The 72,089-nt window shown below is 38.6% G+C and overlaps 1 protein-coding gene and 2 pseudogenes across 1 annotated transcript; all 3 read right to left on the bottom strand.

Moving 5' to 3' along the window:
* Window positions 1-14,292: 14,292 nt before the first annotated feature.
* On the bottom strand, window positions 14,293-18,771 carry LOC100525910 (annotated as a pseudogene).
* A 21,387-nt stretch (window positions 18,772-40,158) lies between these two features.
* On the bottom strand, window positions 40,159-41,240 carry LOC100739415 (annotated as a pseudogene).
* Window positions 41,241-61,391: 20,151 nt separating this feature from the next.
* Window positions 61,392-65,853, bottom strand: LOC396791 (putative gustatory receptor clone PTE01). The gene is given in 8 exon segments (XM_003480783.2): window positions 61,392-61,522; window positions 63,494-63,589; window positions 64,981-65,050; window positions 65,188-65,241; window positions 65,243-65,292; window positions 65,295-65,321; window positions 65,324-65,810; window positions 65,812-65,853. Coding segments are annotated over 8 exon segments (957 nt in total).
* Between the last annotated feature and the right edge of the window lie 6,236 nt (window positions 65,854-72,089).

Here is a 72,089-nt window from a genome sequence, read left to right as displayed (position 1 = left end):
GAATATTAGAGATATAAATCCATGATCTTCAATGTCAATAAGATAGGGTAATATATTTCTGTAGACAGTAGATAAAACCAGAACGAATTCTTCCTAACTTGGCTTTAATTTTGAGCCCTACACTTTGTCCCCTGAAGGGAAGATGCTTTGATTCCAGTTCCAAGAAGGCAACATGAGTAGAATAAAAATGCTTCCAGATGATAAATTTATTTTATGATTTTCCTGAGAAAGTCCATGAGGGGACTATATGTTAATCTAATCTGGCCTCAGCATGCTGCCATGATTTAGGGATCATAAATATTAATTTCTGTTCCTGAAAATGGATGGACCTAGAAATGATCATGCTAAATGAAGTCAGTCAGACAGTTAGACATCAACATCAAATGCTATCACTTCCATGTGGAATCAAAAAAAATGGACACAATGAAGTCTTTGCAGAACAGATACTGACTCACAGACTTTGAAAAACTTGTGGTTTCCAAATGAGACAGGTTGTGGGGTGGGGGGATGCTCTAGGATGGAAATGCTATAAAATTGGGTTGTGATGATTGTTGTACAACTATAAATGTAATAAAATTCATTGAGTAATTAAAAAATAAATATGTGATCACAGTAATATAGATAATTTCTTTAGAAGAAATATACAAGAAATACCCTACACCTTCTAAGAATGAAATAAATTTTGAATTTAAACAAATTAAGACACAGTTAAATAAACCTTATTTTTCAAAAGGGTTCTAGATATTTCCTTTATTTAGAATATTTATAAATATGCTATAAAATGTGGGGCCGTGTAAACTGAATTCTAAATTAAAGTTGAATGTTCATAGTCAGACATTTTTTTTGATAGTTATCTTCAAGAGTTTTGTCGCTTTTTGTCTTCTCTCCATCATGAATTCAGTGATTTCTCAAATATCAGGGTTATGTTTTAAAAGTCATTTAATATATTCTTCATACATTTGGCTTTGCTGAAATTCAAAATTAATGGTTTCATTAAGTGCACAGAATCATGCAGCGCTGCTAAGAGGATGGCATTAACATACAGAGCTTCTCTCAATGATTAAACAATAACATTTAAGAAACACTCTAGAAATTTTTTTATTTTAAACGAAGTTATTTGTTTCAACTCAATAGAGTCTAAGTAAAATGTCTGGTGTGAGGGACCACTCTTAGTTTTTGTACATCTACTGTCTCTATGTACACACCACATCTTCTTTATTCATCTCTCCACATTTCATTTTTTTCCATATTCTCACTACTGTGAATAGTATTGCAATGAACATGGGAGTACAGATATCTCTTTGAGGTACTGATTTCATATCTTTTGGACATTTTTCTCTGTAGTGAGATTGATGGATCATAGGGTAGTTCTATTTTAATTAGTAGCAGTTTTTAATTTTTAAGGAACCTCCATTCTCTTTTCAATAATGGCTGTACTAACATTCATTCCTGTCAACCAAGTACAAGTATTCCCTTTTCTTCACATCCTCAGCAACACTTGTCATTTGGATTTTTTTCTTTAATGGCTGCACCTGTGGCATGTGGAAGTTCCCAGGCCAGGAGCTGAATCTGAGCTGCAGCTGCTCACCTACAGCCATGGCAACACCTGATCTGAGACACATCTGCAACCTATGGCACATCTTGTAGTGATAAGAGAACCTTAACTACTGAGCAAGGCCAGGGATGGAACTTCCTCTTCACAAGAGACAACTTCAGGTCCTTAACCCTCTGAGCCAGAACTCCTCATCTGGATTTTTGATAATAGCCGTTCTAGGAGTTCCCATTGTGGCACAGTGGAAATGAATCCGACTAGGAACCATGAGGTTGCAGGTTCCATGCCTGGCCTTGCTCAGTGGTTAAGGATCCGGAGTTGCTGTGATGTAGGTTGCAGACACAGCTCAGATATGGTGTGGCTGTGGCTGTGGTGTAGGCGGCAGCTGTAGCTCCACTTCGACCCCTAGTCTGGGAACCTCCATATGCCGAGAGTGCTGCCCTAAAAAGCAAAAATAAATAAATAAATAAACAAACAAATAAAATAGCCATTCTAATAGAGGTGAGGTGATGTTTGGGGTTTTGACCAGCGTTCCTGATATCAGCGATGTTGAGCACATTTTCAGACACCTGGGAGTCTTGTTTTCCTGTTCATAAACCTCTTACTTACAGTTGGTGAATTTAGCACCAGGGGAGGTCCCATGGCCAGAGTTAAGACCCAGCCTTCTCATGTCAAACAGATTTTCATGCCAATCCTTCCTAATTAAGGGATTTCAGTTCTCTTACTTCTGCTACCTGAAGGTACTTCAGGTTCATTATTTCAGCAGGTCATCCCATGGTTTTATTGAGAATAAATTAAAAATAAATAATGTAAACACATCTGGGAAGGTTCCATACCATGAAATTATCATAACAATTGAATCAACATAATAGGATTGTTGAAAATTTTGAAAAATTGTTAATATTGCTTAGACCAGTGGTTTTCAGTTCCATATGATCACTACATTTACATGTGAGTTTTTTTTTCCTCATGCCCTATGGCATATGGCGTTCCCAGACCAGGGATCATATCCAAGCCACAGGTGCAACCTACATTGCGGCTATGGCAAGAACATCAGGTCCTTAACCCACTGTGCCGGTTCAGGGATCGAACCTACATCCCAGTGCTCCAGAGACATGGCTGACCCTGTTGTGCCACAGCAGGCACTCCTACATGTGCTTATTTTAAAATACACAAATACTCCAGCCTCAGCCAGAACCAATATCAGGATCTCTACACATGAAGTTCCTAGTCATCTGAATGTGCAGCTGGGATTGAGAAAAAATGTCTTAGAATATTGCTCAACGCTTAGAAAATGCTCCATTAATATCACTTATTATTACTCTCATCTATACCCATTTCTTATTTTTAAAATATAAATATTTAGTAGCATTTTCTCCAGGTCTCGTTTTTTATAGAGATTTGAAACTTTACCAATAGAATTTTCCTTTCTTGGCATCTCAGTTCCATCCCATTTTGAAACCCAGCAGGACCCCAGGGTGCCCTCCCAAGGGCAAAACCCTTTCTATGTCTGGCATTTTTTGTTTGTAGGGAAAAGGTTTCAGCCTTCTAGATCTTCCGTGAGATCCAAAGGGCGGATACAAACAGTGACCGATTAGAGGAGTGAGGGCATAACTAAAGAAATAATATGACTCATGGACATATATATGCCCTCGCTCCCCTAAGTTACTGAATCACAGAGAACAGTCTTGCGGTTTCCAAGGGTGGGGGAGGTAGTGGGATGGATGGGGAATTTGGGTTAGTAGATGCAAACTACTACATTTAGAATGGATAAGCAATGAGATCCTACTGTACAGCACAGGGTACTCTATCCATTTCTTGGGATAGAACATGATGGAAGATAATATGAGAAAAAGAATGTATGTGTGTGTGTGTGTGTGTATAAATTATAAAATTATTGCATCTGTGTGTGTGTGTGTGTGTGTGACTAGGTCAATATGCTGTACAGCAGAAATTGACACAACACCATAAATCAACTATACTCTATAATTTTTTTTAATTAGAAAGAAAGGAGCAAGAGTTCAGCAATGTGGCCTGGGCCTGGTTCCTACTCAGGTGAAGTACATAACAATCTGATACCAGGCTCTGAGTTCTACAGGCACTAGGCCCCCCTGTAGGTGGAGGATACTAATTTCAGGCTGAGACCAGCCTGTGGACTGGCTGGAACCAGAAACTGATGATTATTACCTCATCATAAACCAATCAGGGGAAGGACACATACCTTGCAGCCCAGCCCCGAAATTTTGCCTCAAAAACTTTTCCCTTAAACTCACTGGGGAGTGCAGGACTTTTGAGGTAGAGTCACTGGTTCTCTTTGCTTGGCCCTGCAATAAAGCTTTCTCAGCTCCAAACTCTGAACTTTCAGTTTGTTTGACCTCAAAAATTTCTCTGCATAATTGTACACACAAGGTAACCAATGTCATTAAGTTGATGGGTATATTGTCATGTCAATATTTCCATAATGTCAAAATTGATTTATGTTATCCATATCCAGCTTTCCTAAATGCTTATTTAAATGCAATACTACTTATGGTGCCTCTAAATGTACCTGTCTATCAAAATACTGTGGCTAGGATGTTTGTAAAGAATATACCACCTGAAGTATTTTACTGCTGTGCATTATTACAAAAGAGAAGATATCAGTTTATTGGTTTATAAATTTATATTTATATATTTTAATATGAAGTTAACAAATGTTAAATGTATATTTAAAATATATTTAAATGTAATTATATGTAATTTATTTTCTTTATATATTAAAATATTTTATATCAAATAATTTATATTTACATTATTATTGATGTCAGGTTCTTCTTAACAACAATCCTATGAAAATTATTGCACCTCTTTCCATATCACATGAATCAGAAGTTTATGTAATATGTGGGATTAGTTGCTCAGTTCCTAAATTAATGCATGTTTATTTTACTAGGGTTAATTGCCTATATTTTGTTTTTTCCCTTGTTTTCCTTTTTCTTTCTTTTTTTTTTTTTGGACATGCTCATGGCATACGGAAGTTCCTGGGCCAGGAATCAAACCCGTGCCACAGCAATGACCTGAGCCACAGCAGTGACAATGCCAGCTTCTTAACCCACTGCACCATCAGGGAACTCCAATTTCCTCTATCTGTCCCTATACAAAAACTTTTTCTATCAACTACACCCCTTTTTATGAAGTTATTTGAAAATACCAATGACATCTGTCTTGTGATGATCATTTCATGGTATCTGCACATGATATTTTCATTTTGTATAGAAAGTCTTTTCAAACTTAGATTTAAAAACCTGACTGAAAAATGCATGACTATCCTAGAAAATCCCACAATCCAATAGGTAGTCCCATTATGGCCCCTGTAAACTGCTGCCTCATTCCCACAATTCACACAGGTAGTCTCACTGAACCAGAAGAGGAGGAATCAATTATTTTACCTTCATTTCACATTTGGGAGAAAAGTGGCTTTGAAAAGAATGAATTATTAGCTACAGTGAAGATGACTGAGAGCTGGTGCAGGGATAAGCAGATCAAGGTTTGAGTCCTGGGTCTTTTCTCCCACATGTGGAGTGTGTGTAAATCTTCTCCTCTTCTTGGAGGTGGACAGTCTACACCCATATTTAGACTATGCACAGAACCCTAAGGGAAGTCTGAAACTCAATGAATATTTGCTCATATGTAATAAAGAATTCCATTCATTACTGGCATAACATGGTTAGCAATGAGTACAAGCTGAAATATTTAATGACATTTTAAAGATTGTATGGCAGGAAATACTGAAGTCTTTCTTATCTCAGGGCACTAGAGCATGGGTGACAAGAAATCCTAAAATGAGCCTCAGCCTATGCATTAAGATGTGCCATCCACTTCTTTTCTGACCCCCCTCCCACCAATATTTATGAAACTCTCTGCCATGGTTTTTCAATTATTGAAAGTTGCAGATGCTATTAGATGGAAAAGAATAGGTCTCATAGAAAGTCCATGACATAGACACAAACAAACACTATTTCATGTTGTCTCTGTTCTTACTAGGACATTCTTAAAAAATATGAAAATACTGGTATACATGGTTCACTGTGTGGAAACCATGCTGCCCACGTTTTGTTTCTATGAAAAATGGAGTGTTTATTCAGCGCTTAACTGGGTTTTTTTTTTATTCATGGTGCCTCCTGTATGCCAACAAATTGTAGACTCTGGGGAATCAGGAATAAAGGAGCCTCAGTCATTTCCCTTCATATATCAAAAAGGTACTTATATGAACAAAAACAAAATATCCTGTCAGGGATGTAGCAGAAACATAACATCAGGTCACCAGATATTTAAGTCAAATAACATGACAATTAGCCTTATCATTAGTAACAGAGTACCTAAATTTATTATGCCCTTTTATACACATCCATCTCACAGTTATAGCATAGAAGTCATCCATTATTCATCCTGTCCTCATTCACAGAAGTTGTATCACAAGTAGTAATCTCAGTTGACAACGTTAAGCTTGGGTACACTAAGAACTTGTTTTCAAATACACTAATAATAAGCCTAACAAGAGGATTCAAAATGAACTTGTCCGTATCTAAGTTCCATGCATTAAATTTCACTCTTTCCAGATATTATGAAAGTTTTAAGCAGAGGTGTTGAGATCTAACCACAGATATGCCTGAAGTACATTTTTAAACAATTTTCAGTTTCCTACATGAAGTAAACCTTAAGACTCTGGTTTTATATCTCCTTTTGTAATTGAATAGGCTGATTATAAGTATGGACGAGAAAGTGGACAGTTGAAATGAAACACAGAAGCAAAATCAACAGGGAAGTCTGCTTTGAATTACCTTTTTGTTTCTTTTTACAACTGCACTGTGGCATATGGAAGTTCCTAGGCCAGGGGTCAAATCAGAGCTTCAGCTGCCAGCCTATATCACAGCCACAGCAATGCCAGATGAGATCCTCCTCTGCAAACTATGCTGCTGCTTGCAGCAACACAGGATCCTTGACCTGCTGATTAAGGCAAGGGATCTAACCCATGTCTTCACAGAAACATCAGGTCCTTCACCCACTGGGCCATGTGGGAATTCCAAATCATCATCCTTCTTAATTTATCCATTCTTTCTATGCATTTGCCTGTAATCAACCATCCTTCCTATAATTGGAAGAACACTACCTACCGCCCCCTGCAATGCGTTCTCCAAAATACTCCAAAAGGAAGAGAATAGTGAACAGGGCGTCTCTGGCTGGCTTGAAAATGATGAGATGGGACAATTTGGCTTGGCCAGGAAAAGGCTGCCTAGATGCCCCTGTGTGTGAAGTCTTCAGACTGTCTGACTTCAACCCTTTCTAACTCATGACATGGTATAAATTATATAAAATGCTACAAATTTTCTCTTAATAAAGTAAGGATAATGATAGAATTTGGGGGAGATGATGCACACAAAATCAAAGAGACATACACATTCTTCAGAGCTTGGCATTTAGGAAGCCCTCAACAAGAGTGCATGATGCTATGTTTAATGTTTTCTTCCTTCTCATCCTCATCATTGCTTTTATGAGCATTTGAAGTGCTAAGGAGGAAGTTTAGAGACTCCTGTGTTGCTACAGTAGAGAGATGCTGGCCAGAGCCAGAACCAGTGAGAATGGATGTGGAACTCTGAATGAGAGATTTCACACCCCAACTAGAGACAAGAGTGCAAACTTCAGAGGCTATGATCCAAAATGCTGTATATTGGTGCCTCTCATGTGTCTAACCCAACTGCTATGTTTGTTCTCTTAAGGAAGAAATCATGCTCCCAACCATCCCTCTATCAATCACTCTCCCACCTCAGCACTTACTGGGCTGGTCTGCTTCTCTGCTGGACCATGACCAAGGAGTATGAATTCAGTGCCCTCCTCCTGTGTGGTATGTGATTAAGTCTCAGTGTTCCTCCTCAGGACTGGTGGGAAGACAGACTCAGGCTAGGACTGTCTGATGCAAGTTCCTACAAAGGATATGGACACAAATATGGAGCCACATCCTTAGAACTGAGAAACTAAAGGGCTAAAGCTACCACACAATTATTTGCAATGGTATGTCCTTGTAGGGCTCAGTGCACAAAGCTCATAATTAGCCCCTTGGCCCATGTGGTCCCAGTCTCTGGAGACTTGCTAGTATTAATGGAAGAAGAAAAGAGAATATTGAATGTCTTTGGAAGGTTCTCCTCCCCTCAGGAGGAAGTTCACCTGTACTCCTTGCTTCTTATTTCCAAGTTGTAAGATCTTTCCCATAAAGTTCAGACTTTCTTTTTTTCCTCTATTTAACCACTCAATGTGTGGTTTTGATATCTGTAAGTCCATTGTGTTAAGCATGAAATCTATACAGCCTTAGATCTTAGATGTGATGCTCTTTCCGTTTTCTCATTTGTCTCTAAGAATTACTTATTTTCATTTCCTTAGCCCTTGCTTGCTTTGGCATTTTATGTGATGAGTACTTACAGGCTGTTGTTGTTATTGTTGTTGTTGATGTTGTTTTTCTAGCTTTTGCCAAGTTGAATGAGCCTTCAGTTCTATGTTTATTTCTCTAAGTGAATTAATCAACATATTTGAAACCATTGATTTTTCCTTATTATTTGGTAATTGATATATACTTACATGTTTCAGAAGGCTTCCCAGAATTTTGCAGCCAAGTTATTGGCCAGGGATTTGGGCATCTCAAGGATTGATTAGCAGAGGACCACATTCAAGCATACTCATGAGGCTGTGGGTAGGATTCATGTGTACACAGAATGTCATCCAGAGAACTCCCACGGTTCCTTGACACCAATGTCCCTAATGGGACAGCTCAATACATGGTTGTTGGTTTCTATCAATAGGAGCACCCAAGAGAGCAGAGAGAGACAGTTAAGAAGAAAGAACGATTTTTAAAACCTTGTCCCAGAAGTGATTTTGCAACATCTTCCATGTTCTCATTGTTGGAAGGAAGTCACTATGTCCATTTTATGCTCTATGGAAGGGAATCACACAATAAACCTAACAAGGAGTTAGGATTATTGGGAACATTTCAGATACAGCCTATCACATCTGCCCCATAGTCTATAAGGACTTTGTGCTTCAAGCATATAAAAACTCGGGTTCTTTCCATTTGCTTTTCAGCCTAGTCCCAAATTGACCTATCTACTATTGATATTCTCAACAAAAATTCCCTGGGGACAGGATAGCAAATGTGTAGAACCTCCATCCACTGGGTAATTCTGCAGACTCCACCAGACTGCTCCAGTCCGACAGTATCAAGTAGACCCCCTTGTTTGTTTCTGATGCACTTGGAGAGCCCTTTCATTCACATCATGCCAATCTGCAGCCATTCCAATAACAAATTTAATAAATGCCCATGTTTCTGTCTTCTGCTAGCTAGCGAAGAATCAACACACTCTAGAATATATTTTCTTTATGATTCTTTGAAATCTTAACTCTTGGAGACTCTACCAAAATGTGATTTTGGTTCACCTGTTTTTCCTAGAGGGTAAAGCCGGATATATCTGGATAGCGATGCAATGTAACTTTCCTAATAATATACACACAGCCTTTCTGACTTAGAGATCTCTCTGATGAGGACTGCACTTATTGGCTTATATTTAAGTGACATGAAAAACTTTAATATATATCCAATTAAATTGGAGATGGAGAAATAGATATTATATACTGGTGTGGGGATAAGTGACAGGGGTATATTTAGGGAAGAGAACATGGCATATATATAGAGGTCCTTTTAGAGCATGAGACTGAAGTTTTTAAATTTATTTTTTATTTGGGTATAGTTGATTTACAGTGTTGTGTCAATTTCTGCTGTACGTCATTGTGATCCAGTCATACTATATACATTCTTTTTCTCATACTATCTTCCCTTATGGTCTATCCCAAGAGCCTGGATATAGTTCCCTGTGCTATACAGAAGGACCTCATTGCTTTCCCATTCTAAATGTGATAGTTTGCATCTACCAACCCCCATCCATACAACTTCTTCACCCCCTCCCTGTTGGCAACCACAAGTCTGTTCTTTATGTTGGTGAGTCTCTGTTTTGTAAATAGGTTCATCTGGGTATTTTAGATTCCCACATATAAGTGATATCACATCATATTTGCCTTTTTCATTCTGACTTGCATAACTTTAGAAATGAAGTATGAGAATCTCAGTTGCATTCATGTTGCTGAAATGGCATTATTTTGTTTGGTTTTATGGCTAATATCCCATTGTATATATGTACTACCTCGTCTTAATTCATTCACATGCTGATGGACATTTGGGTTGTTTCCATGTCTTGGCTATTGTGAATATGGCTGCAATGAACACAGGAGTGCATGTATCTTTTTGAATAGTAGTTTTGTCCAGATATATGCCCAGGAGTAGGATTGCTGGATTATATGGTAATTCTATATTTAGTCTTCTTTTTTTTTGTTTTTTTTTTTGTTTGTCTTTTTGCCTTTTCTAGGGCCACTCCTAGAACCTTATGGAGGTTCCCAGGCTAGGGGACTAATTGGAGCTATAGCCGCCAGCCTACGCCAGAGCCACAGCAACATGGGATCCAAGCTGTGTCTGTGACCTATACCACAGCTCACAGCAACACAAGATCCTTAACCCACTGAGCAAGGCCAGGGATCAAACCCGCAACCTCATGGTTCCTAGTTGGATTCGTTAACCACTGAGACATGACGGGAACTCCTATATTTAGTTTTCTGGGGTATGTATAGTGTTTTCCATATTTTTTGCACCAATTTACATTCCTACCAACAGTGAAGGAGGGTTCCTATTTCTCCACATCCTCTCCAGAATTTGTTGTTTGTAAACTTATCAATGGTGGCCATTGTGACCAGTGGGATGTGGTACCTCATAGTAGTTTTTTTTTTTTTTTTTTTTTTTTTTTTTACAATTTGTTAGCTTGGTTCATAACTTTTTTTTTAATATTTTTTTTTTATTTTCCCACTGTACAGCAAGGGGGTCAGGTTATCCTTACATGTATACATTACAATTACATTTTTTCCCCCACCCTTTGTTCTGTTGCAACATGAGTATCTAGACATAGTTCTCAATGCTACTCAGCAAGATCTCCTTGTAAATCTATTCTAAATTGTGTCTGATAACCCCAAGCTCCTGATCCCTCCCACTCCCTCCCACTCCCTCCCTCTCCCAACAGGCAGCCACAAGTCTGTTTTCCAAGTCCATGATTTTCTTTTCTGAGGGGATGTTCATTTGTGCTGGATATTAGATTCCAGTTATAAGTGAGATCATATGGTATTTGTCTTTGTCTTTCTGGCTCATTTCACTCAGGATGAGATTCTCTAGTTCCATCCATGTTGCTGCAAATGGCATGATGTCATTCTTTTTTATGGCTGAGTAGTATTCCATTGTGTATATATACTACTTCCTCCTAATCCAATCATCTGTCCGTGGACATTTGGATTGTTTCCATGTCCTGGCTATTGTGAATAGTGCTGCAATGAACATGCGGGTGCATGTGTCTCTTTTAAGTAGAGTTTTGTCCGGATTGATGCCCAAGAGTGGGATTGTGGGGTCATATGGTGGTTCTATGTATAGTTTTCTAAGGTATCTCCAAACTGTTCTCCATAGTGGCTGTACCAGTTTACATTCCCACCAGCAGTGCAGGAGGCTTCCCTTTTCTCCACAGCCCCTCCATCATTTGTTATCTGTGGACTTATTAATGATGGCCATTCTGACTGGTGTGAGGTGGTATCTCATGGTAGTTTTGATTTGCATTTCTCTAATAATCAGTGATGTGAAGCATTTTTTCATGTGTGTGTTGGCCATCTGTATATCTTCCTTGGAGAAATGTCTATTTAGGTCCTTTGCCAATCTTTCAGTTGGGTTGTTGGCTTTTTTGCTGTTGAGTTGTAGAAGTTGTTTGTATATTTTAGAGATTAGGCCCTTGTCAGTTTGAAACTATCTTCTCCCATTCTGTAAGTTTTTTTTTTTTGTTTTCTTTTTGGAATCTATTATATAGCACAGATGAAACTTTACACAGAAAAGAAAATAATGGACTTGGATAATAGACTTCTGGTTGCCTGAGGGCAAGGGGAGGTAGTGGGATGGATTGGGAGCTTGGGGATAATGGGCACAAAATGTTGCTTTTGGAATGGATCAGCAATGAGATCCTGCTGTGCAGCACTGAGAACTTGTCTAGTTACTTATGGCAGAGCAAGATAATGGGAGAAAAAAAAGAACATATACATGTATGTATAACTGGGTCCCCATGGTGTACAGTAGAAAAAAATCGTATTGGGGAAATAACAATAAAAATAAATAAAATATTTTTCATGTAGATTGCCTATATCCTCATAATTTAGTTGTTTTACTGTGTTTTTGTCTTGTTCCTTTGTCTGAAAGCTATTTCTTTATAATCTCATGTTTCCACCTTTCTATGTTTATCATCCCCTTGCCAGGAAGTAAGTAGATGCAGCAGCAGGTGCCTAGTCCAGGAGTTCTTGGGGTGGTAGTGGCTTACATGTACCCAGAGGAGCCCAGGAGCTTGTGTTATTCCCCTGGGCACTTACTTCACCTGCACTGATTTCTCTAGACATGAGGGTAGGGCTTCTCCCCAGCTATTGCTAGGCAGCACCTACTGCAGTGTGGCTCCAAGAGCTGAAGCAGTTGGTGTCCTACAGCCTGAGAGAGAATACAGGGAACAAGGCCATAGTGGTAGACCCCACCCCTATCTTACAGAGCCCCCAGACAAAGGCCCCTAGTCTCTAAGCCCAACCAAGATTCCTCAGCTTACACCCTCAGATGTGGTCTCCTTATACTCTAGTACCTCCAGATTATTTCTGCGTGGCAAACCACAGTTTTATCCAGGGAGCCACTCCCATCTCTCTCTGAGTCTGATTGCTAAAGTCAGAGTTTTCAAGTTCCAACCACTGTCTGCACCAGCATAAGGTTGAGAGGTGCAAGGTGGTAGCACTGACCTTTTGTGGAGGATTGTTTCCATTTTAACTAATGATTGGAGGCTGTGTTCTCCTCCAATATTCCAAAGCTCCTCCTCCGTCACAGCTGATCTCTTCACTGGTGGGGGGACTTCCCAGGTTGAAGGAGTTATCCTCTTTCCAGCTTTCTCCTAGTGGTGCAGGTCCCATCCAGCTTAAGTTCCCATTCTTTCTTTTTCTTCTTTCTTTTGTCCTACCTGGTTTCATGAAGTTTTTATTGTGTATCAGAATCCTGAGGTCTTTGGTCAGTGTTCAACAATTTTTTTTGTGCAAATAGTTCCACATGTAAATGAATTTTCAATGTATTTGTGGGAGTAAGTGAGCCTCACATCTTATTATTTCCCCTTCATCCTATTTTCCCCTGAGATTTTGAAAATTGGAAAGCACTACAGAATTTAAAGAATCTTTCATTCAGTTAAAAAAATCTTGGAGTTCCCATTGTGGGTCAGGGGGTTAGGAACTGGACTAGTACCCATGAGGATGGGGATCTATCCCTGGGCTCACTCAGTAGGTTAAGGATCTAGTGTTGCCATGAGCTGTGGTGTAGCTTGCACAGGTGGCTCAGATCCTGTGTTGCTGTGGCTGTGGCACAGGCCAGCACATACAGCTCTGATTAGACACCTAGCCTGGGAAATTACATATACCACAGTTGTGGCCCTAAAAAGTAAAAACGAATGTCATTATCAAGGCACACATGAAACCAATTACATCAGAATCTCTGGTGTAAAGACACAGTTGTCAGTATTTTCATTCTTTCCAGATAATTTGAATAAAACCCATGGCTAAGAAAGTGTAACAAGTATCATGACAGATATCCTCCACACATAGAATTAATAAATGGAAATTACTATGATAAATACACAGGAGCTGTGGAAAAGATGTACATTTAATCTATCTATCTATCTATCTATCTATCTATCTATCTATCTATCTATATCTATCTGAGTTGTTCATCATTCTAGGATTCTTGGTCCACCAATGTTAAACTCTAAATGATAACCACTGGGGAAAACAGTGTGGAAACTTCTCAAAAAGCTAAAAATAGAATTACAATTTGATGCAGGAATTCCACTCCTGGGTATCTATCCAGAGAAAACCATGACTCGAAAAGATACATTTACTCCAATATTTCATTGCAGCACTATATACAATAGCCAAGACGTGGAAGCAACCTAAATGTCCATTGACAGAGGAGTGGATAAAGAAGATGTGGTACATATACACAATGGAGTACTACTCAGCCATTAAAAGGAAAGAAATAATGGCATTTGCAGCAACATGGATGGACTTAGAAATCATCATGCTAAGTGAAGTTAGTCAGACAGTGAGACAACATCATATACTATCACTTACAGTTGAATCTAAAAAAAGATACAACGAACTTCTTTGCAGAACAGATACTGACTACAGACTTTGAAAAAATTATTGTTTCCAAAGGAGACTGGGTGAGGGCAGTGGGGATGGACTGGGGGTTTGGGATGGTAATGCTATAATATTTGTGATGTTGGTTGTGTAACTATAAATGTAATAAAATTTATTGAATTACAGGTTAAAAATAGAAAATAAATCATAAATTAGCCTTAGATGTAATAATATTAAATCATGCAGAGATTATTATATAAAAAGTATCCAGGAAAACTCCCCAAGTCCATTTAAAGACATAAAAAAGCAGCAATATTCAGATGTTAAGCAAGGAGAAGAGTGAAGGTCGTAAGAGCTAAAAGAGGATGTGATGAGAGAGGTAGGATATTCAAGTCTACATGTTTAATTTTGCTTCATTTTCTAACCTATGCTCAAAATGGGTGGCCCAGGTTTGTTTGGCTGAGGAACCTCCTCATGGCCCTTTTCATGTCTCTGTTTCTCAGACTGTAGATGAAGGGGTTTAGCATTGGGGTGACCACAGTGTACATCACCGAGGCCATTGCATCATTCCTGGGGGAAAGTGAGATGGCTGAGCTGAGGTACAACCCAATACCTGTTCCATAAAATAAGCAAACAACTGCCAGGTGAGAACCACAGGTGGAGAAGGCTTTATACCCCCCACCTGATGAGGGAACTCTCAGAATGGAGGAAAGAATTTGATAGTAAGAGAAAAAGATGGCTGAAAAAGGAATAGCACCAAAAATGGCACCACTAAAATATGTGACAATGTTATTGGTGAAAATGTCCAAACAGGCTAGATTGAAGAGGTGAGAAGGGTCACAGAAGAAATTTGAAATTTCCACATCCTTAAAGCAGTTAACTTGTAACACAATCAAATTGTGCAGCTGGGAGTCCAAAAGGCTGACCAAAAAAGACAGCAAAACTAAGAAGCAACAGAAGCGTGGGTTCATGATGACTGGGTAGTGCAGTGGGTGACAGATGGCCACAAACCTGTCATAGGCCATCACAGTCAGAAGAGTACCATCCATACATCCAAAAAGGATGAAAAAAGACATCTGAGTTAAGCAGCCCGCATAGGAGATGACTCTGGTGTGAGTTTGGATGTTCACAATCATCTTGGAGACTGTGGTGGAGGTGAAGCCCATGTCAGCCAAGGACAGGTTGCAGAGGAAGAAGTACATGGGGGTGTGGAGGTGGGAGTCAGAGGCAACAGCCAAGATGATGAGCAGGTTCCCCAGCATGGTGACCAGGTACATGGACAGGAACAGGACAAAGAGGAGGGGCTGCAGTTCTGGATCATTTGAGATTCCCAGGAGGAAGAATTCTGAGACACTACTTAGATTTCCAGGTCTATGTACCTTGGACACCTTTTTAAAAAGAAAAGAGGGTGGGTAATAATGAAACAAGTAAGGGGGAATGTAGAACCCTATCCATATTTTGGATATAAGCAATTCATTTGAAAGGTTATACACCTCAGTACCTTCAGCAATATTTCTCAGCCTGACAATTTTTTTCTGCTTAGATTGGTTTTCTCATTGATTCTCATGTTAGTCATCTCTTTCTGTTCTCTCTGACTTTATAAAATACTGAAGAGTAAAAGGGAGCAAGGACATTAGATATGCTTCATCCGTGATCTCAGTGAACCACATCTTATTTCTTTAGAAAAAGGATACAATAAGACTTTCCCTTCCTCCTGAAGAAAAAAATATAATTTGAATTTAAAGACATCAATATACCACATCTTCTGATTCCAATCATCTGTTGATGGACATTTGGGTTGTTTCCATCTCCTGGCTATTGTGAATAGTTCTGCAATGAACATGCGGGTGCATGCGTCTCTTTTAAGTAGAGTTTTGTCCGGCTAGATGCCCAAGAGTGGGATTGTGGGGTCATATGGAAGTTCTATGTATAGATTTCTAAGGTATCTTCAAACTGTTCTCCATAGTGGCTGTACCAGTTTACATTCCCTCCATAGTGGCTGTACCAGTTTACATTCCCCTTTCTCCACAGTCCCTCCAGCACTTGTTATTTGTGGACTTATTAATGATGGCCATTCTGACTGGTGTGAGGTGGTATCTCATGGCAGTTTTGATTGCATAGATGATTGGATTCAGAAGATATGGTATATATACACAATGGAGTACTACTCAGCCACAAAAAAGAATGACATAATGCCATTTGCAGCAACATGGATGGAACTAGAGAACCTCATCCGGAGTGAAATGAGCCAGAAAGACAAAGACAAATACCATATGATATCACTTATAACTGGAATCTAATATCCAGCACAAATGAACATCTCCTCAGAAAAGAAAATCATGGACTTGGAGAAAAGACTTGTGGCTGCCTGATGGGAGGGATCGGGAGCTTGGTCTTATCAGACACAATTTAGAATAGATTTACAAGGAGATCTTGCTGAGTAGCATTGAGAACTTTGTCTAGATACTCATGTTGCAACAGAACAAAGAGTGGGGAAAAAAATGTAATTGTAATGTATACATGTAAGGATAATTTGATCCCCTTGCTGTAAAGTGGGAAAATTAAAAGCAAAAATAAAGACATCAATAGAGAATTGCATAAAACTTATTTCACTGGGAGCTATGTCAGGTCACTTATTATGGAGCATAATATGTGGAAAAAAAGAATGTATACATGTATGTATAGCTGGGTCACACTGTACAGTAGAAAATTGACAGAACACTGTAAACCAGCTATAATGGAAAAAAATCATTATATAAGTATATGTAAAAACAAAAAAACAAAAAACCCCCAATTCTAGATATTTCCTTCATTTAGAATATTTATAAATCTCTTTGAAATGCAGGACTATGTCATTTAGATTCTAAATGAGCAATGAATATTCATAACAAGAAAACAAATTAGGAATTCCTGTTGCGGCTCAGCAGTTTAAGTATCCAAAATAGCATCTTTGAGGATGCAGGTTCAATCCCTGGCCTCACTCACTGGGTTAAGAATCCTGCATTGACGCAGGCTGCTGCGTAAGTCACAGGTGTGGCTTGGATCTAGTGTTGCTGAGGCTGTGGTGTAGGCTGGAAGCTACAGCTCCAGTTTGGCCCCTAGTCCAGGAACACGGTCATAAAAAGTAATGAAGAAAAAATTTACGTGATATTCAGAGATTTGCAGTCTTTTTTTTCTGACTTTCCTCCTTCATAAAATAAGCAATTATTCAAAGATCAGGGTTGTGTTTTTTTTTTTTTTTTTTTTTTTTGTCTTTTGTTGTTGTTGCCTTTTCTTGGGCCGCTCCCACGGCATTATTGTTGTTGTTGCTATTTCTTGGGCCGCTCCCGCGGCATATGGAGGTTCCCAGGCTAGGGGTTGAATCTGAGCTGTAGCCACCGGCCTACGCCAGAGCCACAGCAACGCCGGATCCGAGCCGCATCTGCAACCTACACCACAGCTCACGGCAACGCCGGATCGTTAACCCACTAAGCAAGGGCAGGGACCAAACCCGCAACCTCATGGTTCCTAGTCGGATTCGTTAACCACTGCGCCACGATGGGAACTCCAGGGTTGCGTTTTAAAATTCATAGTTTATACATCACATCATTGGACTTTGAATTTCAATAAGCACAGCTTAGTTAAGTGCACATAATCACCAGCATTAGTGACAATGAAGATGGCATAGTTAGGCATTAGACAGAGATTTTGTCAATGATTAAACAATAATGAAATTTTAAAAATACTCAAAAAATTTATACAGGGTTATTTTTTCAAAACAATACTATCACAGTAAAATGTCTGGTGTCTGAGACCATTTTACTTATTTTGGAGTCTCTTCTGTAGTGGTGGAATAACACTGCTTCATTGTTTTCTTTTTATCCAGTGTATTGCAGTTTGGTAGAGAAAATTGCATACATTTTGGTTGTCCTTGTGTAGGCCTTTAAGAGATGTACAAAATGATTATTTAATACACACTGACATCATGATGATTATCACAATCAAGTCAACTAACATATCAATGACCTCACTTTTTGCGTGTGTGTGTGTGTGTGTGTGTGTGTGTGTTAATAGTTAAGCAGATCTCTCTCAGCAGATTTCAAGAATACAATAAAGAATTATTAACCATTGTTATCATACTGTAAATTAAATCCCCCAATTTTGTCATTTTATAAATGAAAATTTGGGCCCTTTGACCAAAATCTTCCCACTTCCTCCACCTCCTGCTCTTCCCAAATACATATCTAAACCAGATTATCCTATGAGTCTGATTTCCTTAGCTTCTATATATAAGTGAGATCATACAGCATATGTCTTTCTATGTCTGGTGTATTTCACTAAGTATAATGCCCTCCAGTTCCCACCATGTTGTTACAAGTGGCAGGATTTCCTTTTTTTTCTAGCTGAATAATAATCCATTGTCTCTGTATATGTCTATATATACACATACCATATTTCCTTTATCTCCACATCTGTCAGAAGACACAATGGTTGTTTCCTTATTTTCATTTATTTGAATATATTGAAGCAAACATGGGAGGGCAGATATTTCTTTGAAGTCCTGATTTCATTTATTTGGGAAATACCCTGAAGTGGAGTTGCTAGATCATGTGGAAGTTCTATTTCAATTAGCAGATATTTTTAGCTTTTAGGAGACTGCCATTCTGTTTTCCATAATAGCTGAACCAATATTCATTCCTACATACCAGGTACATGACTCCTTTTTCTGCACACCCCCACCAATATTTGTTGTCTATTTTTTGTGTATAATCACCATCCTCACACATGAGAAGTGATATGTGAATGGGGTTTTGACTTGAGTTTCCTGATAATGATGTTGAGCTCATTTTCAGACACCTGGTAGCCTTGCTTTCCTGATCATAAACCCTTTTGTTTATAGCTGAGGAGTTTAGCACCAGGGAAGGTCCCATGGCCAGGGGTAAGACCCAGCTTTCTTTTTTTTTTGTCTTTTTTTTTGCCATTTCTTGGGCCTCTCCCATGGCATATGGGAGGTTCCCAAGCTAGGGGTCTAATCAGAGCTGTAGCCGCCAGCCTACGCCAGAGATACAGCAATGCCAGATCTGAGCCGCGTCTGCAACCTACACCACAGCTCATGGCAATGCCCGATCATCAACCCACTGAGCAAGGGCAGGGGTTGAAACCTGCAACCTCATGGTTCCTAGTTGCATTCATTAACCACTGTGCCACCGTGGGAACTGGACCCAGGTTTCTCATGTCTAGTTAGTAGGTTTGCATGTCAATATTTCTTGATAAAGGGATTGCAATTTGCTTACTTCTGCTACCTGATGGTAATTCAGTTTCATTATTTTGACATGTCACTCTATGATTTGATGGAGAAAAAATAAAAATAAACAATGTAGAGAGACCCAGGACAAGATGGCGGAGGAGTAGGGGGACACCCTTGCCCTCTCCCACAAACACAACAAAAAAAGCACATCTACAGAAGAAATGACTCGCACAGAACAGCAACCAATCGCTGGCAGAGGAACCTAAACTCCAATAATGGCAAGAAGTTCGTGACATTACTGGGCAGAACGGGAGAAAAGAGGAGAGTGAGAGAAGCTGAATCCAAGTGGGATGGGTGCTCCCGAAAGGGAAATGAGGAGGAGAAAGGGATCCCGCACCCTGGAAAGTCACCTACTCGGGGGAAAGATCAAACAAACTGGAGGAATCTCCAGATGCAGAGAAGAGTGTAGCAGTAAGTTGGAGTACGGAAAAGCTGATCAAGAACCAAACGGACCATCTGAACTACAGGCACAGTCACCAAAAATTGAGATGCCTGGGTGGGGGCTGGGCACCGAGACCTGGGCTCCAGAGGTTAGTCCGCGAGAATGGGCTGGGGGGGCAGGGCGGAGCGGAGACTGCTTGGGAGGTCTAGAAACCAGTCTGTCAAGTTTGATGGGGCAGAGACTGCCTGGGAGACTAGAAAACAAAGCTGTCGCAGAGGAAGGGAGCAATACTCTAGGGGTGGGGAAGTGGAAAGCCGCATCAGAGGGAACCTGGGAGAAGAGCCTGGTCTGCACCTGTGCTGGGGAGGGGAGAGAAGAAGGGGTGGGTCCCCATAGAACACTCCCCACGCCACAGCAAGCTGACAGGCCTGATAGCTGGCAGAAAGCTGTACTTCCCAGTGCATTCCCTACACCCACCCCTGCCACCCCCTACACTCTCACTGGACCTGCAGCTGCCTGCCATCCGGGAGGGCTGGCCTCAACAATTGCCTGAAGCCTACCACCACAGGGGCTGTCCCTGTACAGGCCTGCTTGCCCTTTGGAGGAGCTACACTTCTGCAGAGCAGCACCAAGCACCACCAGCCCCTGAGAAAAGGCCTGCAGCCCAGAAAAGCTAGAACAAGCCTAGCCAGGCCATGAATAGATCCGCCTAATTCTCGGAAAGTTTTTCTGAGTTGGGCTGCCCCGAGGAGGAGCCTCTTGGGTTTCCAGTGGCCCTGCTACCTGTCCAAGCCCCCAGGGCGTGCCGAGCCCTAGTGGATCAGTCGCCTAGGACTTCCAGCTCCAGAAAAGCTGCAACAAGCCTGGCCAAGTTGGGAAAAGATCTCAGATGGTCTTTCTGAGTCGGGCTGCCCTGGGGAGGAGCCGCTTGGGTTTTCGGCGGCCCTGCTAGCCACCCAAGCCGTCAGGGGTGCCCCACCCCCACAGAATAGCTGCTCAGCACCACCAGTCCCCTGGAGGAGCCCCTGCAGCCCAGAAAAGCTGCAACAAGCTCAGCCAGACTGTGAAAAGATCCACCTACATTCTCAGGCCGTCCTTCTGAGTTGGGTTGCCCTAGGGAAGAGCCTCTTAGGTTCTCAGTGACCCAGATAGCTGCTCCAGCCCTCGGGGGTGCTGCACGCCTGAGGAACAGCTGCCCAACACCGCCAACCCCCTGCAAGAACCCCACAGCCTAAAAACACCAGAGCAAGCTCTGCATGACCAAGTGAAATCTGCTACCATCGTGGTGTGGACCTCCCAGTCCTGTCTGCCCTCAGGAAGTCCTCCTTTGCTTCAAAGAAACACTGTTAGCAACACTCCAGAAAAGCCACACTGCCTCAAAAAAGATTGACCAACAATGCCAGCTGTCAGGAAACATTCCACGGCAGTGACAAGGCAAACACTGCCCGATCATGGAGAGTACAACTCCCTCAGGAGAAAGAAAACAACAAGCAAGATGAAGAAGCTGAGAAACCACCCCCAGTCAAACCAACAGAAGAACTCACCTAAAACAGTCAACAATGAAACAGATCTCTGCAGTCTGACAGACCTGGAGTTCAAAAGAGAAATAGTGAAAATACTGAAGGAATTCAGAGAAGATATGAACAGTAATGCAGATACCCTCAGAAAGGAACTAGAAAATATAAGGAGGAGCCAAGAAAAACTAGAACATTCATTTGCAGAGATGCAAACTGAACTAAGGGCAGTAAAAACCAGAATGAATAATGCAGAAGAACGAATCAGTGATATGGAAGATAGAATAATGGAAATCACCCAATCAGGTCAACAGACAGAAAACTGAATCAAAAAACTGGAAAGCAATATAAGAGACCTATGGGATAATATAAAATGGGCCAATCTACGCATAATAGGAATTCCAGAAGGAGTGGAAAAAGATAAGGGAATGGAAAATATATTTGAAGAAATTATCGCTGGAAACTTCCCAAATCTAAAGGATACTGGTTTCAAGATACAAGAAGCAAAGAGGGCCCCAAACAAACTAAACCCAAATAGACCCACAGCAAGACACATCATAATAAAAATGGCAAAAGTTAGTGATAAAGAGAGGATCCTAAAGGCAGCAAGAGAAAAACAGAATGTTACCTACAAGGGAACCCCCATAAGATTATCAGCTGATTCCTCTACAGAAACACTACAGGCCAGGAGGCAATGGCAAGAGATATTTAAAGTGCTAAAAGGAAAAAATATGCAACCTAGAATACTCTATCCAGCAAGAATATCATTTAAAATAGAAGGGGAAATAAATTTTTTTCCCACCAAACAAAAACTTAAAGAATACAGCAACACAAAACCCAGATTAAAGAATATATTGAAAGGGCTTCTCTAAACCAAAAAGAAGGAAAGGGAAAAAAAAAGAAAAGAAAAAAAAAAAGAAGAAGAAGAGGAAGAACTAGGACTGAGGAAAACACAATCAGAGAGCAGTCACTCAAATAAGCCAGCATACACATTTAATCATGAACATGCTTCAAACGAAATAAAATTAAAACGAAAAAAATAAAAAAGAGTCATCAAAACCATAAAATGTGGGCAAGGGATGTTAGGAAATAAATCACCCTTTTTTTTTGTTTATTTGTATGTTTCTCTTCTTAATTTTAATATAATAATGAAGTGTTTGAACTTACAGGACCATCAGGCTAAAACACACAATTATGGGAAGGGGTTAGCATACTTAAAAAACAGGGCAACCACAAGTCAAAACCAAACATTGCATTTGCAAAAAATGGAAAAAAAAACACTCAAGCAGATAATAACAGGATACCATCCAACCAAAAAAAAAAAAAAAAAAACAAAGAATGGAGAACCATAGAATCAACTGGAACACAAAGTTCAAAATGGCAATAAATAATCTTCTATCAATTATCACCTTAAATGTCAATGGACTGAATGCCCCAATCAAAAGACACAGAGTGGCTGAGTGAATTAAAAAGGCAAAAACCTTCAATATGCTGCCTACATGAAACTCACCTTAGGACAAAAGATACATATAGAGTGAAAGTGAAAGTGTGGGGAAAAATATTTCACGCCAATAGACATGACAGAAAAGCAGGAGTCCTAATGCTCATATCAGACAAAATAGACTTTAAAACAAAAGACATAAAGAAAGACAAAGAGGGACACTATTTAATGATTAAGGGATCCATCCAAGGAGAGGATGTTACTATCGTCAACATATATGCACCAAATATAGGAGCACCCAGAGACATACAACAAATATTCACAGACATAACGGCAGATATTAAGGAGAATACAATCATAGTAAGAGACCTAAATACCCCCCTCACATCAATGGAGAGATCCTCTAGACAGAAAACCAATAAAGCAACAGAGATCCTAAAGGAAACAATAGAAAAGGTAGACTTAATTGATATCTTCAGGACACTACATCTACAAAAATCAGAATACACATTCTTCTCAAGTGCTCATGGAACATTCTCAGGAATTGACCACATATTGGGACACAAAGCTAACCTCAACAAAGTTAGGAGCATAGAAATTTTCTGAAGTAACTTCTCTGACCACAATGCCATGAAATTAGAAATCAACCATGGGAAAAGCAAAGAGAAAAAAACCTACTCCATGGAGACTAAACAACATGCTACGAAAAAACCAATGGGTCAATGAGGAAATCAGGAAGGAAATTGAAAACTACCTTGAAACAAATGATAATGAAGACACAACCTCTCAAAATCTATGGGATGCTGCGAAAGCAGTGCTCAGAGGGAAATTTATGGCAATACAGGACTTTTCCAAAAAAGAAGAAAGATCCCAAATTGACAACTTAATCCTACACCTAAGTGAATTAGAAAAAGAAGAACATAAAAGTCCTAAAGTCAGCAGAAGGAAGGAATTTATAAAGATCAAAGAAGAAATCAATAAAATAGAGACTCAAAAAACAATAGAGAAAATTAATAAAACCAAGAGCTGGTTCTTTGAAAAGGTGAACAAAATTGACAAACCCCTGGCCAGACTCACTCAAAAGAGGAGAGAAAGAACCCAAATCACCAAAATTATAAATGAAAAAGGAGAAATCACAACAGATTCAGCAGAAATACAAAAAACCATAAGAGAATACTATGAACAACTATACAGCAACAAGTTTGACAATCTGGAAGAAATGGACAATTTTCTAGAATCTTACAGCCTGCCAAAACTGAATCAAGCAGAAACATACCAACTGAACAGACCCATCACTAGAAATGAAATTGAAGAGGTCATAAAATCACTCCCTACAAATAAAAGTCCAGGACCAGATGGCTTCACAGGTGAATTTTATCAAACATATAAAGAGGAATTGGTGCCCATCCTCCTTAAACTCTTTCAAAAGGTTGAAGAAGAAGGAATACTCCCAAAGACATTCTATGATGCCACCATCACCCTCATTCCAAAACCAGGCAGAGATACCACCAAAAAAGAAAACTATCGCCCAATATCATTGATGAATATAGATGCAAAAATTCTCAACAAAATCTTAGCCAACCGAATCCAACAACATATCAAAAAAATTATACACCATGACCAGGTAGGGTTCATCCCAGGTTCATAAGGATGATTCAACATATGCAAATCAATCAGCATCATACACCACATTAACAAAAAAAAAGGTCAAAAATCATATGATCATCTCAATTGATGCAGAAAAAGCATTTGACAAAGTTCAACATCCATTCATGATCAAGACCCTTGCCAAAGTGGGTATAGAGGGAACATTCCTGAATATAATCAAAGCCATTTATGATAAACCCACAGCAAATATAATCCTCAATGGGGAAAAAACTGAAAGCTTTCTCACTCCAATGGAACAAGACAGGGATGCCCACTCTCACCACTGCTCTTCAACAGAGTTTTGGAAGTCCTGGCCACAGCAATTAGACAAACAAAAGAAATCAAAGGCATCCATATAGGAAGAGAAGAGATCAAACTGTCACTGTATGCAGATGACAGGATACTATACATAGAAAACCCCAAGGACTCAACCCCAAAACTACTTGAACTGATTCATAAATTCAGCAAAGTAGCAGGCTATAAGATTCACATTCAGAAGTCAGTTGCATTTCTGTATACCAGCAATGAAACATTAGAAAAGGAATACAAAAATACGATACCTTTTAAAATTGTACCTCACAAAATCAAATACCTCGGAATACACCTGACCAAGGAGGTAAAGGATCTATATGCCAAGAACTATAAAACTTTAATCAAAGAAATCAAAGAAGATGTAAAGAAATGGAAAGATATTCCATGTTCCTGGATTGGGAAAAATCAATATTGTAAAAATGGCCATACTACCCAAAGCAATCTACAGATTCAATGCAATCCCTATCCAATTACCCAGGACATTTTTCACAGAACTAGAACAAACAATCCAAACATTTAAATGGAACGACAAAAGACCCAGAATCGCCAAAGCAATCCTGAGAAACAAAAACCAAGCAGGAGGCATCACTCTCCCAGACTTCAAGAAATACTACAAAGCCACACTCATCAAAACAGTGTGGTACTGGTATCAAAACAGACAGACAGACCAATGGAACAGAATAGAGAATCCGGAAATAAACCCTGACACCTATGGTCAATTAATCTTTGACAAGGGAGGCAAGAACATAAAATGGGAAAAAGAAAGTCTATTCAGCAAGCATTGCTGGGAAACCTGGACAGCTGCATGCACATCAATGAAACTAGAACACACCCTCACACCATACACAAAAATAAACTCCAAATGGCTGAAAGACTTAAATATACGACAGGACACTATCAAACTCCTAGAAGAAAACCTAGGCAAAACACTCTCGGACATCAACATCATAAATATTTTCTCAGGTCAGTCTCCCAAAGCAATCGAAATTAGAGCAAAAATAAACCCATGGGACCTCATCAAACTGAAAAGCTTTTGCACAGCAAAGGAAACCAAAAAGAAAACAAAAAGACAACTTACAGAATGGGAGAAAATAGTTTCAAATGATGCAACTGACAAGGGCTTAATCTCTAGAATATATAAGCAACTTATACAACCCAACAGCAAAAAAGCCAATCACCAAATGGAAAAATGGGCAAAAGACCTGAATAGACTGTTCTCCAAGGAAGATATACAGATGGCCAACACACATATGAAAAAATGCAAATCATAACTACCATGAGATACCACCTCACACCAGTCCAGAATGGCCATCATTAATAAATACATAAATAACAAGTGCTGGAGGGGCTGTGGAGAAAAGGGAACCCTCCTGCACTGCTGGGGTAATGTAAACTGGTACAGCCCCTATGGAGAAATGTATGGAGATACCTTAGAAATCTATACATAGAACTTCCATATGACCCCACAATCCCACTCTTGGGCATCTATCCGGACAAAACTCTACTTAAGAGAGACACATGCACCCGCATGTTCATTGCAGCACTATTCACAATAGCCAGGACATGGAAACAACCCAAATGTCCACGGACAGATGATTGGATTAGGAGGAAGTGGTATATATACACAATGGAATACTACTCAGCCATCAAAAAGAATGACATCATGCCATTTGCAGCAACATGGATGGAACTAGAGAATCTCATCCGGAGTGAATTGAGCCAGAAAGACAAAGACAAATACCATATGATATCACTTATAACTGGAATCTAATATCCAGCACAAATGAACATCTCCTCAGAAAAGAAAATCATGGACTTGGAGAAAAGACTTGTGGCTGCCTGATGGGAAGGGGAGGGAGTGGGAGGGATCAGGAGCTTGGGCTTATCAGACACAACTTAGAATAGATTTACGAGGAGATCCTGCTGAATAGCATTGAGAACTTTGTCTAGATACTCATGTAGCAACAGAAGAAAGGGTGGGGTAAAAAATGTAATTGTAATGTATACATGTAAGGATAACCTGACCCCCTTGCTGTACAGTGGGAAAATAAGAAAAGTTAAAAAAAATAATGTAAACACATCTGGGCAGTTTCCTTTCTATGAAATTTGGATAATAATTGAACTACCTAGTAGGACTATTGAAAGAAATTTTGAAAAAATCATTAATATTGCTTACACTGGTGGCTTTAGGTACCAGTTGGCTGATAATTTGTGCATCCTTATTTTAAATTATACAGGCACCCCAGCCTCAGCCTAGAACCAATGTCAGGATTTCTGCATGACTTTCTCAGTCACACTAATGAGAAGCTGGGCTTGATAAACACTGTCTTGGAATATTGCCCAAGACTTAGAAAAAGCTCCATGAATATTACCTATTATTACTCTCATCAATTCCCACCATCACTCACTAAATAGAAACATAGAGATGTGAAACATAACTGATAACATTTAGCTTTTCTTGGTATCTCAGCTCAATTTCATCCCTCTGCATACCTGCCCCAAAAAAACAATCAGTGTCATGAAGCTGATGGGTATATTTCTTTGTCAATGTTTCCATGATGTCAATATTCATTTATTTATCTATAAGCATCTTCCTTAAAAATTTGCCTTTACCACCCACAATCCTCTGAAATGTACTTTACCTCAACTTTGAGGTTAAGTCTCTTTGTGAAATACAAACAAGTACTTCAAATACTTTTCTGATGCACATGATCATGTAAGGTAAAACATCACTTTATTTAGTTTATAAATTTATATTTATATATTTTAATATAAATGCAAAATATTTAAAATAAAGACATCTCATCTATTTATTGTAACAATATATAATCATATATTTTATGTAATAGTTAAATTCCATTACATATTTTATATAATACTATTTATATCAATTTTTTCTTAACAGTCCTTTGAAAATTTTTGGCCGCATATGCGGCATATGGAGGTTCCCATGCTAGGGGTTGAATTTAAGTAGTAGCCGCCGGCCACAGCAACAGCCACAGCCATAGGAATACAGGATCCAAGCTGTCTGCTACCTATACCACAGCTCAAGGCAACACTGGATCCTTAAGCCATTGAGCGAGGCCAGGGATACAACCTGCATCCTCATGGATGCTAGTCAGATTCGTTTCCACTGAGCCACAACAGGAACTCCAACATCTTATATTTTAAATATATGTCTTAAGTAGGTCTTGTGTGTATTTCATTAAATTCATGATTTAAATTTTTTCAAGTTGTTCATTTGCTAATTAATTTTTGTGTGTTGATGTCATAGTCTGAAACCTTTGCTGAATTTACTTATTAGTTGTAGTAACAATTTTATAGATTCCCTAGGCTATTTATTGTATACAATCCTTTCACCTGCGGTAAAGACAGTCATTTATTTTCTTTCTGTATGTTTTCCACTATTTTTCCTGCTTCATTGCATTGGCTAGGGCTTCTCATACAAGGTTCAGTAGAAGTGTTGATAGCAACAAACTTTTTCTTAAAAAAATTTAAGAAATTTAGTCTTTCATGGTTCATACAATGCAGGTTTATTGTAAATACTCTTCTTTATACTGAGGAAGTTGACTGAGATCTAGTTTATTAAGATTTTTTTTTAAATTGTAAATGTGTTGAATTTGAAAAATACTTTTTCTGCCTCTAATGGAAAGATCATATGATTTTTATCCTTTTTTACTATGGTGAATTATATTTACTGTATTCAAATGGTAAATGAAATCGTGCATCCCTGGGATAAACTACATGTGTTTATAATACAGTGTTTATTTTATTTTATTTTATTTTTTGAAATTTATTTTTTTAGTATTTATTTTATATGTTGTTGAATTCAATCAGTTTTCTATGTTTTAATGGATATTTCTGTGTATGCTTATGAGATATATCAGTCTACAGTATTTTGTTGGTTTATTTTGGTTTGCTTTGTTTTTTAAGTAATATCCATTTCTGGGATAGCAGGATAATGCTGAACTCATAAAAGTACATTATTATCTTATTTTACAAAGGAATGTATAAGGATTGATATTATTTCTTCTTTAAAACATTTATGGAATTCATAAAAAAAAGAAAATTCTTGTACCACTGTTCATATCATACAAATAAGAATCTGTGATTGATGATTAGTTCATTTCTAAGAGTTGGTAAATATTGTTTTACTAATATTAATTGCTTATATTTATTTCAATACAAAAATCACTTTCTATCAACCACATCAACTTTTACTAATCATTTGAAAAAATATTTTTGTCAAATTTTCATTTTATTTTTTAATATTTATAACTGATTTAGTGTTAATTTCTGCTGTACAGCATAATGACCCAGTCACATATATATTTATATATGTATATATGTATTTATATGCATATATATACATATACATTATTTTTCTCATACTATCTTCCATCATGTTTATTCAAATAGATTAGATATAGTTCCCTGTGCTATACAGGAGGACCCCTTTGCTTATCCATTCTAGATATAGTTTGCATCTACTAACACCAAGATCCTCAACCATCCCCACCTTTCCCCTTCTTCCCCTTGGCAACCACAAGTCTGTTCTCTTTGTCCATGAGTCTGTTTCTGTTTCATAGATAGTTTCATTTGTGCCATATTTAGATTCCACATGTAAGTCACATCATATGGTATTTGTATTCCTCTTTCTGAAGTCTATCTTGTGATAATTTTGTGATACCTGCATATACATTTTCATCTTGCATAGGAAATTGTTTTCAAACTTAGATTTTAAAACTGGACTGAAAAAAATGACTATTTATAGAAAACCCTGTAATCCATCATGTTGGTGCCATTATGGCCCCTGTAAACTACTGCCTCATTCCCATAATTCACAGATAGACTCACCAAACCAATAGAGGGTAAATCAATTCTTCTACCTTCATTTCACATTTGGGACCCAGGTAGGTTAGAAAAGACTCATTCATTAGCTATAGTGGAGGTGACTGAGAACTGTTGCAGAAACGAGCAGATCTCTTCGAGTCCTGTGTTTTTCACCCCCTATATGTGGAGTGTGTGTAAATCTCTCCTCCTCTCTATGGTTCTATTTCTTTTCAGAAATAGAGAATCTAATACCCACCAGAAGACCATGTGAGAACCTATAAGGTGTTTTTAACTTAGAAATATTTCATTGCATCATTTTTTATAAAGAAAGTCAATCAACATTGGGGTAATGTATTTATTCTTTAAATACAATTCCCCAAATTTAATGATATTTTGTGGATTATATGGCAGAGCAGTTGAATCCTTTCCTGTCTCAGGGCACTGAAGCATGGAATGACATGAAATCCTAAAATACAAATAAGCCCAATGAAATAAAATGTACTGTCCCCATATATTCTGACTCCTTTTTCTTCCCCATACTTATGAAAATTTCTGCAATGGTTTTTCAATGATTGAATCCTGCATATTCCATTAAATTGAAATTAATAGATCTGACAGAAAATCCGTTACATAGTCAAAAACAAGCATTATTTTATCTTGTCCTAGTCTTATGAGACATTCTGAAAAGGATGAAAATACTGGCATGAATGGTCCACTGTTTGCAAGACGTATGCCCATTACTTTCTTTCTTTGAAAAATGGAAGGGTTTATTCAACACTTAACTGGCTTTTTCAAAATCCTCTGTGTCTCCTCTGTGCAAACAAAATGTAGGCTTTTGGGGGTCAGAAATAAATGTACCTCAGTCATTCATCTTCATATAAGAAGAATGTATTAGTGTAAACAAACAAAATGTCTGGGATATAGGGAAACTATAACATCAGATCAAGAGATATTTAAATCTAATAATGTGAGAATTGTAATAGTTTATTATAGTATTATTAATATTTAATTTATTTTAATTCTTTTAATATATTTAAATAATATATATTTAATAAGTAAATATATTTATTATAGTATTATTAATGGTAACAAAATATTAAAAATGTATTTCCTCTCTCTTCACATAGTTATCGCAGAGATGGCTACCATTGTTTGTTTCAACCTAATTGAGTGGTTTTGTATCAAAAAAGAATCAACTCGGTTGACAATCCTAAATCTCACAGACTAAGAAATTGCCGCCTCATGCAGTATGAAGTAGTGGAATACCAAGGATTCAAAATTAAGTTTTTATTCTCTGAGTCCTATGTCCTAAATTTCATTGTTTTCAGACTCTCTGAAAGTTCCAATCAGAGGGGCAGAGGTCTAACCAAAGACATATCTAAGATATATTTTTTAAACAGTTTTCATTTTCCCGAATAGAAGCGGGACTCCAAGACTCTTATTTTATGTCTCCTTTTGTCGTCGAGTCAGCTGATTACGGGTATGGAGGAGGAAGTGGACAGTTGAAGTAAAATCCAGGAGCAAGATCGAGAGAGATATTTTCCCTTAAATATTCTGCGCTATGCTTTTTGTGATTTTATTTTATTTTTATTATAGTTGATTTACTGTGCTGTGTTAATTTAGCTGTACAGCATAGTGACCAAGTCATACATACATATATATATATATATATATACTTTTTTCTCATGCTGTCTTCCATGATGTTACATCCCAAGAAATTGGATATACTTTCCCGCACAATACAGAAGAATATAATTTCTTATCCATTCTAAATGTAACAGTTTGCATCTATTTCCAGTCTATCCCATTCCCCCACATTCCCCTTAGCAACCACAAGTTTGTTCTTTATGTTTGTGAGTCTATTTCTGTTTTGTAAATAGGTTCATTTGTGCCATATTTTAGATTCCACATATAAGTGAGATCATACAGCATTTGTCTTTCTCTGACTCTTTCTGTATCTCATACATCTCCTAGCTTCAGAGCAGCAAGTGCTACCTACTTCCCTCCACTGTGGTCTACAAGAAAACTCCACAGAGAAGGGCACAGTGAGAGGGGAGTTTCTGCCAGCTCTCACAGGGAGACACATGACTGCTGGGGTTCCCAGGGGGAAGACTGCCCAGATGCCTTGTGTCTGGAATCAGTCTGCCCAGGCTGACTGGCTTCAAACATGGCTTTAACACTTACTAACCAATACCACAGTAAATGTTACATAAAATGCTGCGCCTTCCTCTCATTAAAATAATCATTTGTGGGCACTTACAATTTCAGAGGGATATAACAAGCAGAAACACAATACACATACCCCAGAGCTTGACACTCATCAACAGTGCATGATATTTGGGTTAATACCATTCTCCTCCTCATCTTCATCATTGCTTTCATGAGCATTTAAGAGCTAAGGGAGAACTTTAGAGAGACCCATGTGCTGCTATGGTGGTGGTGGTGGTGGGGATGCCAGGCAGAGGCAGAGCCAGTGAGGGTGCATGCAGAAGTCTGAATGAGAATTCTCACATACAAATCATAACCAAGAACAAAAACTTCAGAGGGGTCCGGTCCAAAATTCTGAATAGTTGTGTTCCTTCATCTTTCTATCTCAAGCATCATGTTTGTTCCCTTGGTGAGGAAGGAATGATCCCCAAATTTCTTATTTTAATTTCTCTTTCCCCTCAGCACTTACTGGGCTGGGATGCATCTCTGCTGGACCATGACCAAGGAGTACAGATTCACTGCCCTCTCCTTCCTGGTGTGTGGTCAAGTCTCAGGGTCCCTCCTCAGACTGGCAGGAAAACAATCAGATTCAGCCTGGAAACTGCTGCCCACAAAGGATGGAGACACAGGTGTAGAGTCACACTCTTAGAACTGGCAAAATGAAGAGATGGAGGCACTGGCCAATTACGCACAGTGGTGTGACCTGAGGGCTCAGTGCACAAAGCTCGTAATTAGCCAATTGGTCCATGTCATCCCAGTCTCTGGAGATTTGCTAGTATAAATAGAAGAGAAAAAAAAAAGAAATGTATATGTCCCTGGAAGATTCTGGGTCTCTCCTCCCTTCACCTGTACCCTTGTCTTCTTACATGTAACAAGTTGCAGGATGTTAACATAATATTCAGACATTTCCTCCCAATCTAACCAGTAAATGTAAGATTTTTTTTTTCACTGTAATAAATGTTTTCATCACAAAATCTATGAAGCATTGGCACATCTATACCAAGAAGGTGATACTTTTTCCATTTCCCCAGATAATATTTGTCTCTAAAGCTAACTTACTTTCATTACTTTAGTTCTTACTTGGAATGGCACTTTATATGGTGGAGATGTACAGGGCTCTGTGTGTGTGTGTGTGTGTGTGTGTGTGTGTGTGTGTGTTTCTGAATTTCACTGGGTCATCACCTCTAATTTTTTTCTCTAATGGAATTATGTGCCATGTTAGGATGCTCTTGATATTTACTTGTTATTTGTTGACTGATATTTACTTAAATATTTTAGAGGGCCTCCTAGAATGTTGCAATCAAGCAGTTGGTCAGGGCCGCAGCCCCCTGAAAGTTTGATTAGCAGAGGAGTACTTTCAAACTCACTCCTGGGGCTGTTGGTAGGATCCAATATGTCATATTGTGTCTTGCTTTATGCCCTCACTTCCCTAATCAGACTATGTTTGAATCATAGAGAACAGTGGTTGCCACTGGGGAAGGGGAGGGAGTGGATGGATGGGGAGTCAGAGGTTGGTAGATGTAAACTATTATATTTATAATGGATGAGCAATGAGATCCTAGTGTACATCACAGGGAACTCTATCCAGTCTCTTGGGTTAGAACATGGTGGAAGATAATATGAGAAAAACAATTATATATATGTGTTCCTGGGTCACTGTGCTGCACAACAGAGATTTTTATTAGAAACAATTGTTCAGCAATGTTGTCTGGGCCAGGTTCCTACTCAGGTGAACTATGTAACAATCTGATACCTGGATCTGAGTTCTTTTACAGGAACTAGGGCCCGCAGGTACGTGGATGATGCTAAGTTCAGGCTGAGCTCCAGGCCGTGGACCCCAGACTGGTTGGACCAGAAGACTGATGATTGTTTCCTCATCACAAATCAATCAGAGGCAGCTCACACACCCTGGATCCCACCACCTAAGTTTTGCATATGAAAAATTTCCATTAAACCCACTGGGGAGTTCAGGACTTTTGAGCTGGAGTCATTGGTTCTTCTCATTTCTTGGCCCTGCAATAAAACTTTCTCAGCTCCAAACTCTGTCCTTTCAGTTTTTTTGACCTCAATCTGTGTCAGGTACCAGAAATTGGGCTTGACATCAATTTCTCTGCACCCTTGTCCCCCCCAAACCAACCAATGTCATTAAGTTTATGGGTCTATCTTCTTGTAATGTTTACATAACATCAATATTGATTTATGTTATCCATAACCACCTTTCTTAAAAGCTTTCTTAAATACAATACTACTTATGGTGGCTATGAAAGTACTTGTCAACCAAAACACTGAGGTTAGGTCTTTGTAAAATACATACTACCTGAAAGATTTTACTGATGCACATTTTCCCATGCAAAAGGGAAGATATCATTTTATTTGGTTTATAAATTTATATTTATATACTTTAATATGAATTTGACAAATTTAAATATATATTAATATACATTTAAATGTAATAATACATATTTATTTACATATTAAATAGTTGTTTTACATTCTATAATTTATATTAATATTATAATTTATATCAGTTTCTTCTTAAAAGAAATCCCATGAAAATTCTTGTACCTCTCTCCATATCACACAAATGAGAATTTGTATGGAATATGTGTGTGGAATTACTCATTTAATTTCTAAATCAGTGCATGTTTATTTTACTAGTGTTAATTGCCTCTATTTGGGTTTCGTTTTGTGTTGTTTTTTCTCCTTTTTTTCTTTTGTAAAATTTTTTGCCGCGTCCATGGCATGTGGAAGTTCCTGGGCCAGGAGACAAAACTGTGCCACATCAACAACACAAGCCACATCAGCCACAATGCCAGATTCTTAAACCAATGCACCACCAGGGAAATCAAATTGCCTGTATCTGTCCCTAGACAAAAATCATTTTCTATCAACTATGACCCCTTTTATGTTTATCATTTGAAAATACCCTAATGTCTGTCTTGTGACGAATATTTCATGATATCTGCACATGATATTTTCATCTTGTATAGAAAGTCTTTTCAATCTTAGACTTAAAAACTGGACTGAAATATGCATGACTATCCTTGAAAACCCCACAATCCAATAGGTAGTCACATTATGGCCCCTGTAAACTGCTGCCTCACTGCCATAATTCACACAGGTTTTCTCACTGAACCAGAAGGGGAGAAGCCAATTCTTTTATCTTCATTTCAATCTGGAAGCAAAGTAGCTTTGAAAAGAATCACTTGTTAGCTACAGTGGAGGTGACTGGGAGCAGTGAAGGAATAAGTAGATTAACGTTTGAGTCCTGGGTCTTTCACCCCATATGTGTATTGTGTGTAAACCTCTCCTCTTCTCTGTGCCTCTCTTCCTTCTTGGAAATGGAGAGTCTACACCCATATTTAGACTATGTACAGAACCTAAGGGATGTCTGAAACTTAATGAATATTTGGTCATATTTTATAAAGAATTTCAATCATTATTGGAATAACATGGTTAGTAATGAAGAACAACCTGAAATATTTAATGACATTTTAAGGATTATATGGCAGGGAGACTGAAGCCTTTCCTGTTTCAGGGCACTGGAGCAGGGATGACATGAAATCCTAAAATGAGTCTCAGCCTATGCATTAAGATGTGCCATCCGGGAGTTCCCGTCGTGGCGCAGTAGTTAACGAATCCTACTAGGAACCATGAGGTTGCGGGTTCAGTCCCTGCCCTTGCTCAGTGGGTTAACGATCCGGCGTTGCCATGAGCTGTGGTGTAGGTGGCAGACGTGGCTCGGATCTGGCGTTGCTGTGGCTCTGGCGTAGGCCGGGGGCTACAGCTCCGACTGGACCCCCAGCCTGGGAACCTCCCATATGCTGTGGGAGTGGCCCAAAGAAATAGCAAAAAAGACAAAAAAAAAAAAAAAAAGATGTGCCATCCACTCCTTTTTGGACCCCCTTCCCAATATTTATGAAACTCTCTGCCATGGTTTTTCAATTATTGAAACTGCTGATGCTATTAAATGGAAAATAATATGTCCCACAGAAAGTCCATGACATAGACAAAAACAAGCACTATTTGATACTGTCTCTGATCTTAATGGGACATTCCTGAAAAGATGAAAACACTGGCATAAATTGTTCTCTGTTTGGAAGACATGTTACCTACATTTTGTTTCTATGAAAAAAGGATGGTTTAATCAACACCTACCTTTTTTTTTTTTAAATTCTTGGTGCCTCCTGTGTGCCAACAAGTTATATGCTCTGGGGAATCAGAAATAAATGAGCCTCAGTCATTTCCCTGCATGTATCAAAATATACTTGTATAAACAAAAGCAAAATATCCTATCGGGGATTTGGGAGAGACATAACATCAGGTCACCAGATATTTAAGTCCAATGACATGAAAATGAGCCTTATTGATACCCAACCCAAGTTCACTGGCTCTGCTCACCACGACAGGCCAATAAATTCTGAGACAAGTTGTTTGGGCAAGGAACACCAACTTTATTCAGAAATCTAGCAGACTGAGAAGATGACAGACCAGTGAGGCAAAAAACCATCTTGCCTCAGTCAAATTCAGGCTTCTTTTATACAGAGGAAAGGAGGGGGAGGGCCAATGGTCACTCACTAACTCTCACCTGTTTGGGGGAAGGACTCACCACAATGCTGACTAGTGGCTGAGCAGAACCACTAAAAGTCACTCACAAACGGTTGCTTGCTAACATAATCATTAGTAACAAAATATCTAAAATCTACTTTGCCCCTTCATATACATCCATATGACAGTTATAGCATAGAAGGCATCCATTATTCATCCTGCCTTCACTCACAGAAGTTATGTCAGCAAGTAATAATCTCAGTCGACAATCTTAAGCTCAGGTATACTAAGAACTTATCCTCAAATACACTCATAATTGAAGCAAACAGGGTTCAAAATAAACTTATCAGTCTTAAAGTCCCATGCAGTAAATTTCATTCTTTCCAAATATTTTGAAAGTTTTAAGCAGAGGTATTGAGATCTAACCATCTATGTGCCTGAAGTACATTTCTAAACTGTTTTCAGTACCCTATGTAGAAGTAAACCCTAGACTCTGATGCTATGTCTCCTTTTGTGATTGAATAGGCTGAACACAGTATGGAGGGAAAAGTGGACGCTTGAAAAGAAGTACAGAAGCAAAATCAAAAGAGAAACTGCTTTAAGTTATCAATATATATATGCATTTTACATAATGATTTTTACTCTTTTCATCATAGCTGGTTTACAGTGTTCTGTCAGTTTTCCACTGTACAGCATGGTGACCCAGTCACACACACATATAGATTCTTTTTCCTCACATTATCATGCTCCATCATAAGTGACTAGACATAGTTCCCAGTGCTACACAGCAGGATCTCATTACTTATCCATTCCAAATCAATAGTCTACATCTATTTACCCCAAGTTCCAAATTCCATCCCACTCCCTCCCCCGTGGCAACCACAAGTCTATTCTCCAAGTGCATGATTTTCTTTCTGTGGAAAGCCTCATTTGTGCCATATATTAGAATCCAGATATAAGTTATATCATGTGGTATTAGTCTTTCTTTTTCTGACTTACTTCACTCAGTATAAGAGTCTAGAAATAAAAACGAAAATAAACTGATGGGACCTAATCAAACTGACAAGGTTTTGCACAGCAAAGGAAACCAAAAAGAAAACAAAAAGACAAATATCAGAATAGGAGAAAATAGTTTCAAATGATGCAACTGACAAGGCTCTAATACATATTTTTATTTTACAGCTGCACCTGCAGCATATGGAAATTCCTGGGCCAGTTGAATCAGAGCTGCAGCTGCCAGCCTATACCAGAGCCACAGCAACACCCGGTTGAAGCTGCCTCTGCAACCTATGCTTCAGCTGGCAGCAAAGCTGATCCTTGACCCACTGAGTTAGGCCAGGGATCAAACCCACATGTCCACAGAGATCCTTAACCCACAGAGCCACAGTGGGAACTCCAAATCATCCTTCTTAATTTATCACTTCTTTCTATGGCTTTGCCTGTGATCTCAGCCACACTTCCTATAGTTGGGAGAGAAGGTACTACATATTGCTCTCCACTGTGTCCTGCAGAAAGTTCCAAAAGGAAAGGAATAGTGAATAAGTCTATGGTTGGCCTGACAGGGAGGTGACAGGACAGTTGGGTTAGTGGGGGAAGACTTCCCAGATGCCCTGTGTGTGGAGTCAGTCTGCACAGACTGACTGGCTTCAACCTATTTTAACTCATGACCTGGTATAAGTTATATAAAGTGCTATGAACTTTCTCTTAATAAAGTAATGATAATAATGTGTTCTCTTATAATTTTATAATATGTTAGAGATAATGAACATGAAATCAAACAAGAGATATAAAACACAAACTTCAGAGCCTGGCACTTAGGAAGCCCTCAACAGGATTGAAGAATGTTATAATTAATGTCTTCCTCTTCCTCATCATTGCTTCCATGAGCATTTGAAGTGTCAAGGAGGAAGTTTAGAGACTCCTGTGTTGCTATAGTTGGGAAATGCCAGGCAAAACCAGTAAGAGTGGATGTGGAACTCAGTGAATATTTTCACACCCCAACTAGAGCCAATAAAATTTAGAAGCTCTGATCCAAAATTATGTATATTGGCTTCCCTCAGGTGTCTAACCCAACTGTCATGTTTGTCTGTTGAGGAGGAAATCGTGGTCCCAAGGGTCCATCTATCCATCAATCTCCCCATTCAGCACTTAATGGGCTGCGCTGCCTCTCTGCTGGACCATGACCAAGGAGTACAGATTTACTGCCCTCTCCTGCCTGGTGTGTGATCGAGTCTCAGGGTCCCTCCTCAGGTTTGACAGGAAGACGAACTTAGGCTGGGACCATCTGATGCAGATTCCTACAAAACATGTGGACAAAAATATATAGCCACATCCATAGAACTGGGAAACCAAAGGGCTGGAGGCACCACCCAATTATTTGCAATGATATGTCCTTAGGGCTCACAGCTCATGATTAACTCATTGGCCCATGTGGTCCTAGTCTCTGGAGACTTGCTAGTATTAATGGAAGAAGAAAAGAGAAAAATGAATATCTTTGGAAGCTTCTCTTCTCCTCACAAGGAAGTGTACCTGTACTCCTTGCTTCTTACTTCAAAGTTGTAAGATCTTTACCATAAAGTTCAGACATTCTTTTTTCCCCTCAATTTAACCACTCAATGTGTGGTTTCATATCTGTAAATCCACTGTGTTATGCATGAAATCTATACAGCCTTAGATCTTCCATACCAAGAATGTGATGCTCTTTCCATTTTCTGCTATGTCTCTAAGGATAACTTTTTAAAATTTTATTTTATTAAGGATAACTTCTTATTTTCATTTTCTTAGCCCTTTCTGGCTTTGGCATTTTATGTGATGGAGATTTACAAGCTGTTTTGTTTGTTTGTTTGTTTTAGTTTTTGCCAAGTTGAATGAGCCTTCAGTTCTATGTTTATTGCTCTAAGTGAAATAATCAACATATTTGAAACTATTGATTTTTACTTATTATTTGGTGTCTGATATATACCTAAATATTTCAGAAGGCCTGCCAGAAGGTTGCAGCCAAGTTTTTGGTCAGGGATTTGGGCATTTCAAGGTTTGATTAGCAGAAGACCACATTCAAGCTCACTCATGGGACTGTGGGTAGGGTTCATGTGTGCACAGGATGTCATCCAGAGAACTCCCATGGTTCCTTGACACGTGTGCCCCTAATGGGACAGCTCAATACATGGCAGTTGGCTTCTATCAATAGGAGAACCTGAGAGAGCTGGAGAGAGGCAGGAAGAAGAAAGATTTTAAAACTTTGTCCCAGAAATGACTTTGCACATTCTGATTGTTGGGAGGGAGTCATTATGTCCATCTGATGCTCTGTGGAAGGGAATTACACAAGGAAAGGGAAACTAGGAGTTAGGATTATTGGGATTATTTCATGTACTTCCCACCACACCAGCACTATACTCTATAAGGACATTGTGCTTCAAGCAAATCAAGACTCAGTTTCTGTCCATCTGCTTTTCAACATACTCTCAAATTCATTGCACTACCATGATCTCAATAAGAATTCTCTGGAGACAAACCAGCAATGGGTATAAGTACCCCTCCACTGGGTAGTTTTGCAGACCCCACTCTTCTGCTTCTGGTCATACAGTCTTGAGTAGACCTCCTGGTTTCTGAGACACTAGGAGAGCCCCTCCATCCACATCAGTCCAATCTGCAGCCATTCCAATGCCAAATTTAACAAATGCCCAGGTTTCTGTTTTCTGCTATCTAGGAAAGAATCAACTCTATCCAGAATATATTTCCTTTACACTTCTGTGAGTTCTTAACCCTTGAAGGCTTTAACAAAATCTGATTTGGGCTTACCTGTTTTCCCTAGAAGTTAAAGTGGGATATATCTGGATAGTGATGTAATGTAACCTTCCTAATGATACACACACAGCCTTTCTGACTTAGAGATCTCTCTGTTGAGGATTGCAGCTATTGGTTTATATTTAATTGATATGAAAAGCTTTAATGTGTATCAAATTAAATATGATATGGAAGAATAGATATTATTTACTGTGTGGGGATAAGTGATGGGGGTGTATTTAAGGAAGGGCACATGGAAGATATGCAGAGGTGACTATGAAAGAAGAGAGTGGGTTTTGATGTGTTTAAAATAATTGATCCATAGCAAAGAGAGGTAGGATTTTAAGTATACAGGCTTAGTTTTTCTGCATTTTTCAACCTACACTCCATGGATACTGAGATTAGATTGCGTCCAAGGAAACTCCTCATGGCCCTTTTGATGTCTCTGTTCCTCAGACTGTAGATGAAGGGGTTCAGCATGGGGGTGACCACAGTGTATATTGCCGAAGCCACTGCATCCTTCCTGGGAGAATGTGAGATGGCTGAGCTGAGATACACCCCAATACCTGTTCCATAAAATAAGCAAACAACTGCCAGGTGAGAACCACAGGTGGAGAAGGCTTTATACCTCCCACCCGATGAAGGTACTCTCAGAATAGAGGAAACAATTTTAGAGTAAGAGAAAAGGATCCCTGAGATAGGGAGAAAACCAAAAATGGCAACAAAAAAATACATGATTATGTTGTTGGTGTAAGTGTCAGAACAGGCTAGCTTGAGGAGTAAAGAAGGGTCACAGAAAAAATTAGAAATTTCCAAATCACTGAAGCAAGTAAGTTGTAACACAATCCAATTGTGCACCTGGGACTCCAAAAGGCTGATGAAAAAAGACAGCAAAACTAAGATGCAACAGAGGCGTGGGTTCATGATGACAGGGTAGTGCAATGGGTGACAGATGGCCACAAACCTGTCATAGGCCATTGCTGTCAGAAGCATATCATCTATACTTCCAAAAAGGATGAAAATAGACATCTGGGTTAAGCAACCAGCATAGGAGATGACTCTGCTGTGAATTTGGATATTCACAATCATCTTGGGGATGGTAGTAGAGATGAAACCCATGTCAGCCAAGGACAGGTTGGAGAGAAAGAAATACATGGGGGTGTGGAGGTGGGAGTCAGAGGCAACAGCCAGGATGATGAGCAGGTTCCCCAGCATGGTGACCAGGTACATGGACAGGAACAGCCCAAAGAGGAAGGGCTGCAGGTCTGGATCATCTGAGAGTTCCAGGAGGAAGAATTCATAGACACTAGTTAGATTTCCAGTTCTAGGTAGCTGGAACACCTTTTTTAAAAGAAAAGGTTGGAAAAAAGTAAGTAAAATGGGCACACAGCATTTTGTTCATATTTTGGATTCGAGTAATTCATTTCTAAGGTAATACACCCCAGGCCTTTTGGCAATATTTCTCTATATGACAACTTATACCTGCTTGGAATTGTTTCCTCATTGGTTTCTCTTTATTCACCTCTTTCTCTATACACTTACTTTATAGAAATTCAACTAAATATTGAGTGTTAAATAGTAACAGAAGAGGAAGTTCATTAGGCATATTACACACACAATCATATAAAATATAGCCTACTTCTTTGCTGAAAATATAAAATGAGAAATACACTTCATCTTTAAGAAAATATATAATTCAAATTTAATAAATTAAGACATAATTAAATATACCTTATTTTACTCAAATACAATTCTAGATATTTCCTTCATTTAGAAATTTTATAAATACCCCATACAATGCAGTACTCTTTCATCTGGATTCTAAATTCAAGTTATGTGTTCATAAACAAAAACATTTTTAAAAGTTTTATTGATCACTAGAAATGAAATTGAATATTTCATAAAAAACATTCCCTACAAATAAAAGTCCAGGACCAGATGGCTTTGGTGAATTCTACCAAACATACAAATACCAAATTATACCCATCCTCCTTAAACTTTTCCAAAAAACTGAAGAAGAAGGAACACTCCCAAAGACATTTTATGATGCCACCATCACCCTAATTCCAAAACCAGACGAAGATACCACTGAGAAAGAAAACTATCAGCCAATATCTTTGATGAATATAGATGCAAAAATTCTCAACAAAATTTTAGCCAACCAAATCCAAAAACACATCAAAAAGATTGTACACCACAACCAGGTGTGATTCATACCAGCTGCACAAGGATGGTTCAACATATGTAAATCAATGAATGTCATACACCACATTAACCAAAGAAAAGTAAAAAACCACATGATCATCTCATCAGATGCAGAAAAAGCATTTGACAAAGTCCAACATCCATTCATGATCAAAACTCTTACTAAAGTGGGTATAGAGGGAACATCCCTTAACATAATCAGAGCCATTTATGACAAACCCACAGCAAATATAATACTCAATGCAGAAAATCCAAAAGCCTTCTCACTCAAATCTGGAACAAGACAGGGATGCCCACTTTCACCACTGTTATTCAACATAGTATTTGAAGTCCTAGCCACAGCAATCAGACAAACCAAAGAAATAAAAGGCATCCAAATAGGAAGAGAAGAGGTAAAACTGTCACTGTATGCATATGAAATGAGACTATACATAGAAAACCCTAATGACTCCACCCAAAAACTACTTGAACTGATCAACAAATTCAGCAAAGTAGTAGAAGATTAACATTCAGAAATCAGTCACATTTCTGTATACTAACAATGAAACTTTAGAATAAGAATACAAAAACACAATACCTTTTAAAATTGCACACCAAAAAATCAAATACCTGGGTATACACCTGATCAAGGAGGTGAAAGGCTTATATTCTGAGAACTATAAAACATTCATCAAGGAAATTAAAGAAGATGTAAAGATTTGGAAAGATATTCCATGCTTCTGGGTTGGAAAAGTTAAAATTGTAAAAAATGGCCATATACCCAAAGAAATCTATCAAATTACCCATGACGTATTTCACAGAACTGGAACAAACAATCCAAAAATTTATATGGAACAGCAAAAGACCAAGAATTGCCAAAGCAACTCTGAAGAACAAAAAGCAAGCAGGAGACATAACTCTCCCAGGCTTCAGGCAATATTACAAAGCCACAGGCATCAAGACAATGTGGTACTGGTACCAAAACAGACAGACAGACAAATGGAACAGAAGAGAGAACCCAGAAATAAACCCAGACATCTACGGTCAATTAATCTTTGACAAAGGAGGCAAGAACATAAAATGGGAAAAAAACAGTCTTTTCAGCAAGCATTGCTTGACAACTTGGACAGCTGCATGCAAATCAATGAAACTAGAACACACCCTCACACCATGCACCTAAATAAACTCAAAAAGGCTGAAAGACTCAAATATAAGACAAGACACCATCAAACTCCTGGAAGAGGATATAGGCAAAATATTCTCTGACATCAACCTTACAAATATTTTCTCAAGTCAGTCTCCCAAAGCAACAGAAATGAGAGAAAAAATAAACCAGTGGAACCTAATCAAACTGACAAGCTTTTGCAGAGCAAAGGAAACCAAAAAGAAAACCAAAAGACAACTTACAGAATGTGAAAAAATAGCTTCAAATGATGCAACGGACAAGGGCTTAATCTCTAGAATATACAAGCAACTTATCTCACTCAACAGCAAAAAAGCCAACAACCCAATGGAAAAATGGGCAAAGGACCTGAATAGACATTTCTCCAAGGAAGATATGCAAATGGCCAAAAAGCATATGAAAAAAAAATGCCCAACATCACTGATTATAAGAGAAATGCAAATCAAAACTACCTCAAGATACCACTTCACATCAGTCAGAATGGCCATCACTAATAAGTCCACAAATAAGTGCTGGAGGGGTTGTGAAGAAAAGGGAATGCTCCTGCACTATTAGTGGGAATGTAATCTGGTATAGCTACTATGGAAAACAGTATGGAGGTACGTTAGAATTCTATACAGAGAGCTACCATGTGACCCAGCAACCCCACTCTTGGGCAGATATCCAGAAAAATTTTCCTTAAAAAAGATACATGCACCCGCATGTTGATTGCAGCACTATGCATAATACACAAGACATGGAAACAACCCAAATGTCCACGGACAGATGATTGACAAAACTGCATATATTCAGCTTGTACAACACAAAGGTTTTTTCAGATTATGAAATGATGATTTAATACTTGTAGATATTGTGGATAATTACCAAAGTCAAGTTAATTATCTATCATCACATAGAGTTGTTGTGTGTGTGGAGAGACATGGGTGTGTGGTAAGAGCAGTTAAGTAGATCTCTCATAGCAGATTTCAATTGTACAATACATTTTTTTTGTTTTGTTTTTTAGAGCCACACCTGAGGCATATGGAAGTTTCCAGGCTAGGGGTAGAATAGGAGCTGCAGCTGCCAGCCTATGCCACAGCCACAGCAACATGGGGATCCAAGCCATGGCTAGAGACCTACACCACAGCTCACAGTAATGCTAGATCTTTAACCCACTGAGCAAAGCCAGGGATCAAACCAACATCCTCATGGTTACTAGTCGGGTTGGTTACCACGGAGCCACAACAGGAACTTCTTGTAATACATTTGTACTCTAAAAACCTTGGTGTATATTATCCCCAGAACTCATTCATTTTAATATTGAAAGTTTGTACCCTGTGATTGTCTCTCCACTTTCTCTACCCTCTACCACTTACATGAACAGTCTTGATCTATGCTTCTATGAATTTGATTTTCTTAGATTCCACCCACCATTTGGATCATAGAGTGTTTGTCTTTTTATCTTGCCTACTTCAATTAGAATATGACCCTCCAGTTCTAGTCATGTTGTCACAAACAGCAGGGTTTCCTTGTTTTCATAGCAGAATAATATCCCATTATCTAGGTATACACAACACATTTTCTTCATTATCTGTCCACAGACACTTTGGTTGTTTCCATACTTTTGTTTCTTGAATAATATTGCAACGACAAGGGAATAATATTGCACATTTCTTCTCGAGGGACTGATTTCATTGACTTTGGAAGTGGGGTTGTGGATCATAAAGGAGTTCTATTTTAATTACTAGCAGTTTTTAATTTTTTTATATAATGACATTTTTCCCCATTATAGCTGGTTTACAGTGTTCTGTCAATTTTCTACTGTACAGCATGGTGACCCAGTTACACATACATGTATAGATTCTTTTTTTTCCCATTATCATGCTCCATGATAAGTGACTAGACATAGTTCTCAGTACTATACAGCAGGATCCCATTGCTTATCAATTCCAAAGGCAATAGTCTGTATCTACCAATCCCAAGCTCCCAATCCATCCCACTCCTTCCCTCTTCCCCTTGGCAACCACAATAGTTTTTAATTTTTTAAGGCACCTCCATTCTGTTTTCTGTAAGTGCTATCTCCACAATCATTCCCACAATCTATGTACAAGTGTTCCCTTTTTCCACATCCTCACCGACATTTGTTATCTTTTGTTTTCTTGGTAATAGACATCTTAACAAGTGTGAAGTGATATTTAATTTAGGTTTTGCCTTGCATTTCCTGATATTAGTGACATTGAGTGTCTTTTCATATACCTGGTGGGCTTGTTTTCCTTATCATAAACTCTCTTGCTTAAAGTTGAGGTGTTTAGTACCAGGAAAGGTCCCACAGCTAGGTCAGGACCCAGCCTCTTAGGTTTAGCTAATAGATATTCATGTCAATCTGTCTGATAAAGGGATTGCAATTATCTTACTTCTACTACCTGAAGGCAATTCTGGTTCATTATTTTAGAAGGTCACCCCAAGGTTTAGTTGAGAAAAATTCAAAATAAAATAATGTAAACACATCTGGGAAGTTTCCTATCCTTAAAATTGTGATCATAATTGGAAACTACCAAATAGGATATTGCAATAAAAATTTTAAAAATGTATATTGCTTATACCAGTGGTTTTTAGTTCCAGTTGATCAATAATTTACATGTGATTGTTTTAAAATTCACATCTACCCCAGCTTCAGCCTCAAACCAGTATCAGGATCTGTACATGTGACTTTCTTGGTCACTCAAATGTGAAGCTGGGTTGATAAACACTGCCTTAAAATATGCCTAAAACTTTAAAAAACTCCATGAATACTACCTATTGTTACACTCACCAATTCCCAGTACCTATTTTTAAGACATGAACATTCAATATTATTTGCTTCAGCTCTCATGTTTTATAGATCTTTGAAACATTATCAATAAAATTTGACCTTTCTTAGTATCTCAGCTCCTGTACATGTCTGTCCCCTAAAAGCAACCAATGGGAGTCCCCTGGTGGCTCATCAGGTTAAGGATCTGGCATTGTCACCACTGTGGATCTGCTTACAGCTGTGGTGTGAGTTTGATCCCTGGCCCAGGAGTGTCCAAATGTCATGATAGCAGCAAAAAAAAAAAAAAAAAAAAAAAAAAAAAAAACCCAAAACCCCCCAAAAAACCCACAAACAACCAGTGTCTTAAAGTTGATGGGTACATTTTTTTGTCAATAATTCTGTGAAGTCAATATTGATTTATGTGCCCACAACCAGCTTTCTTAAAATCTTACTTAAACAGCATAGTACCCATATTGCCCCTAAAATGTACTTACTTACCACAACTTTGTGGAGAGGAGAGGTCTCTTTGTAAATTACATACTACTTAAAACATTTTTACTGACACATTATTATGTAAGGGAAGACATTATGTCTTTCAGTTTATAAATTTATATTTCATATTTAATATAAATTTAAGAAATAAACTCAAAATGTATTAAAGGTCTAAATATAAGACAGACGCCATAAAACTCCTAAGGGAAAACAGAATGCTCTTTGACGTAAATCACAGCAGCATATTGTTTGATCCACCTCCTAGATTAATGACAATAAGGACAAAAATAAACCAATGGGACCTAATCAAACTCGAAAGTTCTGCATAGCTAAGGAAACCATTAAAAAAAATGAAAAGACAATCCACAGAATGGGAGAAAATCTTTGTCAATGATGCAACAGACAAGGGCCTAAACTCCAAAATATACAAACAACTCATGCAACTCAACACCAAAAATCAAACAACCCAGCTTAAAAAATGGGCAGAAGACCTAAATAGACATTTCTCCAAAGATGACGCCTGGATGGCCAACAGGCAAATGAAAAAAACACTCAATATAATTAATTATTAAAGAAATGCAAATCAAAACTACAATCAGCTATCACCTCACACAGGTCAGAATGGCCATCATTAACAATAAGACAAATAACAAATGCTGGAGAGGGTGTACAGAAAAAGGTGTCCTCCTCCTCTGCTGCTGGGTATGTAAGATGGTACAACCGCTATGGAAAACAGTATGGAGGTACCTCAGAAAATTAAATATAGAGCTACTGTATGATCCAGTGATTCCACTGCTGGGCATATATCCAGACAAAACTTTCATTGAAAAAATACATGCAGCCCTACATTAATAGCAGCACTATTCATAAAAACTAAGACATGGAAACAACATAAATGTCCATTGACAGATGAATGGATTAAGAAGATGTGGTACATATATATATACAGTGGAATGTTCTAACTCAGCCATAAAAAAGACAAACTAATGCCATTTGCAGCAACATGGATGGAACTATAAACTCTCATACTAAATGAAGTAAGCCAGAAAGAAAAAGACAAATACCATATGATAACAATTCTTTGTGGAAGAAATGGAACAGATGATTCTATCAAAAAAAAAAAAAAAAAAAAAAAGGAACAGATCAAGGCCAAGAAGAGCAGGCTTAGGGTTCCTGGGGGGAAAGGTGAGGGATTGAGGTAGATGGGCATTTTGGGGGTTTTTTGGATGCAAATTGCAATATTTGTGATGGATGGGCAATGAGACCCTACAAGATAGCACAGGGAAATGTATGTAATTTGGTCACTTTCTTGTACAACAAAACTTGATGAAATTTTGTATATCAACTAAACTTTATTTATTTATTTATTTATTTATTTTCCCACTGTACAGTAAGGTGATCAAGTTATCCTTACATGTATACATTACAATTACATTTTTCCCCCACCCTTTGTTCTGTTGCAACATGAGTATCTAGACAAAGTTCTCAATGCTACTCAGCAAGATCTCCTTGTAAATCTATTCTAAGTTGTGTCTGATAAGCCCAAGCTCCCGATCCCTCCCACTCCCTCCCCCTCCCATCAGGCAGCCACAAGTCTTTTCTCCAAGTCCATGATTTTCTTTTCTGAGGAGATGTTCATTTGTGCTGGATATTAATTCCAGTTATAAGTGAGATCATATGGTATTTGTCTTTGTCTTTCTGGCTCATTTCACTCAGGATGAGATTCTCTAGTTCCATCCATGTTGCTGCAAATGGCATTATGTCATTCTTTTTTATGGCTGAGTAGTATTCCATTTCAACTAAACTTTAATAATAATAAAATAAAAATAATTTTTTTGAAATTTGAAATATATTTTATGTAATTTATAAGTAATAATATACAATTAAATGTTACTTATAGTAAATTAGTATTTGTTTTACATTACATATATTATACTCTATTATTATTTATATAAATTTCTTCTTATGCCATTCTATGAAAATTCTTGTACCTCTTTCTGCATCATACAAATGAGAATTTATACATACTCAGTGACAAATTTTGGCTCAATTTCTAATAGGTGCGTGTTCAATTTTATTAATATTAATCACCTACATTTCTTTCAATACAAAAATAATTTTCTAAAAATATATCCTCTTTTATTATGGTATCACTTTGAAAATATCCTTGAACTCTGTCTTGTGATAATCATTCCGTGGCAGCTCTGCATGTATTTTCATCTCACATAGGATATCTCTTCAACCTTAGATTCCAAAACTGGATTTCAAAATGCATGACTATTCATAGAAGACCCTATAATTCATCAAGTTAACACCATTATGACCCCTGTAAACTGCTGTCTAGTTTTCATATTTCACAGGTGCACTCACTGAACACAAAGAGGATGAATCAATACCTCTACCTTCATTTCACATCTGGGACCAAAGTAGGTTTGAATAGAACCACTTAAGCTTCAGTGAATGTAACTGAGAGCTGGTGCAGGAATAAGAGGATCACGGTTTGAGCCCTGGATATTTTGCCCCTGTATGTGGAGTGTATGTAAATCTCTCAACCTCCCAGTACTTCTCTTCCTCCTTGGAAATAGAGTAGCACTCACCTCTAGAGCATATACCATATGTTAGGGAAGTCTGGGGCATGTAAATATATGGCTAATTTCAATAAAGTAAGCTGGTACAACCACTATGGAGAACAGTATGGAGGTATCTTAGAAATCTATACATAGAACTACCATATGATCCAGCAATACCACTCTTGGGCATATATCTGGACAAAACTTTCCTTAAAAAAGACACATGCAGCCACATGTTCATTGCAGCATGATTCACAATAGCCAAGACATGGAGACAACCCAAATGTCCATCACCAGATGATAAAATTAAGAAGATGTGGTATATATACACAATGGGTACTACTCAGCCATAAAAAAGAACAAAATAATGCCATTTGCAGCAACATGGATGGAACTAGAGACTCTCTTCCTGAGTGAAGTAAGTCAGAAAGAGAAAGACAAATACCATATGATATCACTTGTATCTGGAATCTAATATATAGCACAAATGAAGCTTTGCACAGAAAAGAAAATCATGGACTTGGAGAATAGACCTGTGGTTGCCCAGGGGGAGGGGGAGGTAGTGGGGTGGATTGGGAGCTTAAGGTTAATAGATGCAGACTATTGCCTTTGGAATGCATTAGTGGTGAGATCCTGCTGTGAAGCACTGGGAACTATGTCTGGTCACTTATGAGGGAGCATGATAATGTGCAAAAATAGAATGTACATGTATATGTAACTGGGTCACCATGCTGTACAGTAGAAAAAAAATTGTATTGGAGAAATAACAATTAAAAAATGAAAAAAAAAAGAATTTCAGTCATTACTGGGATATCATGAGTATTAATAAAATACAATCTCATTTAGTATGAGAATCTCTATACCAAGTGAAATAAGTCAGAAAGAGAAAGATAGGAGTTCCCGTCATGGCATAGCAGAAATGAATCCAATTAGGAACCATGAGGTTGCAGGTTTGATCCGTGGCCTAGCTCAGTGGGTTAAGGATCTGGCATTGCTGTGAACTGTGGTGTAGGTCACAGATGTGGCTTGGATCCTGCATTGCTGTGGCTGCAGTGTGGGCCAGCAGCTGAATCTTTGATTCGACCCCTAGCCTGGGAACCTCCACATGCCATGGGCGTGGCCCTAAAAAGACAAAAAAAAAAAAAAAAAGGAAAGAAAAAGACAAATACTAATGATATCACTTATTTGTGGAATCTAAAATATGGCACAAATGATCCCATTTACAAACCAGAAACAGATCATGGCCAAGGTGAACAGACTTGCGATTGACAGGGAGGGAAGGAGTGGGATGCAGGGGGAGTTTGGGGTTGTTGGATTCAAACTGTTAGATTTAGAATGGATGGGCAATGGGGTCTTACAGGGACCTGTATTGATTGGGTCACTTGCTGTACAACAGAAATTGAAGAAGCATTGTAAATCAACTACATTTTAATAAAAAAATAAAATAGAATCTCAAAAATTTAATGATGTTTTATGGATCATAGGGCAGACAGGTCAAAGCCTTTCCTGTCTCAGGGTACTGGATCATGGAATGATACAAAATCCTAAAATGTGTCTCAGCTCATGCAATAAGATTTGCAGTACCCTTATTTTCTGATTCCTTTTCTCCCCAGGCTTATGAAAATCATGGCAATGTTTCCAGTCATTAAATGTGGTAATGCTATTAAATGGGAAATAATAGATCCCAAGGAAACTTTATAACATAGATACAATTAAGCACTATTTTATTTTGTCTATAGCCTATGGGCATTCCTAAAAAGGATGAAAACATTGACATGAGTGGTCCAGGGTGTGGAAGCCACATTGCCCACATTTTGTTTCTATGCAAAATGGAAGGGTTTATTCAACCCGTAACTGTGGATTTTTTTATTATTTGTGCCTCTTCTGTGCCAACAGAGTATAGCTCTTGGGAATCGGAAATAAATGAACTTCAATCACTTCTATTCATATATGAAGAAAGTAATTGTATAAACAGAAATAAAATGTACTGTCAGGCATGTGGGGGAACATAACATCAGATTAATAGATATTTGTCAAATGACATGATAATTAGCCTTATCATTATTAGTAAGAAAATATCTTAAATTTCTTTAGCCCATTTCTCATGCCTCCATGACACAGTTATTGCATACAGGGCTACCACTATTTGTTTAGTCCTATGTCATTGGGTTTGTAACAACAAGGAATCAACTCAGTTGACAATCCTGCCTCAAGGTACTAGGAAATTGCCCAATAACACTCTAAGAATAAGTGGAGCACGTAGGGTTCAAAATTAGGTTCTTATTTCCTGAGTCTCATTCACTAAATTTCATTTTAAAAAATTTTTCTGAAAGTTTTATGCAAAGTTACAGAGGTCTAACTATGGGTTCATCTCAGGTATATATTTTTTAAATTAATTTCATTTTCCTGAATAGAAATGGACTCCAAGACCCTGATTTTATGTGGCCTTTCGTGATTGAGTAGGCTGATTACAAGTATGGAGGAAGAAGTGAAGTCCAGAAGTGGGGTCAAAAAAGAGATCTGCCCTGAGTTATCATGTGCCAATTATTCCTATGATCTCAGATAGTCTTACTAGAGTTGATGCAGCAAGTTCTACCTGCTACCTTCCACTGTGATCCTCCAGAAAACTCCAAAGAGAAGGGCATAGTGAGCAGAATCTAACCAGGGCTGACCTGGAATGGACATGAATCCGGGGTGGCAGGGGAAAGCCTGCCGAGATGCCCTGTGTCTGGACTGAGTCTGCCCAGAATGACTGGCTTCAAGCCTGGCTTCGGCCCTTTCTGATTCATAACCTGGTATGTTACATTAAAAGCTGTATTCCATTCCTCTTACTAAAATAATTTTTAAATGTATTCACACTTATAATTGAGAAGACATTGCACAGATGAAAGCAAAGAAGTTACATAAGGAGTTTTCACTGTGGCACAGTGGGTTAAGAATCCAAGTACAGCAGCTCAGGTCTCTGCAGAGGGGAGGGTTCCATTCCCACCTGGGAGGTCCTATATGGCCTTGGGTGCAGCCATTAAACAAAAAAAGTTCCTGTATTTCCTGTTGTGGCTCAGTGGAAACAAATCTGACTAGTATCCATGAGGGTGTGGGTTCAACCCTTGGCCTTGCTCAGTGGATTAAGAATCCAGCATTGCCTGTGAGCTGTGGTGTATGTCGCAGACGTGGCTTGAATCCCACTTTACTATGTCTGTGGTGCAGACTAGCAGCTGCAGCTCTAATTGGATACCTAGCCTGGGAACCTTCATATGCCACAGGTTCAGCCCTAAAAATACAAGAAACGAAAAAAAGTTCCAAAAAATATGTACAATGAAACCTTGCACTTATGAAGCCCTTAATAACAGTACACAAGTTATGATTAATTTCATCCTCTTCATCCTGATCTTCATCACTGATTTTATAATCATTTGAAAAGCTTAGGAGGAAGTTTAGGGAGATCCTTTTGCTGCTATGATGGGGGAGAGTCCAACTAGAGCTAGAAGCAGTGAGAGTGAAAGCAGAAGTCTGAATGAAGAGTTTTCACACTCCCACCAGAATCAGGAACATAAACTTTAGGGGTTTCTACTCCAAAATTCTATATATTTGTGCCCTCTTGTTTTTTTATCCCAACCATCATGCTTGTCCTCTGGAGGAAAATGGAACAATCCCAACATTCCTTATTTTAATCACTCTCTCCCCTCAGCACTTACTGGGATGGGCTTCACCATGACCAAGGAGTACAGATTCACTGGACCATGATCAAGGAGTACAGATTCACTGCCCTCTCCTGCCTGGTGTATGATGAAGTCTCAGGGTTCCTCCTTAGGACTGGCAGGAAGACAGAATCAGGCTGGGAACGGCTGATGCAGATGCCCACAAAGGATGGAGACACAGGTGTGGAGACACACTAGCAGAACTGGCAAATTAATGGGTTCATGGCAACAGCCAAGTATTTACAAAGCTATGACCTTAGAGCTGTGCACAAAGTTTATTATTGGATAATTGGTCCATGTTGTCCCATTCTCTGGAGACTTGCTAACATTGTTGGAATAGGAAAAGGAGAAAAGTGAAAATCCATGGAAGGTTCTGGGTCCTTCCTCTCCTCAAGAGAATGTTCACCTGTACTTCTTGCTTCTCACATTCAAGTTTCAGGACTTAACATAAACTTATGCCTTTTTAAAAGTTTCATTGTTATTATAATTGATTTACAGTGTTCTGTCAGTTTCTGCTGTATAGCAAAGTGACCTAGTTTTTAAAATATATATATATATAATTGTGTGTGTGTATATATATATAATGTGTGTGTATATATATATGTATATATATATAATGTGTGTATATATATATTCTTTTTCACACATTACTTTTTCTCAAATAATCACTCATTTTGTGGATTTGATATCTCTACATCCATTGTATTAAGCATGAAATCCATGCAGCACCAGGTCTTCTCTACCAGGATTGTGGTACTTTTTCCATTTTCTCATATAACATCTGTCTCTTGGGATAACATTTCATTTCATTTCCTTAGCCCTTCCTTCAGTATAGGCTGTGGGCATCATTTGATATGACGGAGATTTACAGGGATTTTTTTTTCAAAGGTGAATGCATCTTCAGTTCTACATTTTTGCTCTAACTGAATTCTATTGGCATATTAGAAACTATGGATGTTTACCTATTTCTGGTAAGTGAAGCCCTACTTAAATACTCAGAAGACCTCGAAGAATGTTGCAAAGGGTCAGTCATGACTACAGTCACATCAAAGACTGACTAGCAGAGGCTTACCTTAACCTCTTTCATAAAGCTGTAGGTAGGATTCACATGTTCACGGGCTATTGTCTGGAGAATTTACTCAGCTCATTGATATACACAGGCCTCCTGCTGGGGAATTTGGGTTGTATTGGTGAATTTGGGTTCTATCAACCTGAGCAACAGAGAAAGTAAGAAAGAAGAACCAAGAAGCAAGCCATATGTATTTTTTAACTCTATACCCATAATTGACTTCCCAGCATTTCTTCCACATTATCATTATTGTAAATGAATTGCTATCTCCATCTCATGCTCAATGAGAAGAAAATGTCTAATGGAATGAAAACCAGGAGTTAAGGTGAGAGAAAGCATCTCAGATACTGCTCACCATACAGGCATCATCCCCATAAAGGACTTTTGCTCTAAACACTTCAAGATTTAGGTTCTGTCCATCTGTTTTCCAGCATGTTCCCAAATTCATTCCATCAGCATGTTCTCAATAAAAATTCCCTGGAGACAACATAGAAAATGGGCAGAACGTCCTCTTCATTGAGTACTTCTTCAGATTCCACTCTACTGCTTCAGGTGAAACAGTCTTGTGTAGCCCCGCTAGTTTCTGAGATAATAGGAGAGCCCCTCTATCCACATCAGGCCAATTTGCAGACATTCCATGGACAAACTGAACAAATGTTCCTGGTGTTTCTGATTTCCACTAACTAGAGAAGAATCAAAACACTTCAGAATACATTTTCATTACATTTCTTTGTGTTCTCAACTCTTTTTTTTTTTAATTTTAATTTTTGTCTTTTAGGGCCACACTGGCAGCATATAGAGGTTCCCAGGCAAGTGGTCGAATTGGAGCTGTACCCGCTGGCCTACTCCAGAGCCACAGCAGTGCAAAATCTGAGCCACATCTGCAACCTACACCATTGCTCACAGCAATATCAGATCTTTAACCCACTGAGCAAGGCCAGAAATCGAACCTGCAACGTCATGGTTCCTAGTCAGATTCTTTAACCACTGAGCCACGACGGGAACTCCTCAACTCTTAAAGACTAATAAAATATGGTTTGGACTTTTGTTTTTCCTAGTGGAGAGAATGGTATGTGATGTAACCTTTAAAATTTTTTTTATTTTAGTAACATATTTTATTATTAAATTTCATTTTATAAATATTTATTGTATAAATATTTGACTTATTAAATTTTATTATAAATATTTAATATTTTTATAAAATTTAAATTTTATTATTTAAACAAAAATTAATTTAAAAATTTACATACCATATTTTTATTTATTTATATATTTATTTACTTTTGTCTGTTTAGGGCTGCACCCTGTGGTATATGGAGGTTCCCAGGCTAGGGGTCAAATCAGAGCTGTAGATGCTGGTCTACACCACAGCCACAGCCACAGCAATGCGGGATCCAAAAGCCACATCTGCCAACTACACCACAGCTCACAGTATTGCCAGATCCTTAACCCCCTGAGTGAGGCCATAGATTGAACCTGTGTCCTCATGGATGCTAATCAGATTAGTTTCCACTGAGCCCAGACAAGAACTCCTAAAAGTTAATTTAATTAAATATTATTAATAATAAGATGATATTTTTATTTTATTGTTAAATATATTTAATTTTAATTTTAATTTAATTTTAATTATTTTATTATTGTTGATTTAGAATGTTTTGTCAATTTCTGCTCTACAGCAAAGTGATCCAGTTATAACATATACATATACACATATATGCATATATATATGCACATATATATATATATATATATATATAAATAAATTCTTCATGTTATCATCTATCATGGTCTATCCCAAGAGTTTGGATATGGTTCACTGCGCTGTACAAGAGGACCTCATTTCTTATCCATTCTAAATGAAATAGTTTGTCTACTAACCCCAAACATTCTAAGTCCCATCCAAACAGCCTTCTTGATTCAGAGACTTCTCTGTGGATAAATGCAGGGATCTGTTTGTCATTAAGTAATATGAGGAAAACTTTAATGTATACCAACACAAATTGGATATGGAGGAAAATACATTATGTACCTGTGTGTGGATAAGTGGCAGAGGGTATATATATTTAAGGGAGAGCACATGACAGGTATTTACAAGTGGCATATAGTAGGGAGAGACCAGTGTTAAGGCATTTAAAATGATGATTCTATAGCAAAAATGAATTACTGAACTCCAGCTATGGATTTCCCTGGTGGCTTAACGAGTGAAGGATCTGGCGTTGTCACTGCTGTGGTGCAGATTTGATCCCTGACTCTGGAATTTCAACATGTCATAGGCTTGTCAAAAAAAAACCTGAAAAAAAATAAGCTGCAGTTATTTGATAGGAAGTATGAGGATAAGATACCAGGATTAATGATAAAGATGTATTTACAGGATATGGAATATGAAAACCAAGGTAGTTATGTTCATTCTGTAAAATAAAAAAAAAATCCCCAAAAATGAGGATGGGAGTTTGGGGTTAGTAGATGTGAACTATTATCTTTAAAATGGATAAGCAATGAGACACTACTGTATAGCACAGGGAACTATATCCAATATCTTAGGATAGAACATGATGGAAGATAATATATAATGAATGTAGATATATGTATGACTAGGTCACTTTGCTGTACAGCAGAAATTGGCAATACATTGTAAATAAACTATACTTTAATAAAAAACAAAATTTAAGAAAGAATGAAATTTTACCATTTGCAGCAACAAGGGTGGACTTGGAGCTCATTATGTTAAGTGAAATAAGTTAAAGAAATACAAGTACCACATGGTATCACTCATGTATGTAAGCTAAAAAAAATACCAAAAAATAGTGAGTAAAAAACATAAGCAGCAGAATAATAGATATAGAGAACAAACTAGTGGTTACCAGTAGGGAAAGTGGAGGGAGAAGGGCAAAATAGCGATAAGGGGGAAGAGATTTATGGGATTATATGAAATCATGTATGGGAAACTTTTGGAAAATTGTAAAGCACTACAGAGTTTAAAGAGTATTTCATTCAATAAAAAATTCTCATGCTCAGGGCATATCCAAGTCCAGTTACATCAGAATTTCTGGTGGTAATACACAGTTGTCAGTATTTTCATGCTTCCCAGATAATTTCAATAAAAAAGCCAAGGCTAAGAAAGGGTGACATGTATCCTTACACACAACCTGCATACATACAATAAATAAATAGCAATTACTATGTTAAATACACGAAAGCTGTGGAAAAGATGTACATCTTAAATATATATAAAAAGTGCTATTCATCTTCTAGGATGCTTTGGCCACCAATGATAAACTCTAGATTATCCAATTGTGTACCATGGAGTCCAAAAAGCTGACCAAAAAAGGAACCAAAACTAAGATGAAACAGAGGGGTGGGTTCATGATGACAGGGCAGCGCAGTGTGTGACAGATGGACACAAACCTGTCATAGGCCATTGCTGTCAGAAGAGTACATCCCAAAAGGATGAAAGTAGACATCTGTGTCAGGCAGCCTGCATAGGAGATGACACTGCTGTGAGTTTGGATGTTCACAATCATCTTGGGGACAGTGGTGGAGATGAAGCCCATGTCAGCCAAGGACAGGATGGAGAGGAAGAAGTACATGGGGGTGTGGAGGTGGAAGTCAGAGGTGAGAGCCAGGATGATGAGCAGGTTCCCCAACATGGTGACCAGGTACATGGACAAGAACAGGACAACGAGGAAGGGCTGCAGGTCTGGATCCTCTGAGAGTCCCATGAGGAAAAATTCTGAGGCACTTGTTAGATTTCCAGGTCTATGTCTTGGGTACCATTTAAAAAACATTGGGTACCATTTAAAAAACAAAGAGGAAATAGTAGATGGGAGCTATTGCATTTGGGATGGATAAGCAATGAGATCTTATTGTATAGCTCAGGGAAATATCGAATCACTTGTGATGGAACATGATGGAAAATATTATGAAAAAAGAATACATGTGCATATATATATGTAAAACTGATCAGTTTTCTGTACAGCAGACATTGACAGAATATTGTAAATCAACTATAATAAGTTTATTTTAAGAAAAGAGGGTTGGAAAAAAGAAATAAACAAATGGGTACATAGCGCTGGCACATAGTGCATAATCTGGATGCAAGCAATTCCTTTGCAAGGTCATATACCTTTATATTTTCAGCAGTATTTCTCATTGTGACACATTCTATTGGTTTAGATGTTTCCTTACTGTTTTTTTTTATCTCTTTCTATGCACACTGACTTTATAGAAACTCAATTTTATAGAAAGTCAGTAACAAGACCAAGAATATTAGAGCTATAAATCTACCATCACAGTAAATACAACCTACATCTTTAGAAAAAAGTATAGAATAAGAAATACCTTTCTTCCTTTAGGAAAAAATTGAATTTAAAAAAATAAGTCATACTTTACTCAAATACGACACTAGATTTTGCCTTCACTTAAAATTTTATAAATACACTATAAGAGGCAGAGATGTGTATCATCTGGTGGCTGCCTGATGGGAGGGGGAGGGAGTGGGAGGGATTGGGAGCTTGGGCTTATCAGACACAATTTAGAATAGATTTACAAGGAGATCCTGCTGAGTAGCATTGAGAACTTTGTCTAGACACTCATGTTGCAACAGAACAAAGGGTGGGGGAAAAATGTAATTGTAATGTATATATGTAAGGATAACTTGATCCCCTTGCTGTACAGTGGGAAAATTAAAAAAAATTAAATTTAAATGTTCATAATCAGAAAATATTTTATATGATAATCATATTCATGAGTTTTATCATTCTTTATCTGTCTTCTGTTCTTCATATAATAAGTGATTACTCAAATATCAGTTTTCTTTTAAAGGTATTTATTATCTTCAGATCTTTGGCTTTGGGATATGTCCAATTTGGGTAAATAGGGTTAGGTTAAGTACATAAAATCATACAGCATTGATGACTAAGAATGCCTTAGTGTACAGAGCATATGTCCATGATTAAACAATGAAATTCATGGAACTCTATGATGGCTCAGTGAGTTAAGGACCTGATGTTGTGAAGAAGTGGGTTCCGTCACTGGCCTCACTCAGTGGATTAAGGATCTCACTTTGCAGCAAGCTTCAGTGTAGGTCACAGATGTGGCTCAGATCTGGTGTTGCTATGGCTGTGGCATAGGTCACAATTGTAGCTCCAATTCACCCACTTGCTTGAGAACTTCCATATGCCACAGGTGTGGCTGTAAAAAAGAAAATAAATTAAAAATAAATTCAAGAAAAACTTTTGATGTCTTCCATTTTGTACAGCATAATTTGCATTGATTCCATATAATCCTAGTGAAATATCTGGTGTGAGGCTTTGGTTTTTGGACTCTTATCCTATACTAGTCTGATAATAATGTTTCCTTGGTTTTCCTTTTTTTTCAGTTTATTGAAATGTGATTGGTAAAATTGCATATATTTAAGTTGTAAAACATGAAGTTTTTCCAAGTGTACAATGTGATGATTTAATACACATAAACAGTGTGAATAATTACCACAATCAAGGTAATTAATATATCTGTCACCTCACATAGTCACTACTACATGGTGAGAACAATTAAGCAGATCTCCTCTCATATTTTTAATATACAGTAAAATATTATTAACTATAGTCACCATGCTGTACATTAGATCCTCAAAGTGTATTCATCTTATAACTGAAAGTCTGTACCTTTGGACCAGCTTGACATTTTAATGTCCATACTCCCCCAGCCCTTACCCCTTCCTCACAACTTCAGTACTATTCTCTGGTTCTACGAGTTTGATTTTCTTAGATTCCACACACTAGTGAGATCATACATTTTTGTCCTTCTGTGTCTGATATATTTCAATTAGCATAAGGTCCTCCAGATACAGCCATGCTGTCACAGATGGCAGGACTTACTTCTTTTTATAGCCTGAATAATATTCCACTGTGTGTGTGTATAATTTTCTTATTATGTAAAGGAACAAAACATCTTATTCAAGTTATAGGTTTAAATACATATTTAACATATGTTTAAATGTAAAGATACAAACTATAAAATATTATAATTATTGAATGTTAATTTTATATTATATATTTTATATTTACATTATATTATTATTTATGTCAGTTTCTTCTTACAACAATCTTATGAAAATTCTAACACCCTGATGCTCTGTGTCTGGAATCAGTCTGCCTAGAATGACTGGCTTCAAACCTGTATTCAACTCTTTCTAACTTTTCTCTACTACAGAAAGAAGGTCAAGGTGCAATAAACCCAAAGACCATCAGAAATCAACAGACCAACTGACTCCAGCCTTGATGACTTTGAAATGATCTCTGTAGGGAGAAGAATGCAGGCACTCTAATCCTTATATCCTTGTCAAGAGTCCTGTTTTTTGTTTTTTTTTTTTTTTTTTTGAGTGAAATCTATAAAACCTCTTACTTTGCCCTCTCAAGGGAGGACACAGTTTCGAGGTCCTTAGCCTGTCATGACCTCATTTTCCTGGCAAAGCAATGAAGATATTCTTTCTGCTTCACCCAATGCTTTTATCTCTGAGACTTAACAGGTGCCAATGTACAGAAACTGGTTTCAGGTCCACTTCCAATGTCACTTACAAGGCTGCTGGTAAGCTCTCCCTCAGCTACTGACACATGGGACTCCTGGTGAGGCAGTTGGGGTTCCATCATTGTGAGCAATCAAGAGAGTGAGAGAGAGGCAGCAAGAATAAAGCCAGGTTTCTTTTCACTCTCTTCCCTGAAGTGACTTCCCAATATTTCTTCCAGATCCTCATTGCTGGAAGGGAGTCACCATATCCAGCTCACACTTAATGACAGGAAAATATACAAGGCATGAAAACCAGGAGTTGGGATCCAAAAGAGTATCTCACATACTGCCCACCACACAGGTCTCATCTGCTATAAGAACTTTGTGCTCCAAGCACTTGGAGTCTCAAGTCAAGTGCATCTGCTTTTCAACTTAGTCCCAAATTCACCTAACCACTATCCATGTTCTCCACACAAATTCCCTGGAGACAGGATAGCAAATAGGTAGTCCTTCCTCTCCACTTGAAACTGACAACACATATGACTTAAACACAGCCATAACACAGAGTGGGACTTGAACCCGGTCTAAACCCAGCTTGGAATTGAATCCAAGTTTTTTAAATGAGAATCACTCACCTGGTGTCTAGACTTACAGAGGTTCAAGTTTTTTGTGTCTCAGCCCAGAAGGAATTCAGAAAGAGACAAAGTAATAGGCAAGAAATAGATTTATTTATTTACATGCTTATGAAAGATGCAAAGAGGCTGGCAAGGAGGCTTTGCCCTGAAGATTAGGTGGGCTACATTTTTATAATTCAAAGGGAGTGGAGAGTGGGGAAAGACCTCCTCTTCCTCTTTCTTCAAATAGTAGCTCCTCCTTCATATCCAGTAAGAGAGAATTTGAGCTTACTAGTCAAACTAGTACTGTCAAGGTGCTTATTCCAATTAGCAGAAGTGTGGTCCTGAAATTCCTGCTCTTGGTCCTAAGGATAATGACCTGAGGCATATCTCCTGCTTTTATTTGTGGTAAGCCTGCTTCATTCTGCTGACTTTCTTGTGTGATTATTAACTTACAGTGATCTCTCACATTCCCTAGTTTTCCATCTCTATCAATGGTCCCCTTTTGGGACATCTACAACTACCTGTGTAATTTTCCTGTTCCATCCTATCACACTGAGTACTTCTGCAGACTCCACTCTACTGCTCTGGTCATACAGTGTCAAGTGGTCAAGTGGATCCCCTGGTCAAAGACCAATTTAATCAGAGATGTGAAAAAAAATACAGAGAAAGAAGAAAACAGTAATAATAATTCAGCCATTCAACAAAGTCAAAGATCTTCAGTTCTCAAAGACTGTAGCTAATATTCTAAGCTATGTCTTTGATGACCCTGATTCCCAGTTATCTCAACACCCATCAATCAGGAAAATGTCCATGAGCTGACAACACCCTGCTCCTCCAATACTGTAAGACCCCTCACTACCTCCAGTGGTCTTGAGCAAAAAGGCAAGGAGACAAAGAGAAAGATGTGTAGCTCATGCCCCTACCCTAGCAAAACACATCAAAAATACATCTCTATGTGGAAACCCAAATGAAAACTGGTAGATGTCTTATACCACCAGAGCTGCAAGAAAGATCCCACATGACTGGGTCAGAGGAAGAAAATAAAGGCACCAGGATGGGACCAGCATTCCTGGTGAGGGTACTGTGAAAGAGGAAATATTCCTTCACCCTAGAACCCCCTCTGCTGCCTGGGACCATCTGCAAGGACAGATAGTGGAGAAGGAGGGATCTGGACTCTACTCTTGAGGAGTGTGTGAGGTCTAGCTTGCCACCAATCAGGTCAGAGAGAGACAGACAATGACAGCTGCCATGTCACAGCACTTCCCAGCCCCAAATGCATGCCTTGTGGTGTAACTTAGCAGGGCCCTGTGGGACTCCTGGGCACACAAGCCTTTCTGTGTCCTCCAATTCTTGTTTCTAGGGAATAAGTTTCAGCCTCCATGACCTTCCCTGAGTTTCATGGGGCAGTTGCTAAGCAGGGAAGGGAGGGGATGCAGAAAACAGGGAGGAGCAGTCAAGAGAAAATAGTGCAGCCTTGGGGCAAGGTCCTGGTTCCTCCTTGAGGAATATACATAGCAATATTTTTGAGAATTTCTGTAGACCTAAACCCCCCCAAAATTGAAGAACTATTTGATGAGGAAAGAGGACCGTGAGAACCAGACATGGGGCCATTAAACACCAGCTTTGAGAAACAATGCAAGCTTGCCTCTACCTGGATCCTTATCTAAGGTCCTATTTTCTACTACCCAAACTATAAAACCACTTCCTAATCTCTCCCAAGGGGGGCACAGTCTTTAAGGCATTAGTCTGCTGTTGTTCCTGCTCTCTGGGTTCTTGTTCACAGAGCCAAAGAATGAACTTCGCAAACACACTCACACAAGCAGCAAGCAAAGATTTTATTACAGAAGAGCAGATAGCTCCCATCCCCGATGCTGGGAAGGGAAGAAAGTGTTTCCCCTTCCTGTTGTTCTATGGAAGTTTTTATTTCTTAAGGAAGGAGGTACCAATGTGGGGTCCAGGCATCATTCTTTTTTCTCGTTGGCCTTGTCCAGTCATCTGTATTAGGCCTTATCAAATAGGAGTTTTAGAGATGGATAGGCCCCATAAGTTTTATGGGTACTTTGTACTTCTTTCCCCTAGATTGGGAGTCACCACTCTTTACACTCTTTTGCTAACAGTCAAATGCGTAGGTCAGGGGTTAATTCCCACCTTGACATAAAAAAAATGTTCTTTCAATAGTCAATCTTCCAACAAGCAAGGCCTGTTGGTCTAGATTTGTTTTCACAATTTTTTTTGGGCTTTTTAGGGCTGCACCCATGGCATATAGAGGTTTCCAGGCTAGGGGTCCAATCAGAAATACAGCTTTTGTCCACTGCCACAGCCACAGTAATGCCATATCCAAGCCACATCTGTGACCTACACCACAGCTCATGGCAATGCTGGATCCTTAATCCACTGAGTGAGGCCAGGGATTGAACCCACAACCTCATGGTTCCTAGTTGGATTCATTCTGCTGTGCAAGGATGGGAACTCATGTTTTTACAAATCTTAAAGCATGGACATTAATCAGGGAATGTATCAAAGCCCATGTTTCTACACTAATTACCTAAATCATTATTCATTACTCTGCTTCACTGTGGCCCCCCCTTACCTGGCAAAGCAATACAACTGTATTTTCCTCCTTCACTAAAAATTCTGTCTCTGTATTTCTCTTCAGCAACAGTGGACAGAGGACAAGTTTCATCAACTGTCCAGAAAGATGTTATTGGAATCAGGGTTCTTGTTCACGCAGTCAAAGAATGAACTCTGTGAACACACAGGCAGCAAACATGCAAAGTTTTTATTACAGGAAAGCAAATAGCTCCCAGGGCTGCTGGGAGCAGAGAGAAGAGCCCCTGGTCTCTATTGTCCTATAGGGGTTTTTATCTCTTAAAAATGGGGGGGGGGACCAATGTGGGGTCGAGAAAGATGTGGTTTTCTCCCACTGGCCTTGCCCAGTTACATGTATCAGTCTTTGTCCAATAGGGGTCTTAGTGGTGGAAATTTCCAGCAAGTCTCATGGTTTCTTTGCCCTTTTCTTCCTGTAAGCTGAGTCATAGGGGTTAGGGATTGATGCCCACCTGGGTGTAGGTACACTCCCTATAGTAAACAAGACCTGTGGGGATGTTTCTCCCTGGAGCCCTTAAGTCACAAATGTTGATCAATGGCCATATCAAAGAATGCATCAAAGCCCATGCTCCTACCCTGACTGCCTGAGTTATTATTCTGCCTCACTGGTACATGACGCATCTAGGCACTGAAACTCAGGCTTCAGTGGACAGACCCTGGGAGAGGACTAAATCTAGGTGTGTGGAGACAGTCCAAAGGGACTGGGGTGTGGTCCAGGCCATCATTATTAGTGAGCACAGGATGAGGCACAGTTTCCCCATAAAAATCTCATTGCCAGGTTTTCACAGGGGTCACAGCTCTGACACAGTGGTGGGCTTTGTGAGCACACACACACCAGAGGTGGAACTGACACTGAAGCCCATTGTTAACATTCCCACAATGGAGGCAGGTACAGAGGGGTCCAGCAACAGCCACAACGTATGGTGGGTGACATCACAGAATCATACCTCTATGTCCTCCTTAGTGGAAAGTGTGAGGGAGGATTACAGTGGTTTCCAGTCCTATCAACCTCACAATGCAGTTTGGAGCAGGATCTGGGGTAGACAGGCCCTGGGAGAGCTCTATGTTTAAGTTGACATCTAGTATAGAGGAATTTCTGGTCTCAGGCAGCAGCACAACCACCTTAATCCCTCCAGCCACAAGCCCTGGCCCACAGTGCCAGGTTAACACTAGGTCTGTGATAAACACAATGGAGAAAGGGATGCAAACATGGCCTACTTCTGGGAAGAACAAAGGATGCCTGCTTGGGTGGTGCAGAGATTTGCTGTGACCACACAGAGACCTCACTGGCTTGGGAACAAAGTACACACTTCAGATCAATGGAACCTTATTGAACCTGACCCTCAGGGCTTCTACTCCTACAACTGGGGAGCAGACTTCACCCCCAACAGGGCAGTGACAGTCAAAGGGCAAAGAGGAGCCCCCACCAACATCCAGGGCAGGATCTGATCACTACAGCAACAATCACACCTCCTATCAAGGGGATAATGGCCAGGACACTCTGAGGAATGATGTGGCTTGAATCTATACCAAAACAGCCCTAACACCAAAAATAGTGGACTCACATAATGTACACAGGTACTGAGATTAGATTGTTTGGCTGAGCAACCTCCCCATGGTCCTTTTGATGTTTCTGTTCCTCAGACTGTAGATGAAGGGGTTCAGCATGGTGGTGACCACAGTGTACATCACTGAGGCCACTTCATTCTTCCTGGGAGAATGGAGAGATGGCTGAGCTGAGGTAAACCCCAAGGCCTGTTCCATAAAATAAGCAAATAACTCCAGCTGAGGGCCACAGGTGGAGAAGGCCTATACTTCTGACCTAATTAAGGCACTCTCAGAATGGAGGAAAGAATTTTACAGTAAGAGAAAAAGATTCCTGATATAGGGATAAAGCCAAAAATGCCACCAGCAAAATATACGATAATGTTATTTGTGAAAATGTCAGAACAGGCAAGATTGAGGAGTTGAGAAGGGTTGCAGAAGAAATTAGTAATTTCCACATCCTTGAAACAGGTAAGTCTTATCACAATCCAATGGTGAACATGGGAGTCCAAAAGGCTGACCCAAAAAGATGTCAAAACCAAGAAGCAGCAGAGGTGTGTGTTCATGCTGACAGGGTAGTGCAGGGGGTGACCGATGGACACAAACCTGTCATAGGCCATCACAGTCGGGAGGAGACTATCCAAACATCCATAAAGGATGAAAATAGACATCTGTGTCAGGCAGTCTGCATAGGATATGACTCTGCTCTGAGTTTGGATGTTCGCAACCATCTTGGGGACAGTGGCAGAGACAAAAACCTATGTCAGCCAAGGACAGGTTGCAGAGGAAGAAGTACATGGGGGTGTGGAGGTGGGAGTCAGAGGTGACAGCCAGGATGATGAGCAGGTTCCCCGACATGGTAATCCAGGTACATGGACAGGAACAGCCCAAGGAGGAGGGGCTGCAGTTCTGGCTCATCTGAGAGTCCCAGGAGGAAGAATTCCGAGACACTTGTTAGATTTTGCTGTTCCATGAGGCTTGGATGCTTTTGGGAAAAGAGGATTGGAAAAAATTAAATAAGTAGATGTCATGCAGCACTGTGTACATTTTGGGGATATAAGCAATTCATTTGTATTGTCATACAGTTCAGTACCTTCAATAATATTCCCCAGTATGACAAATTCTATCTGCTTGAACTTTACCCTCACTGGTTTCTGTTTAGTCACCTCATTCTACACACACTTATCTTATAGAAACTGGAATGAAAGATAAAGACAAGCAAGAGTGTTAGAGATAACAGAGCCATGATCAGAGTTCTCCTGTGGTGTAGCAGGCTAAGGAACCAGGGTTTTCACTGTAGTGGTTTTGGGTTGTTCTGGCCGAGGAACTTCCACATGCCGGATGTGCAGCTACAAAAAAAAAACAAAACAAAACAATAAAATAAAAAAATAAATAAATAAAAATAAGAGAGAGACAGAGAGAGACAAAATAGAGCCAAGATCTCAGTAAAATATAGCCTACTCTTTAGAAAAAATACAGAATGAGGAGTTCCCATTGTGGCTCAGCAGTAATGAATCTGAGTAGTAGCCATGAGGATGTGGGTTTGACCCCTGGCCTCACTCAGTGGGTTTAGGATCCAGTGTTGTGGTGAGCTGTGGTAGAGGTTGCAGACATGGCCTAGATCTGGTGTTGCTGTGGCTGTGGCCTAGCCCAGAAGCTGCAGCTCCAATTCGACCTCTAACCTGGGAATTTCTATATGCCACTAATCTGGCCCTAAAAAGACTAAAAAAAAAAAAAAAAAAGAAAATACATAGAATTATAGATTCCCTTTCTTTTCTAACAAAAATATATAATTCCTTAGATATTAAGACATAGTTATATAAAATATATTATTCTAAATACAATTCCATAAATTTCCTTTAGCTATAAAGGAAATACTCTACAAAACGCAATATTGTGTAGCTCCCTTGTGGCACCATGGGTTAAGGGTCAGGCTTTTTCATTGGAGAGGCTTGGGTTGCTTCTATGATGCAGGGTGAATCCCTGGCCCAGGAACTTCCACATACTGCAGGTGCAGATAATTAAAAAAAAAAAAAACACCATGTAAGCTGTATTCTAAATTAAAAGTTAATGTCCATAATAAGAAAACATTTTTTGGCCACGCCCACAGGACACAAAAATTCTTAGCTCATGGATTGAACCTATGCTATGGCAGAGACAACACTGGATCCTTAGTTCACTGAGCCACCAGGGAACTCTAGAAAATATTTTTATACGATAATTATCTTCATGAGTTTTATCTTTCTTGGATTTTCTCTATTCCCTCCCTAAAAATAAATTACTCAAATACGAGGGGTGTCATTTATGAGATTGACGTGCTACCTACTGTGCTAACGAGGCATCTGAGAGATTCTAAAAAGTCATTTAGTATATACTTCATATCTTTGGCTTTGCTGGAGTTCAAATTTTGATAAGTATGCCTATACTCATATAGCATTGATGACTACCAAAATGGTGTTAATATACAGGATTTCTTTTTTTTCTTTTTCTTTTTATAGTCACACCCTCAGAATACGGAAGTTCCCAGGCTAGGGGTCAAATCACAGCCATGGCCACCACAGCAAAACCTATGCCTCAGCCTGTGGCAACCCCAGATCCTTAACTCACTGAGTGAGGCCAGGGATCGAATCTGCATCTTCATGGATACTAGTTGGGTTCTTAACCTGCTGATCCACAATGGGAACTCTAGAAGTTCTGTCAATGACTAAACAATAATAAATTTTAAGAAACACCGTTGAAATATTTTATTTTATATGAGTTTGTCTCAACCCAGTGCAATCTCAGTAAAAATATCTAGCGTGAGAGACCACTCTATATTTTTTAGACTCTATTCTGTAGTGGCCTGATAATACTACTTCATTATTTTTGGGTTATTTTCCAGTTTATTGAAATATGACTGACAAAATCACATATTTGTGTTGTACTACATGAAATTTCTTTTTATTGTCCTTTTTCCTTTTCTAGGGCCACTCCCGCAGCACACAGAGGTCCCAGCGTAAGGGTCAAATCGGAGCTGTAGCCGCCAGCCTATGCCAAAGCCACAGCAACTTGGGATCTGAACCGAGTCTGCAACCTACACCACAGCTCACGGCAATGCCGGATCCTTAACCCATTGAGCGAGGCCAGGGATCGAACCCGCAACTTCATGGTTCCTAGTCAGATTCGTTAACCACTGAACTCGACGGGAACTCTGAAAAATTTTTAACATGTATGAAATGATGATTTAATGCACATAGACATTGTGAATGATTCTTATAATCAAGCTAATTAACACATCCATCAGCTCACATAGTTACTATTTATGTTTATGTGTTTGGTGGAAACACAATCAGATCTCTCTCAGCAGATTTCAAGAATAGAATACAGAATCATTAACTATTGTCACCATGCTGTATATCAGATTATCAGAACTTACTCATTTTATATCTGCAAGTTTGTACCATTTAAACAAAACCTCCCCTCTACTTCTACCCCTTTTCCTTTACAACTACAGTTCTAATCTGTGGTTCTCTAAAGTTGATTTTCTTAGATTCCATACATAAGTGAGATCATATATTATTTCTGTGTCTAGTGTATTTCAATAAGCATAACAAACTGCAATCCCATCTATATTGTCACAGATGGCAGTATCTCTTTCTTTTATGACTGAATAATAATCCATTGTCCATATATGCACACAACATCTTCTTTATGCACTCATCTGTCACCAGACACTTGGGATGTTTCCATATTGTCACTATTATGAATAATATTGCAATGAAAATGGGAGTGAAGATATTTCTTTCAGGTACAGATTTCATTTCCTTTGGACATACATTGGGAGTTAGGGTTGTTGGATCACACAGGAAATCTATTTTAATTAGTAGCCATTTTAATTTTTAGCAACCTCCATTCTGTTTTTGGTGATGGCTGTACCAATCTTCATTTCCATCAACTAAGTAAAAGGATTTCCTTACCTCTGTATCCTCCAGAACAGTTATTGTCATTAGTTTTCTTGACAATAACCATCCTAACAGATGAGAGGTGATATTTGACTGGAGTTTTGACTTTCATTTCCTGAGATTAGTGATTGTGAGTGTGTTTCATAAACTTAGTGGTGGTCTTGTTTTCCTGGTCATAAACCCTTTATTTACATTTGGGGAGCTCGGTGTGAGGGGTGGTCCCAGAGCCAGGTCAGTATGCATCCTCTTGCATCAAGCTAACAGATTTCCACGTCCAAACTTCCTGATAGGGACTGCAATTCCTTTACTTTTACTACCTGAAGGCAATTCTGGATCAATATTTTGGCATGTCACACTAGAATTTCATTGGGAAAATTTAAAATAGAGTAATGTAAACACACCTGGCTGTTTCATCATCTGTACAGTTGTGACAATAACTGAACTACCTATTACAACTATTGTAGAAAGTTAAAAAAAATCATTTATATTGCTTAGACCAGTGGCTTTCAGTTCTGGTTGATCAAAATTTTTGAGTGGTTGGTTTATTTAATTAATTAATTTATTTATTTATTTACTTACTTTTGCTTTTTAGGGCCACAGCCATGGCATATGGAATTTCCCAGGATCAGGGTTGATTCAGAGCTATAGATGCCAGCCTACACCACAGCCACAGCAACTGTGGGATCTGAGCATCGTCTGCATCTTATACCACAGCTCATGGCAATGTCAGATCCCCAACCCACTGAGTGAGGCCAGGGATCAAACCCACAACCTCATGGAATCTAGGCAGATTCATTTCCTTACCCCATGAAGGGAACGCCCTATGAGCGGTTGTTTTAAATATGTGGCTACCCCAGCTTCAGCCTAGAAACAATTTTAGGAAAACTACATTGGAGATTCTTGGTCATCCTAATGTGCAGCTGGGGTTGAGACACACTGCCTTTGAATATTGCCTAATGCTTGGAAAATGCTCCAATAATATTACCTATTATTACCATCATCAGTACCCACCACCTATTCAGCTTTTCTTGGTATTTCTGCTCCATCCCATTCCTCTGCATACCTGTACCCCAAAAGCAACCAGTATCATAATGTTGATGGGTGTATGATCTTGTCAATGATTCCACAATGTCAATAATGATTCATGTACCCATAAAAAGCTTTCTTAAAACCTAACCTTAAGGAGTTAAGGACCTGATGTTGTCTCTGTGAGGATGTGATTTCCATCCCTGGCCTCACTCAATGAGTTAAGGATCTGGCATTGATATGGCTGTGGCATAGACCCTACCTGCAGCTCTGACTGGACCACTGGCCCAGGAACTTCAATATGCCACAGGTGCAGCCATAAAAAAAAAAAAAATATGTTAACAGTATACTACACATGGTGCCTCTGGAAATGTGTTTGGTTACCACAACTTGGTGGTTAACTCTCTTTGTGAAGTACACAAAACTGCTTAAAACATATTACTGATGTGCATTATTACATAACTGAAGTCATTATTTTATATATAACTTTATATTTACATATTTTAATATAAATTTAAAAAATATAAATATATAGTTCATATATATGTATATATATTACATTCTAAATGTATAATACATAATTTAATGTATTATATTTATGTATTAAATATTTATTTTAGATGACATTTTATATGTTACAGTATTATTTATAACTGCTTCTTCTTACAACATTCCTATGAAAATTATTTTACCTCTCTCCATATGATACTTATAAGAATTTATATATGATATGGGAGTGGAGATTGTCCTTAAAATTTCTAACAGTTGGTACATATTCAATTTTACTTATGTTAATTGCCTATATTTGTTTCAATACAAAAATCACTTTATAGAAACTACATCCTCTTTATTAAGGTATCATTTGAAAACATCCATGATGTCTGTCTTGTGATACTTCCATGAACTGCACATGACATTTTCATTTTGTACAGAAAATCTTTTCAACTTTAGATTTCAAAACTAGACTGAAAAACATGAGTATTTGTAAAAAAAAACCAAAAACAAAACCCCCAATCCACAGTGTAGTCCCATTATGGACCCTGTAAATTATTGCATTCCTAGAATTCACAGGTGAACTCACTGAACCAAAAGAGGACGAATCGATTCTTCTACATTTATTTCACATCTGGGACCAAAGTATATCTGAAAAGAACCTTTTTGAAATTTCCTTGTGGTACAGCAGGTTAAGTATCTTTTTTTTTTTTCACTGAGGCAGCTTGGGTCCCTGCTGTGGCCCAGGTTCAATTCCTGGCCCAGGAATTTCTACAGTGTTTCTCTGTCCATGCACTAAGAGGTACAGTCAGTCCCCTTCTTTTCTGACCCTTTCACCCCATATTTATGATAATCTCTTGAGTGGTTTTTCAATCACTGAATGCTGCAGATGCTATTATGTGGAAAATAATAGGTCCCATAGAAAGTCCATGCTCTAGACACAAATGAGCACTATTTTATTTGTCCCTGGTCCTGTGGGACATTCCTGAAAATGATGAAAACACTGACATGCATGATCCAGTGGATGGAAGGAAGCCTTATGGCCCATACTTTGTTTCTATGAAAATGGAAGGGTCTATTCCATTTTCCATTAAAAACACTATAACTAGGTTTTTAAAATTCTTGGTACCTCTTCTGCCAACAAAATATAAGCTCTGGAGAATCAGAAATAGATGATCCTTGGAGTTGTCTTTGTGGCACAGTGGAAATGAATCTGACTAGGAACTGAGGTTGCAGGTTTGATCACTGGCCTCGCTCAGTGGGTTAAGGATCTGTCATTTCCGTGAATTGTGGTGTTGTTTGCAGATGCAGCTCAGATCCTGCTTTGCTGTGGCTGTGGTGTAGGCAGCAGCTGTAGCTGATTTGACCCTTAGCTTTGGAACCTCCATATGCCATGAGTGTGGCCCTAAAAAAAAAAAAGAAAGAAAGAAAAGAAACAGGTGATCCTTGAAATTGGAAGATAATATGAGAAAAATAATATATATGTATATATGACTGGGTCACTTTGCTGCACAGCAGAAATTGGAACAACATTGTGAAAAACTATAGTAACAAAAAAATTAAAAAAGAATCTTT

This window comes from Sus scrofa, unplaced genomic scaffold, assembly GCF_000003025.6.
Source record: "Sus scrofa isolate TJ Tabasco breed Duroc unplaced genomic scaffold, Sscrofa11.1 Contig641, whole genome shotgun sequence".
In the NCBI taxonomy this organism is placed as follows: domain Eukaryota; kingdom Metazoa; phylum Chordata; class Mammalia; order Artiodactyla; family Suidae; genus Sus; species Sus scrofa.
The sequence above is the reverse complement of the archived record's forward strand: the minus strand, read 5'-3'. Positions and strand labels throughout refer to the sequence as shown.